The following is a 70,625-nucleotide window of genomic DNA, read 5'->3' as shown; positions in this document are numbered from 1 at the left end:
AGCTTGAGGAGAAGGAGGTGGGGTTATATGCTGTAGCTGTCTGAAAACAGCAATGGCAGGCTACACCATGGTGCGTGCCTTGGCATTGCGCATGTGGATGAAATGCGGCTCTGCTCTGAAAGCATGGCAGAAGCTAACCACTTCAGCAGTGCTCACCTGTAGGGCAGAGCGATCACTATGGGTCTGAGCCAGCCTGGCTAAGCCAGGTCTGTGTGCCCTTGGCAAATGCTTTGTTTTGTCCAAGTAGTTTCTCCTCTTGTTCATACTATTGCAGATAGTTTCTTTGATTATGTTAATGTGTGGATGTCTGTGGGAAATGTTGCACACAGCAAGAACGCTTGGACATCGAGGAGAAGTACACTAGCCTCCAGGAAGAAGCACAGGGGAAAACCAAAAAGCTGAAGAAAGTTTGGACCATGCTCATGGCTGCGAAATCAGAGGTTAGTGTCCGAGTCCTCAGCCTGTGATGATGGGAGAGATTGTAGCTGGGAAGGGTAAGCCATCAGCTTTGTAACACTGGGAAAAGTGCCATATATTTAGAAATATCTTCCTTTGCTGTCCATTTGGCTCATGTAATTAAAAAAGATCAAAGTCTGGTGTCAGAGCTGCACGGAGGCATGTTGTAGAGCTTTTCCCCAAGCTAGGCTGAGGGGCTATGTGTGAGACCCTGGGATATTCAGAACTTGAAGGAAAACACGGGTTATTTCTGCAACAAAATAAAATTGTTTGCTGGCAGCCCAATTTCCTGCTTTGCAGCAGCCCAAATGCTCCTCTACTTTTGGTTGTCTGTCCTTTCTGCCTGTTGCCCTCGTTTTCTCTTCTTCAGTCATGCTGTGTCCTTTGGGTGGTATCTAGAGTTCCTGTTCCATGAAAAGTGCATTTTGTCTTTGGGATCAGAGATTTTCCTTGAAATCTTGCCAGGGATGTAACTTGTCTGCACGCTCCTAGCTGGTGCAGAGCTTGGGTTGGCAGAAAGCCAGTTTTGTTTTTGTGAAACTGAGAACTTAATGCTATTTTCAGACATCTCTGAGCTGGAACGTTTCAGAGGGTTTGCTCTTCAGAGAGAAATATTCTAGTACTTATAAATAGAGTTTGTTTTCGTTTCCCAAAACCCTTGTTATAGGCAGGAGACTGTTCTCTTTTGGGCTGTTACCGTGTTTTAAACTAGCTCTGCCTCTCAAATGCCTGGTTTGTGTTCAGATGGCAGATCTGCAACAAGAGCATCAGAGAGAGATTGAAGGATTACTGGAGAATATTCGGCAGCTGAGCAGGGAGCTTCGTCTTCAGATGCTTATCATTGACAACTTCATTCCTCAGGACTACCAGGTAAAGACAAAGAACCTCAGCCTGTGACGGGGGATTGTGTTAGGCACACTGAGCTCTCTAGCTTTTATTCTGTCCGGCGTTTTCTCTTAATGAGATATTGACAGTGAACTGATTGATGCTTGTTTGAGTTGTAGCACAAATGAGTTGGTGTGTATTGCTGTGAGCCTTCGTTTGCTGTGGCCCAGCTGAGCGGCTGCAGCTTGGTTGTGTTCCTGATTGTTAGAACCAGGTCATGTTAAAGTAGGAAAAGATGCTTTTGTCAAGTGACTCTTGTAACCTGGTGGGCTTCTGCTTGACATTCAATTGGAAGATGATCAGAGTTAGTGCGTGCATGTGGCTCCAAAACCAGGACAATGATGTGGATAATGAAAGCAGAGTGGCTTTGTCGTATCCTCAGGGGTTTTGATAACTTTGGCTACAATTCCATGGTTATGGAGTCACTTTAGGGAAGCAACGTATAATGTGGTGGGGGTTGTAAGCGGAGGGGTTTACTAACCTCAGTTCTCTTGTAGCATGTTTTCCTAATGTTTTTTTTAAAAAATCACGTTCAGGATGTATTTAACTGGTGTATTCACTGGTATTTAACTGGTATATGTGCCCATGCTCTGGATCTGTTCAAAACTTTGAAGTTGTGCTTGCTAGTGTCTTATATTAATACAAAGTAGTAAGACTGAACGTGGAACTCTTCACTTCTGGTTTTCTTTGTGACCCCAATGGTCAGAAAATTCATGATAAGGTTAAATATGATGCACACTATTTGATAGAAAATATAAAAGCTATTTCTCTTAATATTTCATTGTTTTCCATGTTACAATGTGTGTTTATTGCTCTCCTGATGGCATTCGGAGGCACATGCTTTAGTGAGAACTCAATGTGTACTATTTGGGAGTGGTATTTTTCTCTTCAGTAGTTTCAGAGTGTAAATAGGGGGTTTTGAACATGGTGTGGCTGTCCTGATGATAAACAACTTGGAATGGTCAAGACTGTTCTTAAGCAGCCTGTGCAGGCCTCTAGGGATGTATGTTCTGGAAGATGCATCTGGAGTGTAGATAGTGCAGGTCTATAACAACTACTGCTCTGATTTCTTTCTAGGAAATGATTGAAAACTACGTTCACTGGAACGAAGACATTGGAGAGTGGCAGCTGGTAAGCTAGCCAGCTGGCTCAGTGCAAGCTGATGTTAGCATGAGCTTCTGAGGAGTTTAACTGAGCCCTGAAGTAAATTGATGACAAAGCTGCAGTTGCTTTCACTGTGCACAGTATGTTTTACTAACAGACCTTTCTTTCTTTCTTTAAGAAATGTGTTGCATATACGGGAAACAATATGAGGAAGCAGACGCCTGTCCTGGATAAAAAAGAGAAAGATGTGAGTGACTATAAGCATGTGTTGAACTGCATCGATCCCAAATCTGCTGCCTGTGCCTACCGCTGCAGATTTGTAGGGAAACTGTCTCCAGTTTCAGTTTTCTTTTCCTTTGAAGAGATGAGTCTTTCTAGTGTTTACAAAAGCACCATTGATCAGTTTATAAAATGATTCTGATGTTTGTTTTGTGGGTTTTCTCGGTTTTTTTAGCCCTTTGAAGTGGACCTTTCCCATGTTTACTTAGCTTACACTGAAGAAAGCTTGAGGCAGTCTCTGATGAAGCTGGAGAGACCAAGGACTTCAAAAGGAAGATCTAGGCCCAAGACTGGTAGAAGGTGAAGAACTTTGGAGTATCTGTCTGTATGGGAGCTGTACCTAGGGGAAGGCTTACATGTTTGTGCATGCAGATGTACCATTAGTCTTCAAACACTTGCTTAATAAGACGACAAAATGCTAAAATTTTGCACAGTATGAAGTTTACCAGTGCCAAGTGTGACAGAACCAAGCTGAAATCTCTCTACTACGGTAAAACCATGTCCAGAAAGGCTTGTTTGGGGGATTTTTCTGATGCCCTTTTGCTGCATTCCCCTCTTCTGGCTGCTTGCTTTATGTCCCGTTGTTCTGTGGTTCAGTTCAACGTCTGACACGCTGACAGTGCATATACTGTTATTACTGGGAAGTAAAGTGCTGTTGGGGGAGACTTCAGCATGGGTTTCCTTGGTTATTTTTGGTTGGTTGGTTTTGACAAATGGTTGTTTGGAAGAGTAACACTGTATAGTTTTGACTTGAAATGTGACTAGTCCCTGTCTTTCCTAGACAGCATAATAATGTGTATGGTATTATTTTTCCCTTTCCTTTCTGCTTTCCAAACAGAAAACGTTCGGCAAAGCCAGGAGCAGTCATTGACTCTCTGCTGCAGTAGGTGTGACCTGTTCAGAATTGCCATAGAAATCAGTGAGTCTAAGATTTGGCGAGGATATGGAATTCAAGAGATGGCAGTTTGACATGGCTATAAAATCCATACCTTACTGGTATGGAGCTTTATTTAAAAAAAATGTATTTTTCCTTAGTTGCCTGTATATTGTATGTTATATTAACATAATATTAAACCAGTATATACGATGGTTGTGAAATTCCATGTGTTAAACGTGTTGTGCAGGGAAACTGTTGTTGGCAATCCTTGTTGAAATGTATAGAAAATAAGGGTTCTAGATGTGTGTTTAAGTGCTAGGCATGTTAGCTCAAAACGGTTGATGAAACCCTGAAATTTAAGGCTGGTAATTCTGATTTATGCCCTGCTTTGCACATAACTGGCAACTTTCACTCTTGTCCCCTGTTGCACTGATCTGTGTTTGAATGTGCTTGCTGCAAAGCTTCGAATTAAGAGCGTCAAACCCTTTTATTTAAATATCCCTCACTGTGGCTATTCACCTGGTCGTGTTGTGTATCAAATACACAGTCCTTTTCCCTTCGTTTGCTGTCTTGCTGTACAAAGAAAGTAGCTGGGGTAGAGGAAACATAACTAGAACAGTCAGACTTCTGGGAAGAGACCATGCTCTGTTCAAGCGCAACAGAGAACAAGCATGTCTAGTGTTTTATTTTTGTTTGTTTCGGTGTGATCTGCTGGCACTGTGGAGAGTGAGGCCTTTGATGCAAAGGCAAAATAAAGCGCTTTTTTTTTTCCCTTCCCTCATTTTAAGGCTGTGTTGCGGTATTGCTTTGGCTGCTTTTTATGCTTCTGAGCTGGAATTTTTTACACGTATGTGAGTTGTTTTGTGATCTGAACAGCAGAGACTATTTAAGGGGAACGCTGTATACTAGGACTCAGCCTCAGCCTTGGGACTGTGGGCATCATGGCTCTGTTTCCTCATCCCTGGCTACCAGGGCACTGGGCCAGTGCTCTAAACCCGGAGTGCATTTGACTCTCCTAAGTTAAAGCAGACATGAATTACCCAATTTTCCCAGAACAGTAATATCCCCTGAAATAGCTGATGCTGTTTGTGTTCCTGTGCGATTGTATCATCTCGGGTTTCTGATTACGCTCTGAGAGGAAAAAAATTCTGGTCTCTGATAACCATTTATTTGTGATGGCTGCTCTTTTTTTTTTTAAAAAAAAATATTTATGCTGCTAATAGACACATATCACTTTAATACATTGCTTTTGTGTCACAGAGAAAGTGTATCTCCTTTGGATTGTGTGTGCTTTGTAACTCCGGCTGGAGCACATCAGCTGCAGGCATCTTAACAGCTCCCGTGCCAGGGCGGTGATCATCAGCTGTAACTCCCGTGTAATTTTTGTGGTACCTAGAGGTTTAAAAACCGTGATTACTAGTAGGAGAAATTGAGTCCTTAAGCATGGCAAAGAAAAAGACAGCTCCTTAGGTGTCCTGAGTTCTTGCTAGTAGCCACATTTGCAGTTACCAGGACGTGCTTGTGAAGTACTTAGAGCAGTCAGAAGGTGATATTCCTTTCTAACTGTGGTGAGGCTGAACTGGGTGTACCTTGTGGCTCTGTAACGGGTCTGTAGCAGGATCTGTAACAGTTAAAACTGGTCTTGTAAGGGCATATTTTGCTCTAGAGATGTATTCAGTGCTGTTCTAAATGAGTTTCCCTGTTTTTCAAATGTGTTTTTTGGATCATAACCTAGAGAAGAACATACTGCCCTCTATTTTTCAGGAGAAGGGAGTGATGCGTAAGTTCATACAAGATCTGGCTTTGTCACCTAAGTTCATACAAGACACAAATAAAAACACTGACATTTCTCTCTAGCCTAGCAGTTAGAGAGGGGAATACTGAGAATGTTGTGTGCTCTCAGCTCTAGCCAGTTTTGCCCTCGAAGAGCTGACCTTGCTGTGAGTGTGCTTGGATAGAGCTGGGTTATCTCCTGTTACGCACTCCTCACCAGACAAGACAGGAAATTACTGAAATGCTGCTTTGTCTTAGGCCTTATGTCAGTTCTCAGTCTGAGCAGACAGGTGGGTAGTTCTGGCCTGTACTAGTTCTCAGAACCAGGATAACGGTTGTGTTTCCCCTGGGTTGTCTTGTGCTGAGACTGGTGAAATTACCTGTTTTTAAGGGAGTTTCTCCTGAACTGTGCTTTCAGAAAGACTATTGAAAGTTCTTCTACCTGACAGACATCAGTGGCTTAAAGATACCACTGTGAGCCATGACCCTGCATTTAAAATATTTTAAAACTTAACTATAAAAGCATATGCTTTAGGATTTAATGTTACAGCCCTGCTGCTGAAAGCAAAGCAATAGTAGTCTACGTATTTAAGCAAGCCTTGGGGCAGAGAGAGGACTTAATTAATAACTGCCAATGACAAAGGTGTGCAAGCAGATTGGAGAAGCTGGTTGTGATGCCCTGTTACAGGGGCTCGGAGAACAAATCATCTGCTCTTCCAAGAGGACTTCATTTAAGTGGAACACTACCAAGGCCAGGATGATCTGCCAGCTTGGCTTGCCTTTTACCTGGGGTGTGTTGTTGCAGTTCTAGGAACTTTATTTTAAAACCAGGGAGTCTGGCTTGCACGTTTACCATACGGACCCCCTCGGTAGCCCTGGACAGTCTGTGAACGTCGAAGGGGTCTGTAACATGTTTTAATGAGGAAGGGGTTTGGTTTGTGGGGGTTTTTAAAGAGCTTTATGCAGCCATTCTCATCCCGGGTCAGTACGTGCTCCGAAGTGTTTCTCAAAAAGCCTGTTGCCATAATATATATACTGTGCGTGCTCATCTCGGCGTCTTGCTGCCAGAAGATTCCCCTCATTCCAGAACATTGACCTTAACATTGAGATTTCTGACGCGTTATGTTTAATGTTGTGTTAAATGAATTATTTCATATTTAACTTCCTGATCCTTTCTTTAAGAGGAGGGGAAAATGGTCCTTAGTGCCTTTCACTGACTACACTGTCCGCACACGTCCGGCTTTCACCTTTCTCGACAGTTCTGCTTAGCCAGTCCTGTATGTAGGAAAAACTGCTAGTCGGTTTGTATAATTTGTCTGTCTTATTTATTGGTTTTCTAACTCTGTTTATTTCGTTATTCTTTGTTTTTACGATTAAACTTTATTCATTACACTGTATATATCAGTATTGTGTCCTTGGAGCATGTTCATACCATGAAATAAAATTCTTGATTCCTAGTTCCACCTCTGTGTGTACTTTTCAAATAACTTATACGTACAGCATCTTTCTAACTTGGTTGAGTCAGAAGTTGTGTCAGGAAGGGTAGCTGAAGTGGTCTGTGTAGCTTGGTGGTACACAGCGCTTACTGGAGAAGTTAGAGAAGTGAGTTTGGGGTGCGTGGGGGCCCCATTGCCAAGCCCCAGGGCAGTGGGCAGCAGGTTCCTGTGGGAGAGGTAGGGCAGAACGAGAGGGTGCTTTCCAAGACTCTGGAGAAGATCAGTGGGATGAGCTGGTACGCAGATCACGAGACGTGCCCCAAGGAGCTGGTGAGCCTCTCGTTCAAGCCATCCTCTGGGGTTGCCCTGAGCTGCTCTGGGCGAGGAGGAGGGCCCAGCTCTGGCACTGCCAGAGCAGCAGCTTCTCCACCGAAACAGTCGGTGCTCCCTGTGTCCTGCCTCTTCGTGCACTGCATGGGTGGTACAGCTGCTGGAGGAGAAGGCTTTTCACGCTGTTCTGCCTTCAAGCGTCCTTGTGCTACACGGCGAGCCTGTCACACCCTGTGTTTGTGCAGATGGTACAAATTTACCTGCAGTAACGGGAAATGTTCAGCTCTGTTTCCTTTGCTGCGTAAACTGTACTGGTCCGCAGTGCGTTTCTTCCCCTGGAAGGCATTTCAGCCTGCTCATGCCGTAGGTAACAGGTTTTTTTGTGGTCTGCAAGCTTTGCAGCTCCCCTGAGTAGTGTGACTCAGCTGATGCACGAACCAAGCCTGGCACCCTCCTGGGACTTTCCAAAGCACTCTCCCACGCTGTGCCAAAGCAAGTTGCAAAAAGGTAGACACCTAAATACCTGCAAGGCTCCGGTCCCCTGTTGCTAGAGGAAGACTTGAACCACTGGCCGAGTCTGCCACAGCCTACAGTCATCCCTTCAGCCGTGCAGCTCTGTTCCCTGTTGCTGTTCCTGTCACTGCTGTTGCTGGAGCCATGAGGGGCTGTGCCAGACTACAAAGTGAGGGGGGAAACAAGGGGCCTGGCGTTTCCCTTCTCAGCTCTAGCACGAGTTCGTGGCTTTTGGAAGCAGGCCCTGTTTGTGGCATGTCTTCTCCCCTCTGGCTTCTTTTGGGCTTTTTCCTCTGCTTGGACCTGCTTTCCTTGTGTCAGTACCAGCCTCAACCCCATAGCAGGACAAATTCTTTGTTTTGGCGACTCTCGCCAGCGCCGCACTTACACCAGTGGACTTTGCCCTCTGTAGCCCCATGTATTTCTTGTGACTTATATGGCAAAATAACAACAATTGCTTCTGACTTTGGTTTTAACCAAGAAACATCTTATGCAATGCCAGCAGATTTAGTCCAAAAATATATTTATTTAAAGAATTATTATAAATAATCTTTAAAAAAATACAGTGTCATTATAGTTTAAAAACAAACAAACAAACAGGTTTTTTCATTCAGACTACTCTTTTGCTATTCGTTGGAGGACTCTGCGTAAGCCCTGCAGGAAGTTGTTCAGGGAGGTAGTGCTGCCTGCTGCCACGGGACAGGGAGCCTGTAAATGGGGGAAAAAAGGGCTGTTAGCACGCTTGCTGGGGAGTTCTGGTTCTGCAGTGTGGTCTTGGCTGCTGGCGGTGCTGTGGGAGAGGACTGGGCGAAAGCAAAGACGGTGACCGAGGGAGAAGCTGGACGTGCAGAAAGCTTGAAAGCGGAGGGCTGCGTGGCCCCGGGGCGGTTTGCGGTGGCGAGGGGAGAGCCTTGCCTTACCCTGTGGACTGCGCTCTTCCTTTGGATGAGATTGTGCAGGTTGAGGTAGATGCCCTCCAGGTACACGTGGCAGCTCCGGCTCTCCAAAGCCACTGTGGCGGCTTTGCATAACAGCTCCATATCATCTTTCTGGAAAAAGATCCATGTGGGTTTTTTAGAAACCCTTTGTACAGTCCCAGCTTCGTTAGCAGCAGATTAAACCAGCACAAATAACAAATTTCCGTTCTAAACTGTAGGTGCCAAGCACAGCGCGAGATGTCAGCATCCCTGAAGGTTCCCAGCTGCGTGCGTCCACACACGGGTCCCTGGCGAGGAGGACGCCGTCCGCTGCGGGCGAGACGTCGTGGCGGTGAGTACCTACGTGCTTGGAGCATCGCGCTCCCCATGCAGGTGCAAATGTGGGACCCGTGGGTGGGACCCTGTGCTTGGGGGCTGCTCCCTGCGTGGTCCTGTGGGAATGGCGCTGGTTTGGGTGGGCAGAGGCTCGACGGGAATAGCAAAAGCCCCTGGGAGGAGGTTGCCTCCGTCAGGTGCTTTGAGTAGACGAAGTTCCGTAGCGGAGACGTGCGGAAGATGAGGAGCTAATGAGTGAAGTGCTGGTGATAATAAGAAAACTGTTCAGCTCTCTTCCCTGGGGGATGTTCCCGGTGGAGCCTCGCTGCAGCAGCACGGGCAGCTCGCTGGCAGCTCTGCCTGCTCGGATCTCCTCAGCTTTCACCCCAACGGCACTGCCAGGTAAGTGACTGGCCCGTCCCCGTGAGCACGGCCAGCTGTGCGGCCGTTGGGTCCTGCAGCATCCCAGGCATCTCTTCTCGCTCCCAGAGCCGGTCCCTGCGGCAGGAGGGGTGCAGGGACCCCCGGAGGGTGTGCTCACCCCCCAGCCCCCTGGGGGAGGCTGCTGCCCACCCTGCAGCGCGAGGTGAGGCCATCGGCTTTCTGTGAAAACAGGAACTCTGGTGCCGGGGAACTTGGCTTAGGCAGCAATTTTCAGAGCAGAAATAGGCTTTATTATCTGCCATTAAATCTTCTGCTAGCTGAAGAGCTTTCCCCAGATAAGGGCCTAAAGAGGGATAGTGCGTCTAACCAGAGCTGGCGATGCTGCGCAACAGGCGCGTGTGGGTGTCTGCGAGATGGTGACACACCGCTCCAAGGCGAAGGAAGAAGTTCCTCTCTTCCTTTCTTAAAAGCTTGAAAACCCCTGTGCTCTGCTCAGACACAGGCTGCCCATTCCTGCCCGCCCCTCTGGCCTCCCCCTCTCCTCCGGCGTGCCCGGAGCAGCCGATGCTGCCTCGGCTGGAGGAGGAGCTGGGTGCGGAAAGGCGAGGGCGCCCACGCTGGGCACCCGGAGTGGCGAGCACCGGCCTGGCAGCCCAGCATCGCTGCTCGGGGCTTCCCATGGGCTCCTTGCTCCCGTGCGAGCTGTGCCGGGCCGAGCAGGACTGCCAGGGCTTCACGCCTGCCGCTTGCCTGCCTGTGCTCTCCTCCAGCCCCCACCAGCCTCTCCCAGTACCCGTCGTGGCCATATGATTGATTTCAAACAAACACAAGTTAGTTTTTCCTCTCTTACCTCATCGCCTGCAAAAATATCTGTCACGTTCATCGTGCCACAGGAAATCTTTAACAAGACACAAGAGAGAGGAGCGATCAGGCTTGAGAAACCACTGGCGGGATCCATCCTGACACGTGTGCACACAGACACACACCCATCCCTCCCTCTGCCCGCCCGCTCTCGGCCCCTCGGGAGCGCTGCGAGCCGTGCGCGTTGCCTTGGCGCTGCACGCTCAGCACCTTTCTTTGACTCGGCATCGCTCTCGCCGAGCCCAGCAAAGCAATCTGTCCCTCCCATCAGTGCGTAGAGGCTGAGCCCTGCGGTCGAGCCCTACCTTTGACTCCAGGAGCTTGTTCAGCCACCTGATGCTCTCCTTCAGGAAGTTGGAGGTCTGAACCAGGGCGGCCCTGTGGCTCGGGCAGGCTGACAGCACCAGGACGGCGAGCAGGACCGGGACCGGGATGGAGATGCTCATGGCCTGCTCGGGCTGAACCCCCTCAGCTCGCAGTTTCTGGATATTTTAGTGATCTATACCTGTGTGTGCCTTTCTGGAGGAAACATCTCAATTTATGGCTGTAAAATTGCTGAACCTGTAGGAAAAACTTATTTTTCCCTTATCTGCACTTTCTAAAGTTGCTCCTCTCCAATTAGGACAACAGGTCTTTTTGTAAAAGTCAAGATTTTCTCTTGATCTTGCATTACGTTTCAACGTAGGAAATTTCCACCAGAAGATAACGGTGGTAGGAGTCAGGTCACGTAGAAAAGTATGTAAACTGCCTGGTTTGGGGATTCTTCGTTTCTCCGTATCCCAGGACTCTCTACGTCACGAGGTGAAAGTGGCCAAACTGGGGAGACCACAGCTCTGATCGCGCTCAACTGCTAGAGCTTTGCGCTTGTTTTTTTTTTTTTTTTTTTCTCTAACTTTTCTGCGAGCTCTTCCATTGCTGGGCTGGCGTTTCATTTGAATATCTCCAAATCATGCAAAGCATCCTGCATCTGCATACTGTTTTCTGTATGGTTCTCTCAACCTGGGCCGGGGGCAGAAACAGAAAGCGTGGCAGAGCCCTGCCTGGGGCCCGCGGGGACAAAACCCTCCGGGGCAGGAGCGGGACATCGCCACCTCGCGGGACTGGGGGGTTTGCAGAGTCTCCTGCCCAACGGGACCCCCGGAACAGCGTGACCCTGCCCCTGACACCCTGCCTGGGGCGTGGACCAGGGACAGGGAGCCGGCGCAGGGTGGTTGGGCGGCACTGATGCCGGGAGCTCCGGCGCTGGCGTGGGAAAAGGGAGTTTTGTGACTCTGCTCCAGCGTTTTGGCGAGCTGGAGGCTGCCCCGGCGTATCCCGCCCCGCTCAGGGAAAAGCCTGGGCCGAGTTCAGGCGCTGGCCTCTGCCGGCGCCGCCGCAGGAAATCGCGCTGAGAAATTAGCAGAGCTGGGAAACTTTGGAGTTTTGTAATAACTAATAGGTATTTTTCTAACTCAAATAGCAACTTGCCATCAGATGCTTGATAAGAGTTTGCAAGTTGCTCGATTAATCCTGGAGCAGCCAGACGAGCGTAATTTTGTTTGTCTGATTACAAAATGCCCCAGATGAAGTTAGTGCCACTGACTCAGAAAGCCCTGTGCGAGGGATTTGCCAGCGGAGTGCTGCGCCGTTTCCTACCTGTACCACTCTCGATGGAGAGCAGATAAGCGAGCGCGCTCCGGCTGCGGGCCTGCGCTGTGGTGGCGGCCTCTGCGGATGGCGGCCGTGGGCTCGGGCTCCCCGCCGGGATGCCCGGAGCCACCCCACTGGTCTGGGATGGGTGGTGGTGGTGGGAGGGTCCCTGCCTACAGGTGATGCTGGAGAAGGGGCTGGAGGTGGTGATCCCATCCCACAGCCACAGTGGTTTCCCCAGCGATCACGGTGGAAAGCTCTAAAACTGGAGTCAATGAACAGAAAACGCTAAATGAACAGAAAAATGTAACCTTTGAGCTACTCGGGCTGAATCACGGTGGAAAACTGCATCACCGGGCGATGGGAAAGTCACCAGTGAAGAAAAAATTCCCACGTTCTTTCCCGAGGGTGGGATGTGTTCAAAGAAGGTGTAGATGTGGCAGTTCAGGACATGGTTTAGTGGGCATGGCGGTGGTGGGTTGACGGTTGGACTTGATGATCTTGGAGATCTCTTCCTTAAAGGTTCTGTGACACGGCTGATGGCAGTGGCAGCCCCAGGGCTCGCTGGGGGGCGGCTCCAGCCCCGGTGTGGTCCTGATCTGTGCCCGTGCGGGGCGGGAGGGTCGTTCAGAGCCCCGACTGCCCCTTCGTCCCACCGTTGCTCAGGGGATCAACCTGCTGCCGTTTTCCCTCCTGAGGGAAGGTGCTTGATTCAGAAATGAACCCTCAGATTTTCTCCGCTGCCGTTCTTCCCCTCGAGCTCTGTGGTTTGAAGCATCTCCCCATCACGTGAGGATCCTGCCTGCGCCTCTCCGCAGCCCCTGAAAGCCACAGCCCCTGGCTCGGCTCCCCTCTCTTTCCTTGGCCCAAACCGGAGCCGGTCCAGCTCAGCCGCTGGCCCAGGGCCGCGGGGGTTTGCCCGGGCACAACGCGCTGCCCGGGGTGAGTTTCAGCTGGTGGAGGCAGGGACGTTCCACGGTTTTCACGCGTTTCTGTTGCCTGCCGTGGCCAGTGCTGGTGCCAACGATGCTGTGATTTATCCAGAGCGAGTCCAGAGGCTGCAGTTCATGCCCCGTCTTGTGTGTTTGTAGCAATTCCTGCTTTTCCAGCAATTTCCAACGGCCGAGTTGCCCATTTATTTCCTACCCACGTGCCTGCCGCTGCAGGCTCCCATGAACCGGCCCCGTCCCTTCCCTCGCCGGCCATTTCACCACCCCATTTCAGCCCCGCTGCCCCCCCAGACCGTGGTCTGCACCCTGATGCGCCCCCCGCCTTCACCATGGCCCCGTGCGCAAGCCCAACCGCCGCATCCCGTCCCAGCTGCTCCGGCGATTTCCTACGCCGCAAGCCGGGCGGGCTCATCGGCGCCTTTCGCTGCCTCGAAAACTTGCTCTCTGTGGCAGCCTGGGCAGATTTGCTGTGTATTACCCTCAAAATGCCCACCTTCCCCACCCCATCCCCCTGTGCTCTTAATTAACCCCTGGAGGGGAGAAGAGGGGAACGGCCAGCACAGAGCGTGGGTACCAAGAGCTCGTTATTCAGTAGTTTATTGCTTAAGCCCTGAGGCATTTTTATAACACCAGTGCAAAGGTGAAATGAAAAAAAAATACAAAATGAAGACATTGAAATACATGATAATTTGAATATATTAACTCTGTCGTAACACAAATACTTTAAATAGAGAGAAGAGCAATAAATTACGACTCAGCACACATTCATTTGTTGCCGGGGAAAGGCAGTTAGGGTTCCTGAGGAACGAGGTAGCAGTATTTTAAACGTGACTGTATTCCACAGGACACCTCCTCCATAGTTCACAATAAGACACCTCTCCGGAATACCGGCTTTTCCTTGCTTCGAGTGCCAGGCGAAGAAAAGCTTTCAACAGCCAGGACTTTTTGGACTTCAATCTTTAGATTAATCAGTATAAAAATAAGTTATTTAAATAAAATATAATAATAAATAAACTCTGTAAGTATGATACCAATGAGCACCCGTTAGATCCACAGTTTCCTACAGACTCTCCTGGTCTTCACTACTAATAACTTACAAGGACGCTACACGGGACGCGCAGGGGACGGTGACAGTTCTGCGAGGCAGCCCCCTCCCGCCGCTGGCTCCCCGCCCGGCTTTCGCTCCGGGATGCTGCGCGACCCCGGCTCCCGCCAGGCACCCGCGGGCAGTCGTTAGCAAAAAATGCGTCATTTCAGCCCAGGTTTTGGTCTCTTTAGGAAGGGAAGATGACTATGAAGAAGTCTCCTTTCGTGAAGAGGAACAGGAAGCAGATAATTTGGTTTTGGTTTTGGTAGGCGCCGCAGGAGGAGGTGAACGAATGAAAAGTTCAACCTCCTCGGCCGTGCGGGCCAGGCGTGATGCTCTGCTCCGCCCGGCCTTCCCGAGGGCTCGCATCCCTCCCGAGGGCTCGCGTCCCACCTCGTGCCGGCGGGAAAAGCTAAGGGCAGCCCCATCCGGACGAGACCTCTCCTGCAGAGGCTGAGTGACGCGTAGCGCGCGGCACTGGGGCGGAAAGCCCGAGAGATGCCAGGCACCTGCCGGGAAGGGCGCATTTCCCACGGCGGCGGAGCCATCCTGGGTGCCCGGTACCCGCTGGGACTCGCCGCTGGGATTGCGTTGGGTTTAGGAGGGCTGGGGCAGAGCTGGGGAAGTGCATGCAAAGAGGAGCAAAAAAAAAAAAAAAAAAAAGCCAACTGCAAAACCTATTTTAAGTGCTACCAGCAGTGAGGGCGCGGGGCCGGCAGCAGCGGGTCGCCGGCGCGCTGCCCGTCTCACTGCGCAGCCGACGTGGCCAGGCGCCTGTACATCCCCTGGGTGAAGTTCCCCAGCTCCGGCAAGAAGTTGCGCAGGTAGATCTCGTTTTCGCTGGGGGGGGAGCAGCTCTGGGGAAGGAAAAGCATAAACACGTCAGGGTCCACAGCAGGAGATAGCCGCTGAGCCAGGCCACCAGCCCAAGCAGATGCTTTGTTTCCATTGCCTCTGTCTCTGGCTAAATAATTCAGCAAACGACTCAGAGCCGTGAGGACGCTGCCCCAGGAGGGTGGGAATTTGTCCTTTGCTCAGGACAAGCACCCGGCCCCTGCGCCCAGCGCGGTGACCCCTGTGGCCACCGGCCCTGGGTGGCTGGGACGTTCACCCTCATCCCGCAGAAGCAAATTCTCCTGCAGCCCTGCCCAGGTCTGGCCCCGTGCAAAAGAACCACTCCTGGCTTCCTCAGGCCCGTGGGATCTGGGGAGCCGGCATTGAACCGGGGCTCGTGGGGGCACGGCCGGGGCCGCAGGGCGGGATGGCGATGGGGAGGCGGGGGGGTCCTGCTTACCGTCGTGCCGTGCAGGCTCTGCAGGTTGATGATGAAGGGCTCGTAGTCTTTCTTGCACCGGGTGACTTTCGTGAGGGCCGTGGCAGCCTGGCACAGCAGCTCCTGCTCCGACAGCTGGCAAACACAGCGGGGAAAATTATTAGCACCACGGAGTTGATTTAAGTTGATGCTGCTTATCAAGGTGTCCAGGACTGGTGGGAGGTTTCACAGTGACTTCCTAAACCGCTTTCATTTCACGGCTGCAATCGCAGCCCCGCACGGCGACGCGGGCCCAAGGGCCAGGGTTGGGGGAGCTGGGGGCAGAGGTGGTGGCAGCAGGCAGGTCCCTGGGCACAGCCGGCATCGAGCCGCGCGCTCGCCCCCAGCCCTGCCACCTGAGCAGTGAGCAGCTCTTGGCGGGTGACTAACCAACCCGCCTCTGCTCCGTGGGCTGCGCGCCGCGGCAGGGAGGGCGCCGGCGGTGGCTGTGTTTGGTGTACAGGCGTTCCCCCCATCTCTCCATCGTCTTTACCTTTCGATCCGTGAAGGCGACCTGTGCCACCCGGGTGTCATTGCAGGGGACCTGGAGAGGCGAGACAAGGGAGCCATCGTTACGAGACCTTCATTACAAGAGCGTCATTATGAGACTCTCGTTACAAGATCGTCATTAGGAGACCGTCCCCGAGGAGCTGCCAGCTCTGCCCTCCCCCGGGAGGTGGCACCGTGTCCCCGTCCCTCTCCGGCAGGACACAGCGCGGATGCACGCCGGTGCTGCCACCACCACCACCACCAAGATCCGTGTTCCAGCAAAAAGCCACCGGGACGCCAGGGCCCAGGTTTGCCCAGCGCTTGCAAGCAGTTGTTTGGGAAGGAGCGGGAGGGGCCCTGGGTGCTCAGCGGGTGCTACGGACCAGCGCAGAGCAGGGACCCCGTGGCAGCTCACACAGTGCCAGGCCACCATGTCCCCACCACCAAGCTGCCCTGGTCACCCCGCCACAGCTCTGTGTTGGCCAGGAAGGTTTGGGGGAGGTTGTCTTCCTCCTCAGCATTTTTTCCTGCAATATGTGCCCAATTTCAGGTGGAAAACTTCGCCCTGCCTGACCGGAGCATCCTCTGGTACCACCAACTCAAGTGCTGAGCACCCAAAGTGTAGGCTGAAATGGGCTGGGGTGCCCAAAGCACCAAGGAACATCATCATCATCCTCCTCATCACCATCATCATCGTCAGCAATGTTCCTCTGGTCTGTAAGCGTGGCGGCGGTTACCTGCACTCCTGAGGTGAGCTGTTGGATGCGGTGGGTGATCTCCGACAGCTTGACTTTGGGAGAGCTTGTCAGCGACCGGGATGAGATGAGCTGGAGCAGGGAGAGGAGAGCGAAGGCAGCCTTCAGCGAGGGGAGCATCCTGTTGCCTGTGTCCAAGCGCTTTCTGTGCTGGCTGGGCTGGTCGGCCGGGGCCTCTCTGCCTCGCTGCTTGCCTCAGCCCCATTTTTATAGTCTCCATTGACTACCAAATATAGGTCTCTTCCTGTGCTGATCAGGCGAGACGGTGGGAAGTGCCCTTCGTCCCATAGAAGGGCATTATGTAATGACAGCAGAGGTTTTGCCTGCACCAATGTTCGCTGCTGTTCAGCTACCATGCAGATTTTAATCACCTCATCGATAGATGAGGAGATACTGGGATGAGGAGTTGAGAATCTCTCTCTGTGATTGTTGAGCATCTATTTACTATCGAGCGTGTCTGTAACGTGCTGCACGTGGAAAACTATGAGCGTGTGCATGACTTGACTTAACCAAGAGCATCGCGAGACTCGAGTGAAGTCAGGCCGTGACCTTACGCGCAAATATCTGCTTTTCTTGTCCTCGCCATGGAAAAGGCAAGCAGCTATGCAGCAGGACCGGCTCGGGATGCACGTGGCGGGACGCCTGCTGGGCTCCTGCGCTGGATGTCGATGTAACGCGGGACAGCGTGACCCCGGTGAGCACCTGGTTGAGTGTGGAGGCCTCTCCGTGCCGTGTGCTGGGAGCCAGCCCAGCCTTGCCATCCAGGTGGGTCTGTGCCCAGGTGCTGTGGTTGCAGCCTGGGGATCAGCGTCACCCCCAGGTTAGAAATCCAGGGCCCTGCAGCCAGCTCAGCACCCACCTGCCCTGGGGACACCACCATGATGGGATGCAGGTGGGAGCACCCCAATGCCCTGTGCTGCTCTCCAGGGCACCCTGACCACTTGCTATTTTTCCTGTTGGCGTGGAGGACCTCTCCCACGTGGCCCCTCGTCCCTGGCGGTGGCCTTGGGGACATGCCGGGACCATCGTGCCCTGTGTCGCACCTTGACCACTGCCGGTGGAAAAGGGGCATCACAGATGACAGCAGCGCTTTGGAGGAGTTGGTGCGTGGCTGCTGTTGGAGAGGAACAGCTGACTCGTGTGGCCATAATAGCAGCAGCTCCAGCAAGCTCCTGTAGCCAAAGTCAGATTTGAAAGAAAAGAAAACCTCAAATCTTTTATCAAGATGTTAAACATCTGCAAAGAAACAAAAAAAAAATGCTCTTGCATGTAAAGGAAGAAGTAGCTGAGGGGGTTTTCTGGTGTGTAGGTGTTTGGGTTTTAACTAAGACTTGCTCAGCTCTGAGGCACATACCCTGTCCTGCAAGGAGGGCTCCTGCTGCGCCCGCCTCGGCACGGCGCCTTTCAGCCCTACGTGGTGCCATGGGCCATGATGTCCCATGCCATCCCATGCTGTCTCATGCTATTCCATGCCACCCCACGATGTCCCATGCCATCCCACGCTGTCTCATGCTATTCCATGCCAGCCCACGATGTCCCATGCCATCCCACGCTGTCTCATGCTATTCCATGCCACCCCACGATGTCCCATGCCATCCCACGCTGTCTCATGCTATTCCATGCCACCCCACGATGTCCCATGCCATCCCACGCTGTCTCATGCTATTCCATGCCGCCCCATGACGTCCCACGCCGTCTCGGAAGGCATCAGTTACCAACAGTAGCTCACAGATCCAAGCCATCGCAACTTTGAGCAGAAAAGCAGCCATGAACCTGCAGAACATTTCCCACCGTGGCTGAACTGTGCTGTTAGTAGAAAAGTTATGGGGAAAAAAGTTGACTTGCCAAAATGGCTCATTTCTTCCCCAAATCCTTAAATGCCTTTTTCCAAGCGCTGGTGCCAGCAGCTCCTCGCAGCTCTGCTCACGCCAACACCCCGAGCCATTGCAACGTTAGACCTTCCCATACAAAAAGACCGGCAGGACTGGGCTGCAGCACTCCCCTCTCATTGTTTTTATTAGCCTGAAAAAAATTGATTTTCCTGGAAAAAAAAGATGGTGACCATGCCGATCATTGAATTCCTGCAAAATCAAGGGGCTCGGGCAAAGCCAGACGGGAGCCTGGAGGTTCCCATCGCAGGCACTGGGAGGAAGGCGGAGGAGCTGGCACAATACAGTGCGCGTGTGTCCGTCTGTCCCAAAACTGGTGTCCCTGGGTCCCTTGAGCCAAGCTGCCAGCGCGGGATGTCGGAGCGGGATGCACTGTGGCCGCAGGGAAGCCATCTGTGTTCCCACCCTCTTGTACCCTGGCACGAGGTCTGGCAGCGGCAGGGTGGTCCCGGGGGGGATCGCAGGGCCACGACGGCTGTGAGGGGGTGGGACCCCCTTGGCTGGGAACACTCCACATCATCAAGCCCTTGGTGGTGAGCGTGTCACCTCCTCCAAAGGCAGATAAAAATCATCCCCCCAGACTATTGATACGGTAATGCAAACCTGGTGATGGGAAAAGCTGATAGGTATCAATCCAGCTCGTGTGGGTGGAAAATGGCAGCTAGAAAGCAGAGCCCGGTTCTGAGAAACGGCGTTGAGCTGGTGGCTTGGCCGAGTGGCGGCGCGGGAGAGGGGGTCGCAGCCCTTTGGGAACGTCATTGGCTGGAAGGGAACCGAAATAGCTCGTTCAGAGCCTCTTCAGCTGCTCTGAGTGTTGGACCCAGCAGTGACGGTGAAATAACAGAGGAAATTTCTGCCTGTGCATCACCCCATTTTATTCTCCCCCCCGTCCCTCCGTCCCAAAGCCAAGGTTGGTGGCCCACAGTCATCACAAACAAGAGCAGCCAAGTAGGCTGGAGCTGTGGCCACCAGCGGCACGGGACAGCATCAGTGGGCGCAGATGGAATCAGAGGAAAGCTGCAGGTACGGCCGATGGGTCAGTCAGATTCCCCGGGGCTTTGGCTCCCGAAGCAGCGTCCCCCTCCCTCCTGGCTCTGTAGGAACTACGGTGCATAGCTTTAGATGGGCTGAATTTGTGCCTTTCCAGTCAAACAGGAGGGTTCTTTGTCCCGGTACCGGCCGTCAGCACAGCGTTCGGCAGATGGGAGGAGCAGGTTTCCCACCCAGCTGCACGTGGCCATCCCGGCTCGGGATGAGGCGAGGACCCTGGTACTGCGGGCAGGGGCAACACCTGCTTCTCCTGGGCGATTCCCAGCGCGCGGCCGCCTTTTCTGCTCCTGCAGTTTCCGAGTGCACTCAGCATTTTTTTTTTTCCAGGCCATTTGCTTGTGTGCACTGTTCCTTAATTTCAGAAGATGGTGGGGAAGTTAACTAAACCATTTTATAACCTGAAAAAAAAAAAATAGACAAAATGTGGGTCATCATCTAATGTCTCGCATCAGCACACGCAGTATCATCTCTTGGATCAGCGGTTGAGCTGACAGACTGGGAGTGTTTCAGCCCCTGTGCTGGGCTGCAGCGGAGCGCGGCGCTGGAGCCAACGTGCTTCCTTCGGCCGGAGCAGCTGTGGAGAAAGATGCGCTGCATCTACAGCAAGTCAGCTTTTCTGCATAACCCACGTTGCATCGCATTTCCCGACGGTGTAATCGTGCAGTAAGTAGAAAGTGCTGGCAGCTCGCCCCAGGGCGTTAGTAAACACACTGTCATACTGAAATCGATAGAAACGATACTTTTAGTCTGACATTTAAATGCTAACAAAGTGAGATGGAGACATTAAATGATTAAGCTTTTGAAAGCATCATCTATATTTGTTGGTTTGGTTTGTGGTGTTTGTTTCTAGATAATCACATCTGGTTGCTTTTTTATTTTTAGGGCTTGCAAAAGCTTTTTTTTGCCTGAAATGCAGCACGCAGGAGAACTGGACCTCCAGCAGCAGAACCTGTGCAGAGATGTTGCTTCTGGAAGCAGCAAGTTACAAGGTCTGGAAGTCACTTTTTTTTTTACTTCAGGCAGGTCAGAAAGCAGGTTTGGGTGCCAAAAAAAAAAAAAATTATTCATCTTCTCTGACGTTTTAAACATTCAAAGGCCTTTGGGCCAGGCGTCTGCGCAGCGGTCTGTAAGCCGACAGCAGTGCTGTGCTGTGTAATGGTGACGGAAGCTGCTGGAACAAATGCCACGTAGAAACAGGACAGCTCAGACAGGGATGTGTTTAAGGCCTCTTTGTGTGTGTTTTTTTTTTTTTTTGCTAGTGAAAGCAGTTGCCACCTTTCTTACTACGCACAGAGAAAAAACCCAAAAATAAGTTATGTTACTAGAGAAATACAGGCTGCGGCACAGCGGTGGGAGGAGAGGCATTGCGTGAGCAGTGCACGCTGCAGCCTTCCAGCAGCGGCAGATTCCTGGCTCCAAAAGCACTCGCAGGGCTGAGGCTGCGGTCAGCCCCAGATCCCCGGGAAGGGTTCACTACCCAACCAACCCTTTCCCGGGCTGACCTGCCAGCGCTTGCATGGGAGCCATTTGGTGCTCTCGGATGGGTGCTGGGTGCCCGCTTGGCCATGAAATCCCTGTCCCAGGCAACTGCCTGATTCTTGGCTCTTGAGCCCACTGCAGTCACACCAACAGTTCCGTGAAAGCATTTAAAAATTACTTTTAGTTGTCAATTTTGGCTCTTAAGTCACAGCATAGCTGAGTGGCTGCACCTTCCTTGTGAAGGTGCGAGTCTGCGTCACTGCGTGGAGGACGGGTGCTGTGGAGTCACTCGCCTGCGCTGGAAATCAGGCTCAGCTCCAACCCGAACGGCAACTGGAAAGCCAGATGCTGCACCGCTTTGTCACCTGCCCGATGAGTTACCGCAATAAATCTGTGCCTCGCGTGCCTTACAATGTCTCTGCTTGGTTCCGGACTATGGATGATGTTGAACTTCGTGTAGCATCATGTACGTCAGCACGGGCGACAACCCCTTCCCCTAGATATTCTGCTCCTCTTGCCACCCTCACCGCCAGTCCTCGTCCCGCAGGACACGGCCGGGACCAGAGGCAGCTGCTGCGCAGCGGCTCTGCGACGGCGGCTGTAACCCACGCGGCGAGGCAGGAAGCCGTGGTGGAGCAGGGATCCCCTTGACGTGGCGCTGGGTGCGGGCTGGCTGTGCCCATCCGCAGCAGCCCCCATTTTCCTGTGGCTGCTGGAGAGGCAGCAGCGAAGCCCACTCCACGGCCGGTCGCAGCAGGGCCCCACTTCTGTCCTCCCTCCCTGAGGTGCCCATGAGCAGCAGAAGAGCAGGGACACAGTTGAAGTTTCTCCTGCACTTGAGTCGCATGAGCGCATTTTTTGTTTCCCAGCTTGTATCAAACCCACAGGGCTGGTGGAGTCTCCTTTCCACGCTGCTAGCTATAGAGGAGCCTACGGATTACTCAAATAAAAGGTGTGGGGAAAAAAAAAAAAGTCATTATATGGATTATTTTTTGTCATTTTAATACTGACACTTGACACAGGAGAGGATAGTTTCCCACCACATTTTCTGTATTTTTTCAAAGTTCTGGAAAAAAAAGTTTAATCCCCAAAGTGTGTGTGTGAGGATAAACTTTGCAGCTGGGGAACAGAGAGGGCTGATCTGGGCAAAAGTACTTTAGAGAGGAATTACAAAGCATGGCTTTACCTTGGAGGAAAAAAAAAAAAGAAAAAAGCACAGAATTCACAAAGGTTGGGGTGTTGCTTCTGCAGATAATGTAATTCTTCGCGAGCTGGGATCTATGTGTCATGCTAAAATAAACAGGTAGTGCAGGAAAATTTGAAAATTCAAAGTCTTTTTTTTTTTTTTTTTTTTTTTTCTGTTGATGGTATCTTTAAGAAAATTCCCCTTCAGGAAGTAGTACTAGTCAGTGAAGCTTCTTATTTAAAACTGCAAACGTAATGCAGGTTAGCAGCATTTTCCTTTGCCTTCTCTTCCTGCCCGCCCCCTGGCTTGGTGTTAATTGCTTTTTCAGGGAATTGGTGAAAGAGCATAGTTGCTAGGAAGTCCCATTCATTCGCTTATCTTTGAGTGGTTTCCTGATGACCGGGGCTGCCCTGACTCTAGTGACTTGCAGTTTCAGAAAATTCAGGTGGAAATAATCCTTCGTTCAAGCGCTCAGTTTCTGACATCACTCTGCCTCCCGCCAGGTTCACTTAGCTCTCTGCCCGCGCAGAAGGCTGAAGAACACCAGACGAACGAACAGACCCTGGCTCCCGCTGCGTTTTGTCTTTTTCGGTGCAGACGTTGTGCAGACCCTTCAGCAGGCGGTGTCGGCGGTGGGGTGATTTAAGGAGGGGCTGCGTGCAGCCCCCGCGGGCAGGCAGGGCCGCAGAGGCCTCGGGGCGCGGCCCGGGGCTGCCTCTGTCCGTGGTGCTTAACCAGCCCCGGGCGCTGACCCGCCCGCTCTGGGAACCGCGCTGCATTCCTGAGAAACAAAGGCATTCTCGCATCCTGGAGCAGGAGGAAGGCTCATTCCCATATTTGCCAAAGACAAATATCTTGATGTTACTAACTTTTTCTTCACGGTGGTTTAAAGATCTTCCTCTGAAATCAAGCTATGGCGTACAGTCTCTGCTACGGAGCTTCAGCTGATAGCTATCTGCAAGGACTTAAGGAGTATAAGCTCAGCTTCTGTTTGTGAACTCTGCATTCAGGCAGAAGAGGTGCCCCCTTATTCGGTTACGAAGAAACAGAGACCCAGAAATTCATGCCTCAGGGCTGGCGTGGTTTCAGAGCCAACAAGGCATGTGGCTAAGGAACCCTTGTCCAAAATCTCAGGACTTGTGATGATCAGGTCCTTTGCTTTTTGAAGCATGCCATGCCTGTTGGCTTTCCACTGTCATTTTGAGCAGTAGGGTCCCCTTGGCCCGTGTTCTGAAGGGCCATCAGGTGTTGCTGTACCAAGGAAAAGAGCTTTACGAAGAACTCTGCAGGTGCAGGTGAAGCTCAGCATCCATATAAATTAACTCTCTAAATCACTTTTGTATCATTTTCACAGAACTTGATTGTATCTCATGGATGATCAGAATATAACATCACTCATAAATGTCATCATCTTGAAGCAGCAGAGCAGTAAATGACACTAAGCAAGGAGAACATGGTTAAAATATGCTTCTGTCATCCATTCACTCATTCATCTAGTTAGAGACAGGACTTTCCTTTATTCTAAAGAAAGCGGTCATACTGTGTGAATATTCTGTCTTTGAACAGCCAGAGTAATGTTACTTTGTAGAAAAAGTAGTAAAAGTTCTCTCTGAATCTTCTGAATTTTGTGTAGAACACACCTCAACTAGAGAGACACAAATCAATCCTGAGCTCGCCACAACGCAGTGATGGAGAGCAAGCCCTAGTCTGTCGACAGAGGTGCAGCTTTCCCGAAGAATCTGCATCTGGATCACCCCACCAGACATACACAAAGAACATCACAACTTTATTTTCACTTTTAAAGCATAAAATACATCTAAAAGGTAATTGTGTTGTATTCATTTAAATTCTTCCAAATCATGACGATTTCTAAACCCAGGCACAGAAATGAGGAGAAACAGACAAAGTTTAAAAGTCTAGTAATTTTATACTGTAGCTAAAATTGTTACAAATCTTCAGTAGTATATGCCATGAAGGAACTGAAATATTTTCAGACGCCTTCATTTGAACTCTATGAAGTTAGACAGTTAAGCCAGTCTATAACACGTAATTACTTGAAATGCTAATGAACATAGGAGCCTAGGGAGCTGACACTGCATTTCATGATCTCAGAGCACTGGTCGATGTTCTTCTTTATCCTGTAGAACGTTTCCACGTATTCAGAACGACCCAGAAGTTCAACAAAATCTTCATCGTGAGTTATCACCAGAAGCTGAAAGTTACGCTGTTGTGACCGGCTTTTTATTATCCTACAAAGAGATAATATTTGGTGTATATTTATCTAAATCACACTCTAGTTTTAGAGAACTTGTAAATACATAGCACAAAAATATTTAGCTGTTGATAACGAACGACATGAAGCATCAAGCAATCTACTGCTGATTAACAACTCTTTTTACCCACATTAAAAAACCTCAAATTAGTTAAGAAATATTTTTTCTTCTCCAGATAAAGGAGAAGGAATCTAAAATGACTGCTTTGCATGTATATTTGCAGATGTCAACAAAGATATGCCAGCTCAAAATATCATTCACTTCTGCTGACTACTATTAACATCTGAAAAATGCCCGGCTTTAACGTTCACAAGACGAGATCACTTACTCCACCAGGGCGTGTGCAAGAGACTCTATGTTTTCTCGATCAAGATTGGTGGTAGGCTCATCGAGTGCCAGTATGCCACAGTTGAGACAGAACGTTTCTGCTAGAGCAAGACGAATAATAAGAGAAGCAAGCACCTAAAGAAAAAAAAAAAATACCACCAAAATCTCACTTTTCAGAGTCTTTATAGAGGAACTACATGTACCATGCTATTTTTAATGCCACTGCAAAGCATGACTGAAGCTTACACAACAGTGTGCTGATAGTTCACAAAAATAACAATAACTAATTCATTACTGAAAAACTACATTAAAACCTCAAAGTTTCAACTCAAAGCTCCATTCTACAAAGTACTGCTGGTAAAATATCAGAGAAGTCAAATGCTCAAAACTCAGGAGAAACTGGAAGCAAGGATTCTAATCCGATGTAATGATGCTACGACGTTCCATCTGCATCACGCCTACGCTCTGTTCCAGCCACACCTTACTGCAGCAGAGATGGTGGAAACGTGTAAGTGTATCAACGCAGTTTGAGTTACGGAATTCCTGGCTACTCACTAAAACTGCAGGCAGCAGGATTTACCACTTTGTTCGTCTTGTACTAACATGCCTAATCATATTATTATTATTATTATATGTCCTGAACTAGTGAAAATGACAGAACACTTGATGGAAACTGTGCTGTCAAAAATACTTTCCAATTATCACGACTGCTGGCATCACAGTTCACGATCAAAGAATTCTCAGAATATAACCTAAGAAACTGTGAACAAGTTTCACTCTCATTTACATAGCACTCTAACGTAACATCCTAGACTGCTTTAGGAGAGGACACATTTTTTTGCCTATACTGCTGTTTTGTAAGAAGATTTGGATTTCCCCCAAAATTAGTATGGAATTTTCAAAACCAAGTACATACCTACAGTCAGGTAAGAATTAATTTGACAACATTTTCCATATTCAAGTAACAATGCAGTATTCATCTTCTCATCAAATATCCTTCCATGATTCTATTGCTGTATGCGCTTAAAAATATTGTGTATAATTTTGTTCCTCTCCTCGATTTCACTTTCTACTACTGTCTGTACCACCTGGTCACAGGAAAGACCTGGTTGCCAATGAAACTCTGCTGGAGTACGCAACACCATGGAAACTGCTACTCTAGAGGTAAGGAAGTAGGCAGTTTGTTACTTCAGACAATGGTAATTCTTCCTTGACACCAGAGATGTAAATCTGTTGGCATGACAGAGAGGAAGGAGAACGTATCTCCCTCACACAACTGCAGTGCCCTCGGGCGAGATCGTCACTGGCACCTTGCACAGAGAGCCCCGAGCGTCAGGGGGAGCTCTCCAGGTCTACTTACACTGCAGCAGGCATAAAGGATGGGCAGAAAATGTTCCAGCAGGGAAGAACTAAGAGCAGCCCTGGCTGGATTTTTGTCCCTTTCTACTATCTCTGCATCTAGGAAGATCGCTTGTTCTGGTGGAAATGATTCACCTAAGGAAGAAGCAGAGTTTCCTGCTGTAATACTGCAGGTAGCTTTGGTTGCCCAAGTGTCAACTGGCTACAAGTATTTTTTTTTTCCCATACCTCAGCTCTTTAAAAAAAAAAAAAAAAACCAAAAAAACCACCAACCAACAAACCAAAAAAACCCACTACAGATGGTGACTTTGGAGGCAAATTAATAAGGCTGGTTCTTTTGTCTTGCTGGGGAATATTTTAGGTGCTCTGTCATAACACAATAGACAGGTGGAAAAAACAACTCTCAAGCCCCAACATGGGAAAGAGGTGTGGTTAACTCTGATGAATCTCTGATCACCGGTACTGTCAAGGCAGGTGTGACATCAGGCCACTGGGCCAGTGTGCGCTGCTAACGCACTGAGACAGCTGAATGGCTGGACTGCAGAGTCGATAGCTGATGCAGACAGGATAGAAGGAAATGCAACGCCTGAAAGTACGGCATGGTATGATACCTGGTGACATGAACTGAAAGGTTATATTCAGCAGTAAGGGAGAGCAGCAGAACTTGGAGAAAAAGAGGTCTTACCACACTTAAGAGGTAGATGCTGTTTTCAAAAGAAGACCAAGGGCCAGCCCTCAGGAGTGAAAAAATATGCGAGCAAGTCAATAGACATAAAGCTATGGGAACCTGAGTGGTAACTAGCAAGAGACTGGGAGGATTTGAACTTCAGGACAGAGGGAAGTTGAACCCTTCACTCCTGCAGGGATTCAGATGAGCCCCCAATTGAAACAATGGATTTAGGGTTCAGATGTTCAGAATAATATACTGCACACTGTCAGCAAGATCCAGATACAGTGAAGGAAAGTTGTACAGAATTGCAAATTAGAGTTGGAGTCACTTGTTCTTCACAGTCACTTCAGAAACTGTTACTCTTTTGCATCCACCTGAGTTAGTTTTCAGAATCCTTTTACTGTGTACTAAAAATAAAATGCTATTACCTTTTGCCCAGCACTACATCTTCCTCGCATATCCAGTGCCGTATCTCCCTTTATCATTACTACTCTGTAATTGTAACTTCTTCTTTTATCAGAGGCTGAGACATTCTCATCTGCATCAGAACGAATTTCTATATATTCAATATCTGAAAATGGGAAGGAGACAGTTTTTACATTAACAAAAAAATCTTTAAGAATATCATAGGATTAATGGGAGTTGAGAGATATTATATGCAGTAACCACAAAAATTCTATTCAGAACTCCCACTAATAGATACATCTTTGAAATTAATTTTTCCAGAATTGAAGGAATGAACTTGTTCCCCGTCTCAAGGAAACCTCAACTTTGGAAAACATGGAAAAGGGAAAACTACCTCTATTTATCCTTTAACTAACTACATAGTCTGTAATAACAGGGAGACTATAGTGGTGACCAACAGACGTAGCCTTTAGAATGGAACCAACTATGGTCAGATCCTGGACAGTCAGTACTTTGAAGAGACACTTTTCAGCATGCTGTGCTCAGTATCAAATGGATACGTATGGGTAAAAATAAAAACAAATTACATACCTTGTCCTCTGTAGGTGCTTCGCCAAAGGTCGCGAATTATTTTGTTGATTTCTTCCATCTTCATGCTATGAAATGTCATTATTGCTCTAAAGAACAACAACATAAAATGTCAACAAAAAGCTCTCTTTCCACTCCCTAAATGCTTTTACTGAAAATATAACAAATATTAGTTCATTTTGAACGCAGAGGTATCTAAAGACCAAACACACACTACTGCGTAAGTAATTCTACACTCACAAACAGATCAGTCTGAAGACATAGGAGAGTAATGAAGACAAAAAGATTTGCAGTCAATCACTCAGAGAGCAACTTTAAAGAGATTTATAATTTATGTGTGAGGTATAGTATGACACTGACACCAAGAAGACAACTCTGATATTAAGTCTTCCAAAACAACAGTAGTGTTAACTCATTGGCACAGTCCCCCGACAACACAAATAACTGGGTCACGGTAGGAAAGGAGAGCCTGCAAAGTGTCCTCAGAGCAGAGAATTCTGTATTAAGAACAGAATTTATAATTATACACATAGATGTTACGACTGGAGTTACCTTTCTCTTCAGCAACAACTGTCACACAGGATGTCATTAAGAATTTCCAACTGAATTTCCCTGGTTTAATATACCAACATGACTTTAGTTCTATAATAGATGATTCCTTATGAAAGCATTCAAGAAAGGACAAGATGCTCTATTTCTGACTTGGCTTTTTAAAGAAAAAGTGCTCTGTAATTAAAAAAATACTTACTCAATTTATGCCAATGTCTTATTTAAAGAAAAAATATGGTGGAAATAAAATGTACTTCTGAAATGGACTTTGAGATAAACTTTTCCTGCCTCTCGCAGGAATTATTACCACCTATTCAGCTCTTAATGGGATTTGTTAAGTCTGAAGAAAGAAAGTGTTTCCAGCTATTCAGTTAATTAAACCCAAGAATGCACTCCTCATCAATATTCACCATAAACCTCTAAATATTAAGTCAATAAAGATCAACTGATAGCACAGAACACCCAAAATGTCGGGTTTCCCAGGTACAGATAAAGCTTTCAGTCTCTGGCCATTGGAGTTAACATTTCGTCTCACCGATTTTTCAGACGATTACCAATAAGTGATGCTTATCTATTTTTCTTGAAATTACAAGACTGATTTCCTGTTTTGCCTTAAATAGAAACATAGATGATTTGATACCATACAAAAAGATTCTGAATTCTAAAAGGGAAATTCTTGGAGTGCCTTTCCATTTAAGCTGAAAGGGAAAAATTATATACGCTCTGAACAATTGAAATCTTCACAGAATACATTTTGAATGAGCTTACATTCTAATATTAAACATACTTATTTTATCATTAAAATTGCTTAAAACAGGGTTCCTCTAGACCACTGTGTTTAACAACAACTGGAACTTGTCTTCTCAGCTTGGAAAGTTCTCATCCATTTAGTTTCTCTTCTCGACCATTATGCTTCAACCACACTACTGCTCTTCTGTGCTCCTTTTCCCCGCACTACTAGACCCTTTTTAACACAGGAGACCAAAATTCCACACTCTATTCAAGACATGGGTGTACTGGGAATTCACATAGTGGTGAAAATGTTTCTTTTTCTCTTTTTTGTTCCTAATATTCAATTTATCTTTCTGTCACTGAGCACCAGTTTCGTATTTCCTGAAATACATCCATTGATTCCAAGATCCTTCCCTGTTGTCCATCAAGTTGCAACAGCTCATTGCAATTCCATCATTATAATTGAACATACAGAGTTTTTTAGGGACCCATATTTTTTACTTTGTATATATTTACCAATTTTGAGATGCTACCTTTGGCCAGTCAGCGCAAGACTAGAAAACAAGCTTCCGGAGGAAGCAGAAACAATCACGAAGTTTACTACACTTTCAATCAAATGTAAGCCTTTTGTAATGTACGCACAAACCCACCCACACTGGAAAAGGGGAAAAACACTTCCATATTGTAACATTCTTTATTAAAAACACAATTGTTTACCTGAGAAAAAGATCACAGGGAACAAGAAAACTACCTGGTGTATCTTATTCATGTTAAGATATGAACAGAAGATGCCAAAATACACTGCTATAAAAATTAAAATAGTATGAGACACTATGCAAGAAAGATTCAAACTAATAATGAAGGATTTAAACACGGATTTCATCTTTCTTAAACTTGCATTGTGGAGTTTATGTATTTTGAGATAACACGTGACACAGACCTTTAAGAAACACATTCTCTCTCCTAATTATCCATTGCGCATCCTGTAATACTTCTCTCTACTTCCCTCAAAAAAAGCCCATTACCAACCCAAAATTACAAGAAGAAAAGAAAACCATCAGTAATTTTGGGAGACACACTTAGGAAGTCTTCCTAAAAACGCCTTCAGGTGGGAAAAAAAGCTACAGAGGAATAAGGATCAAGGAACAGCCGGTGGCTCTGTTGGCTCTGCCACATGTTTTCACACAAAAACCAAACTGAACATGTTTATTGTCCGGACATTCTCTAACACCACAGGCAACAGAGCAGAAGATTACTTCAGACCAAGAGTCCAGCACAGAGGGCACAGATGGATGATGTGGCAGGTTCACTCCCTATTATCTCTCTTGACTTGAATTGCTGCATTGCAAATATTGAGTTCTAACATATACAACCACAACTCAAAGAGGTCCTACAGAGAACTGGGAATAAAATCATAATGATCACTGGACTTTTCTATGACTTCATTAAACTCCAATTATTACCATAAATGCATTTATTGTATATATATTATATACACTAACGTACAAATTTCCTACATCCTACCAATCCTAGCGTATTTTCACTAATTTACTTTAAAAGTTGTACCTTGTTATGTTATCTTAACATTTAAATGCCAGATTTTATAAAGAGAAATGATTATATATCGCAAAGAATTACATCAATTTACTATTTCTAAGTTACCTCTGGAGTCTAAAATTGAAAGCTGCTTTTGCATCAAGGTTATCAACAGCAATAAAGACAAAAACATTTAAAGAATTGCCCTCATATGACAATACTTACTTATCAAGAGCTTTGTAATAAAGGTCCAGATCTTTGTTCACGAGCTCTGTTGTTCTCATAACAATCATCATCTCCCTGTATTTTTCTTCCGCATCTTTGAACTGTGACTCTCGAAGTTCCTTTTTAAACCGAACAATCTCTTCCTCAAATCCACGTTGTCGGCCAAGTGCAACATGATGGTTTCTTTTCAGCGATTCTATTTTCTCCTCTAAATGTTTTTGTTCACTGTGAAACCATAATCGATACGCAAGCCTTCTATATTTAGTGTTTCATAATTTTTTAATTGTGGTTCTAATTTTGAGTTTATGTTAGACAGTAGCTTGTCATATTATATCTGTAAGTCTGTAACAGTTAAAATTATAGTACTAATGTCACTGAAATTAAGATATTATCAAAATAAAAATATTTTAAACTTTGTTAAGAACATATTCAAATCGCTATTCTGAGCGGTAGATGCAAGTTATCATGTTCGAATGCCAAAGTGCTGTATGTAGAAACATATAAAATAATTTCATAGCTGGACTTAAATGAGGATACTGAGCAAAATAACATGAATTAACTGGGTAACCTCTAGAAAGCTCAATAAATACTCCACACATATGAACTAGCATAGGGCTAATTCCTTTTCAAAAGTGTTTATTATCTATGGAACTGATGTTAAACTACTGAAATAAACACAAAATTCGCTGCTGAGACATAAGAGTGAGTAGACTGAAAAAGAAAACTAAATATTCTCACCCAGAGACATTAATTATTTTTCAAATGTGGATTCAGCAGCAGAAGTCATTTAAAAATGGATTAGATTGGAACAGGTATGGGCATATGTGCACATATATGTATTTCTAGCTAGAAGCACTACACCATTTCACAGAGTCATTTATGTTGTCATCACGGGGATGTTATACAAACGAGAGTTTGAAGGAGGAAGTGGTCTACATGAATGGGGAGAAAGGTGGATCAGGAACTACACTAAAACAGTGAATACTACATTCAGATATTCAGTGAATTCTTGTGCAAAATGTGCCATTCTGTTTTGAAGATGCTTACTTTTTCATTTGCGGGACTTTCATTTCTCCCATCTCCTTCATAAGTTGTTTTATATTGTTTTCAACTTCTTTTAGCTCTTCATTCCGTTTCCTCAAAGTAAGATTATCCTCTAGCCACCTTTCCTGGATCTGTCTCCACAGAAAGCACGAAGTTGTACAATATTTCAGAATACTGATTCTCAATTACAAAGTATAAATTCTGTGCAACTCTAAACTATGCTACAAGGATAAAATAATTGACAACAGCAAAAATCATCATAGTGAGCTCTTATCTAGAAACAGGATATAATGAAAATCAGCAGTATTATTTCATAGTTCAATCTGAAATAATACTTTCAGTATTTACTGTCATGGGTGAACACAAGAGTGATCCTGTGTGTGAATATTAACCAATGTTTCAAACAGGGCAAGAAATTTAGGATGAGATTTAACAAAGTCCCCCATCTCAGTTCTACAAGTTAGACAGTAAGTGGTGAGGCAGAACAGGGAAAGGCATCTTTCACATAAAGAATGTAACCAGCATTTGAAACATATACACAAGAATTTGAAGCACATGGCAAAACCTAGGGTAACTAGCAACTTTTGGTACCTTCAATTTGGTACCTTACTTCAGAAGGCAGGCATTCTCCATACAAAGACATTTTTGAAAATGCTGGCCCAACAGACTTTCCTCTTTCAGAAATACCACAACATGACAGAGAAAAAAGCTTTTCAAAATGCATCTACTTTTGCATACACAAATTGCAAGACTGTTTTCAGCCTAATGCATGCATAGCAGCTATTCTGACTAGTAACTGAGCAAGTAAATTAGGAGGAGACAAACTTTGCACCACCACAGAGCTAGGCAGACTTAAATCAAAACCAGAAATTATTTCAACTACACAAAACATACTTTAAAACAATGCGTCTACCTTTTGAGTGTCAATATCTTGTCGAATTGTTTCCATCTCTTTACTTATCTTTTCCTTCTGTTTCTCGCAGGCAGCTAACTGAGAATTTACTTCATCAAGTTCAGACTCCTTTTGCTAAAGAAATACAATGGTATATGACTTAAACACAGAATTGCTTTTAATAGCAACTTTTTATTGGTTGTTTTTTAGGGTACCTTTTTATAGTCCTCTTTTCCTTGTTGAATATAGTTTTCAATTTCTTTCATGTACTTGTTTATATCTTTAACTTTCTCTTTTATGCCATTTATCTGCAAGGAAAAGATTTCAAATGAAATGCAGAATTATGTCCAAGCACTGATACGCTCTGCATCAGAGATCAGACACTGGACAACACCACTGTCAAAGTACAATTCCTTATCATTACTCCCTTTAATTTACTAATCAAGTCTTCAGCTTTTGAAATCCAGATGCTCTTTATTACCATGAAAATGTTTTCCAAAACAAATGGTAAATCACTCATTTGTGTTTATGCAAGAGGGCCACTTCATCTGGGAAAAATAAGTCTGTCTCTTGCCAAAAGACAGGTTACAGTCATCCTTGCTATTCCTCTTAGATCTATTAGGAAGGGCTTTTTCATACCCTTGGTCACTAAAATACTGCCAAGTGTCCCTAGAAGCCAAAGGTAAATTACATTTGAGTTCATCTCCTGACTTGGTTATATTCCTTTTCTTCCCCAAAAGTTCCACCAATCTAAAGCAGTAGATAAAGCCACTGCTGTTTCCTAAAAGCGAACTCTTTACTGCGGCTTCCATCCACGCCTGAAAAACAATACATAATCCTATCTCCCAGCTATGTCAAAGCAAACAAACCTTCTCTTGTGTTTCTTTACTGCTTGTGGTCCTTTTATTCATTAGATCCTCCTTCTCCTGCTGCAGTTTTTCTAAAGTTGCATCCAAAGGAAATAGCTGTTCTTTTGCTTCCTGAAAAGTAGTTGGAAAAAGTCCTTTTTATTTTCTCATTCTGTTAAAGAGTAACAATTTTTAAAGTGGTAAAAAAAGTCATGTAGTTACTTTTTTCTTTTATTTTTTTGAGTGTGTTAAATAAAAAAGGCCTTAAAATATGTATTAATAAAGTTCTGGAATTTCCCAAAGATACGCAACCAAGGACAAACCTTGTCCTTATTTTAAGGACAGTTAAAAATACATCTTATTTGCTAGGATTACAGACAATGTTAAATATAACAAGATTTTTTTTTTTTCCCCCCCAGAACAAAGCTAAGGGTTAAACAATTACAAGTATTTCCTACCTTGATCTCTCTGCATAAGGATTGAACCTCAGTGGTTAATTCCACTGTTTGTTCCTCCAGTTGTCGACGACGCTGCATGCTGCTGGAAATCTGAAGTTTCTCTGCTTTAAGCTCATTAACTGTACTCTTTAGCTGCTGAATCTGATTTTGCTGGTCTTGCTTGAGTTTTTGATTTAACTCAATTTTACCAGTAACTGTAGATGAAAACAAACTGATGAAAATTTAACTCTAAATTAAGCTAGTAACCAAACCAACAAACTATTAGAATACAGTTATTTCAGAATGTAAAACAAGCAAAATAAATTTAATTTTTTTAATGGCAGCAAGTTCAGAACATTATTTTAAATATAAAAACAAAATCCCAGTTTTGTATGACCTACCTGTATCCCACAAGTGTTTTTTCTCTTGTTTTTCTTGGCTCACTTGGAGAACAGTTCTACTTAAATCGAATCCTAGCAGCTTAGCCTCCTGCTGAGCAATTTTTCGTTCAACATCCCTAACATCAGTCTGAAAGCACAATAAAAATATTATTATTGTATTAGTGTTTAACAATGTATTTTTCATCTTTGGCACACAAGAACAAGCTCGGGGCTTGAGGCACACACGACTCAAGACCTTCAAATTTGTCTCCTCTGCTGGAGCTATGTCACATCACTAGCATAAGGTTGTGTCTCAAGGGCTGGAGCACCTCTCCTGTGAGCACAGGCTGTGAGAGCTGGGGCTGTTCAGCCTGGAGAAGAGGAGGCTCTGGGGAGACCTGAGAGCGGCCTCCCGGTACCTAAAGGGGCTACAGGAAAGCTGAAGAGGGACTTTTGATAAGGGCAGGTATTGACAGGACAAGGGGCAATGGCTTTAAACCGGAAGAGGGTAGGTTTAGATGAGATAAAAGGAAGAAATTCTTCCCTGTGAGGGCGGTGAGGCGCTGGGCCAGGTTGCCCAGAGAAGCTGTGGGTGCCCCGTCCCTGTCAGTGCTCAAGGCCAGGCTGGACAGGGCTCTGAGTGACCTGGTCTGGTGGAAGGTGTCCCTGCCCAGGGCAGGGGGATTTGGAATAGATGACCTCTAAGGTCTCTTCCAACCCAAACCATTCTATGATTCTATGATTCTTGTCTCTGCGACAACAGAACCGCTGGAGCCTCAGGAGCTGCTGCCACCTCCCCCCCTTAAGTGATCTCAGTCCTTTGCCTGGCCTCAGGTTCTCTACATAACTGTCCCTCTGGTGTTTCTCAGCCGAGCAACGATTTTGTGTTGGTAATAAAGGCATGAAGACCGTTCGAAACAGACTCCTACGTCGGAATAATAAAAAGTGGAGGATACCCACTCCCCTTTACCATATATTCAGATGGCACAGAACAACGTAGCAGATGTGACAAGATTTCAGAAAGTACACAGAGTAGATGCTGAGAATACGCTGAACCATAGTGACTATGAGGACTGAAAAACACTTTGGTGTACTTACATTCATGCTCAAGTTCTGTATTACGCCTCTTTTCCCAGTTACTACAGCACATAACTGAATCAGAACTCAAGGGACTCTGTGGTCCTCAAAAGCAAAAATCATTACATAAAACTTTTACGTTTTATTAGTACCAAGATCACCTACATTACGGTCTCTTTTAAAGTATTTTTACTTTGCTTGAAAAGTCTTACAAAGTTCTGTCATGTTATTGAATAACTACATATTTAGACACCAGCACGTGAGTTTCATTTTATATATAAAAAGAAATTACCAAAACATACCTGGTACCGTTCCATTAGCGCTATATCCTGTAAACAAGCCTTAGCACTTTCCTCCTCAGACAAAGCTGTCCGCAAGAGTGATTCCTGTTCTTCTATCTCAGCCTTCAGGCTTGTTAAATCCCTGTTTGCATTCTGTATCTTGTTCCTCAAGTCTGGTATGTCCTTATCTTGGAGTTCAACTACAGTTCGCCTTAAAAAAAATACAAATCCATAACATTTCCTAGGTCAAAACCAGCAGCATAAATTGAAGACACACAAAATCTCTGATACCCTTTAATAAAGGAAGACTAAATTTAGCCACAATAGTATCCCAATAACCTCCCTTAAGCTTATGTTATATACCCAGCTTAGGTAATACATCCCTAATTTTAGACAGGTGAGATGAAACAAAAAAGCAAACAAAATCTTTTGTTTTTTAACTTAATTACAGCAAGTGCTCATGAGAGGGTCTAAATCCACTGTACAAGAGTGCCCTCTTGTGAAAGCAAAGTCTCCCCTCTAACACATATTCTCCAAAGTCTCTCAGGACAGCAGTCTGCAAATTTCTTGAGTCTAGAGCCTGCTTGCAGGAAACCTGCATACTCTTACTTTAACTGCTGTTCATACACTAAGGAAAAAAAAAAACCCATGACTGAAAAAAAAGTCTTTGGGGCTAGTGTTACTTGTTTATGCTTTGGAAGAAGACAACAGGAAGAGAAAAGGGAGACGACAGCAAAACAGTCGGTCTAGTATTTTCACAGCTTTAAAAATATAGACAAATTCAGCCTGGACATTCGAAAATACTGTAAGTACCCTTTCTGAATTTGTTAATACTACCTACACTTTGCATTACCTTGCAGGTTAAAAGAAATTAAATAAATAACTAAAGTAAAGGGATAAATTCAGTCCAATCTATTACGGTTTATCAGTATCAGAGACACAGATACATTCTGAAACAATACAATTGCACATGACTGAACCTCAAGGAAACACAACTGGCATTCGGAATCCACTATAAAATCCCGAGATGCTTTTCTAGAGCATCATAATTCATACAGAACACCCCGCAACAAAAATGGCTGTTAAAGGAGATAGAAATCAAGATACTATTAAAGGGCGTTTAATACAGATTCAGTTCCCACTCTGTCTATACAACCTCCACTTTAGCATTTTTAAGAAACATATTTAAGGTGGTGTGATATGAAGACATTTCAGTAATAACAAAACCAGCCTATTTTAAATTACAGTGATAAAAAACAAGGAGGGGAACTGTGTAAATCATCAGTAGAAAAGTAAGTATACAAGCACTTTTTCTGCCTCACTCTTACAAGAAGCCCCAAAGGACCAGAAATACAAAAAATATGGAATAGTCTAATACTAAAGTCCAAATGAGCAGAGAACAAATGCTAACAAAATACTTATCTCAATTATTATATTTTTGAATGAATGAACTAGCCCTAAAATACAGCTTCCCTGATATCTACGTAATTTTTAATAATGAAAAACAAGCATTTGAAAGAAAACAGTTTGAAACAACACATTTTGCTAAGTACTTTACCTAAGTGGTTTAAGACTCATCATTTCATCACGTTTTTTTTCTTTTCTTTTAAGCTCAGACTCGGTTGACTTCAGTTTGTCTGGAGCAAGACGCAGCTTGGACTGCAGATCACTGATTACATCCTGCAGTTCAGCCTCTGTCTGAAAAACTCTTTGACAAACCGGACAACACGACTGGTTCTCCTCTGTCAGCTGTGTAATGAACTGTGAGTAAACTGCAGTGGCTCCAGCAAGCACAGCTGGTTTAAAAAGAAACAAAAAACTTTATGTAGAAATACAATAAATAACGAATAATCAGATCTAAACTAGATATGTATCTACCATAAAAGAAACAAAATTATCACCTGTGATATCACAAAGACTGGAAACCGACATGGCCCTAAGCGACCTGGTCTGAATTAAATGCTGCCCCTGCTTTCAGCAGGTTGCCCTAGGTCACCTCCTGAAGTCCCTGTTAACTTCAATTATTCTACAAGTCTCTTTTAATTAAATCATACTCATCCCTCTGAAATTAACAGTGGAAGTCAGTACTTTCCTTCAGTCAGTAGCAGGCCCTATGGGCCAAACCCACACCAAGCGGCCGGTTCTTACTTCTCTTCACCCCTGGCAGACACAAGCACTCAAACATTTCCCTAGCTTTGAGAAAGCCATGATGAAATGCACAGCAAGCCAAAGCAGATACGTCATTTACACACAATAAGAGAATTAACTGAAAGAATTAAAACAACTGATCCTGCTTAAATGTAATACAGAAATAGTAGTAAAGATAAGGAAAATCTGATGTAAAAAAGGTAAGATTCAGTAATAATAGCCCTTAAGTAAGTTCTGTGACAATTGTTTGTCCTGCACACACAACAGACTGTCTCAGTATCTGTGGCTTACATTTAAAAGAAGCTTTAGAGAAAAAAGTAGAGCTATATATAAATTTACCTCGCTGTTTTGAACTTTTTTCAATTTCATCTTGAAGTTTGTTCAGATCACTGTCAAAGTCTTGGCTTCCACAAACATCAAAAAGTTTTGCTTCATGAAGGGACAACTGCGCTTCTTTTTTTCTTAACTCATTACTGACATACGTTTTATGATATTCTACTGATGCCAGTCGTTTGCTGAAACATCAACACATAAACTCTTTTATTACAAATAAACAAAGAAGATTTCAAACTGTTTAAGCAAAAACAAAAACACGGGAAGTTAATCTGAAATGGATACTGCAGAGTCAGTTCTTCAATAATTTTTCAGGGAATCTATAGAGTCAATTTTTATTAACCTAAGTACAGCACAAAGTGTTTCATCTTAATTCCCGTTTGTTTTCTAGATGCTTAATTATGAGAAAATAATTTATAAACCAAAACTTTCTAGAATAATACAATACCAGCTTTGATTCCCTACTGCAATTATTGCTTACGGAATATTATTGAACCTCTTTAGCAAAGAGTGTTAGCATCCTTCTACTCATGTTCTGTAGTTTTGAATTACGCAATATTCTCACACTTGTTTTGTGGAAGTCTGTCACTGCATAGTGTGCCGATATTACCTACTCTTTCTGATAAACTGTTTGATATAATCAGATGAAATCAGGAACAAGTAATCACACATGAACTCGTGATACAGTCAATAACCACTCTGCTGGTCTTCTGGCTTTCTTACAAGTCACAATTTCCCCTCTCAAGCACGTTCATTCACCTAGGATTAGTATAAACAATTAAGGATGTTCCAGAACAATATTTTGTTATTTTTTTTTTATCAGCTATAAATCACAAAAATTCTGCAGGATGCTTTCTTTGATTTTGCAGTAACCTAAATAAACAATAACAAATTAAAGTAACAAGTTAAGGATATTAAACTTTCCAACATTTAAATTCATAATTACATAAATACTTAAGGAGATATAATCAATTAAATTAATACCTACTTAAGGTCAGCAAGATTATCCCTTGTCTGATTAATCTTTCTGTTTTTACCATGAAGCCAGTCTTCCAGCTGTTTTTTATTTGGAAAGTATCCCAACAGTGACGTCAGTTCATCAGAATGTCTTAATTTTACTTTTCTAATCTGCTCTTCTTTGTCTGCCTGAGGAAATTAAGCATTTAAAATTAATTTTTTCATATCTTCAAGTGTATGTCATTCAATGTGTTCATGAAGTTAAAGTCAGACAGAGGCTTTACATATGACTGTTGATAAACACCTGAAAAACACACAAATCTTGAAGGGGTTGTATTAATTTCTTGCCCCTCTCTTATGAAATGATGATAGAAAAATTACTTTGTCCTTCTTCAGCATCTCCATTTGGGTAATTGTCGTGGTATGTAAATTCAACTGTTCCATCTCTTGATCCAGCTTCCGAAGAGCTTTGTCCAGGTTTATTTTCTCATTTTGCAGAGTTTGTACTTCCAGTTCGAGGGTTTCTACATTGCTGCTCCTCTCAGCCTTCTCCAGCTCACGTTCCTAAACAAAAAAGAAAAGCCCAGAAGACTTAACTAATTACACTAATCAATAAGGTTCTAACTAAAGGAAACAGAAGAAAGCCCTTAAGCTGCCCAGCAGCAGTATCCTCAGCTGTTAAGGAATGACACTTAGATGACTGGGAAGAATATAGGCAAAAGGACAATGGCTGTGATGGTGGTATGGGGAAAGGAAAGCACTGTTCTGAAATGTAGTACTGCCCCACGTTGCTCGTGCTTTTACCATAAGCCTTAACCACATGATTAGCTTCACGAAGCTCACTCTTATTTAGCTTGATTTTCTGTATTTTACATCTACTGTACATTACATGCGGAATTTTCCCGGTGAGGAGGCTAGAAGAAATACTGACAAACACCAAATTCACATACTGCTAATAAGCATAAAATATTTGGCTACAAAAACACGACCAACTGTTCAACATAAACTGCTTGTAACTTTATAATACTTCGTCAGATACAATGCTTGCAACCAACTAGCCCATCTCACAGACAACTTCTCTGGAAGAACGTAGGTAGTGTAGGACTTCAGGTCATATTTTTCCGGCCCAATAATTTACGACTGACTACTCTTATGATATCATCAACCACAGTTATTGCACTCTTTATAACTCACCAAGGAGAAGCAGTGTATTCTACGCACGCACTGTACAAAACCAAAGAGTGACTAGTCCCTGCCCCAAAAGGCACACCATCTAAACAGACAAAGCACAGACAGGGTAATAAAAGGGCAAAAATGCATCAGATGGAGTAAATGCCAAGGGTTTTGTTTGTTTTGGGTTTAGTTTGTTTTTTTTTTTTTTATCATAAAGTTGAAAGTTTTGATTTCAAAGTTCTAGAATTTTCTCCATTTCATTAACTTACTGTCTTGACAATCTCCTGATCCAACTCCAGCATTCTGTCTGAAAACCCCTCCAACTCTTGTAATTCATACTTTACATTCTTCAGCTCATCTTGTTTCTTATTTTGAATGTCTGATTTCAGGTCAATGGTTCTTTCTAATCCAGTTTTCTTGTCTCTTATTTCATCTATCTGTTTTTGTTTCATTGCTTCTTTTCGTTCAAATTCTCTCTGAAAGAATTCAGCAATAATATACTCATCATTTTTTTCATAGAAAAATAACATAGAAAAAACACTTCTTCACACTAGCTTGCGAATATTCACCACTGTAACACAAGACATTAAAACACTCAGAGAACTAGAATGTGTCACAAATTTTCTGCTCAAATGTTTCAATAGGAAAACGCAGATGTGTCATACTGGAAGTGTTCTGTGAGAGCAACTCCATTTTGAAGATGACTTCTTATTGAAGTTGCTTATTTTTAAACAACAAAATTCTTACCATTAAATTATTTGCAGCTTCTGCGTCTCTTTCCTGTCTCTCCTTCAACAACCTGTGAAAACTGGTTATGTGCCTTTCATTAAAAGGTGCTCGCTCAAAACCATCCAATTCCAACTGGGCTGCCAAAGACTGAATTAATGAATCCCTTGTTGTGATGTGCTCTTGGTGACGATCTGCTTGCAGTTGAAGACGACCTTCGCAAAAAGAAAACATGACGTAAAGGCTCAAAAACTGAGGCAGAAGATACATTTATGATTCAAAGTCAGTTGCAATTATTTTCTTGAAGTCTTTGAAATGGGAATATTTTTAAACAACACAAAAAGCTCCAGAGGAGAAACAAGCTTTAACTTGAGAGATTACTATTTCAGGTAACAAAACTATTATTATTTAATTAAATCAATAATTTAGAAGAAAGCCTCTTAAAACAGTAAAAATATTATTCTGATTAAGAAACAAACCCAAACATATTTTATGTAAGCATATATTCTGCGTCTCAACTACTACAGCTTTACTGAAATTCCCACAGTCTATCAAAAAACCACACAATATACAAAAGAACATTATCCTAAAGCCCCAACTAGTCCCCAGCCCTGACCTGAGACACTGAGAGTGCTGAGCATTCAGCTTTCATGTCTTCTTGGTTAAAACACACTTACACAATCACATCTGGGCAGCAGACATTCTCACCGCCTAAAGAATGCACAAGCTCCGGCAGTGAAAACAACTGAGCTGTAAACTGCTAGACTAACACTGTTCTACCACAAATTAACTATTTTGAATATTTTTATGAAGAACGGTCCATTTAAGAACAAAGGTACTACATGTTGTAGTTGTACCTCAAAACAAGCGCACATCAGAAACTCCAGGAGAAGAACGCAAAGACCTGTCCACCTGTGAGAGTCTCATACCCTACTGTGCAGCTGACCCGAAACTAATACACATTTTAGGGGTTTGGTCCAGTTCAAATCCCTTCAATTCTATCAGTAGTTACACTTCAGATCTTAACTACATTAAAAAAATAAACAAAAAGTTATCAATGAAGTCCAAAATACCTCGTTCAACCAGTAGTTCTGACTTCTCACTGTTAAACCGCTGGCATTCTTTAGTGGCTCTGTCTAACTCACGCTTACAGTCCAACAACCTCTTCTCCTTCTCCTTCACTATTCTCTGGTGGTTCTGGTATCTATCCCTTAGTTGTTCATCTGTTCCTTGGAAAACCTGTACACCAAATACAACACAGAATAAAGTTAGCTTTTAAACTGAATTTATAAGCCAATTAATGATGCTTTTTGAAAGTATAGTTTTTATCATAACGGAATTCAAGAAATAAGAGATAAACACCTACCATACAGAATTTCTATACTAAGACATATATCGAGAAAAACTGAATATGCTACAAGAAAAGCAGGAAAATCTATTTTTCTTAGGCTGATAAAACTAATGAATCTAAATTTTTACCACTAAAAATTTCTTTCCATTTGTTAAAATAGTTTTAAATGCCTTGGCACAATCACAACAAAAGACTGACAATTAATTCTTATTTTAAGAGAAATAAACAAAAAATGTCCAGGGAGATGAACAACATTAACATCTGGAGACATTTCATGCTAGTCAAAAAAAGTGCTGGCTATCATCAACACATCATGAGAGGGAGATACTTTCAAGTTACGCGCTACAGGGCATTATTACCAATAATTATCACTTTTATGAAAACTTTTGTCACATTTGCTTTCCTGGCAGGCTAGTCCTTAGTGGCGGGAAAAGTTACAAAAAGCAATTTAAAGCAAATTACACAGAAACTAATACAGCTTTACTGAGCTCGATTTGCAGTATCTGATAATATCAAGTGAGCTATATGGGCTATGAAAGTGTTCTTCACCAACACCTGATGCGTAATAAAATATACACTTAGTTCACTGGGTAGCAAAGGACAGACCGATTCCTCAGCAGAAAAAATGGCAGTAGGGAATCAGAAAGGCAACCTTTTCCATCTTCTGTTGCAGATCTTTGTTGTCTTTCTCCATCTGCCTCCTCCTGCTCTCCAGGGCTTTTATGTCGTTGTCTAGTCTCATTACTTTTATGAGATTCTGTTCAACTGCTGACAGAGAACTCTGCAAAGGAAAGAATGCTCTAAGTAAAATATCTCACCAGCTTATGAATCCCTTAATCAATTATTCTATACAATATAGTTAGTCTCAGGGTAAAATCTTCATCTTTATAAAGTATTTTTAAATAAAGGGGATTTTAAGTTTTAGTTTAGTTTTTTTTTTTAGTTACAGGTTATAATAATTTTAGTTACCAACTAAATTTGAGAAAGGGAGATTTTGAATTAAGCTCCAAAAACCCAACGTCGCTACAAGAATTTAATAAACTAATTCTTAAACCTCCAATGACTGTTTACAGATTAGACCAGCATCTTCTGCCAGATTTGTTGAGATAAGCTTAATTCTGCTTCAGAGCAGAGGATTCAATGATGAAACATAAAACTGTAAGATTTCAATCAAGAAATTCATCCACCTTTCACATTTTTCTCTGTTCTTTAGTAGTTATGTATTGTTTTGCATTAAAGTCTTAACGTAATCACCACACAAATTACCTTTAGAGGTTCGAGTTGACTCTCAATCGATTTTACATTCTCCTTAGAAGCAGCCAGTTGAGCCTCTGTATTGTTCAGATGATCCTGGATTTCCTGGGCTTTTTCTTTATTCTGTTTTAGATATTTCAGTTCTGTCTGACACTCTTTTACTTTCAAGCTTTGTTTCAGTCGTACCTGACGGAGAGTTTCGAGTGCTTTAATATACCTTTAAAAAAGACAAAGTTTCAGACCCTATTGGCAACACAGCAATGCTGATGGAGGAAACAATGCCTAAGCATTTTAATTAACATCTACATTGTTAGAGAAGACATTTTATTACTTAGTTTTTATTTAATTACAGTAAAGAGAAAAACCTTGTTGCTGAGAAGATCTCATCAAATTTTTGTTTCAGGGCCTTCCCTTCACTTAATGGCCAGTTGGATTCTTCTTGGTGGCAGAAAATGACATTGTTAATCACGGATTTGGAAACACCAAGGGCGCTGATCATCTCTCGATCAATTTCTGCACACTTGGAACTCAGGCTGACCTTCTCACCATGCCTATGTAGCACACATAAAGAAAATCCACAAAGAAGTTACTAGCAAATTCTTTTAGAAGCAAAGTGCATTTTTAACAGTATGATCTCATTGCAACATATTGATTCATAAACTTAAGCAATAACAATTTTAAAGCATGTAATTACCATCTTCAACACATGCATTTAACAGTGTCAGCACTCGTAGTCAAAACTATGCAGAACCACCAGAGGGAGTAAAACGGATCCTGAGTTAAGTTAACACACTTCTTAAATAGTGGAGATCAAAGTTAAACACAGGCCAACAATGATCTGAAACTGAAAATGGTGGTAAAGGAAGTAAAGCCTGCACGCTCCACACAATGCTACTTTCAAACAGTACCATTATTAATACAATCTTCAAATGAATTCAAGTTAATAGATACAAGTAGTTCTTAAAAGCAGTGGCTATCAAATGTAGGATTTTTAAATCAACTAATAAAGTGACAAAATGAAGTAGCTACCAGTGCTCTTAGATTAAAGCTATGTAAAGGAATATATTACAAAGTTTTCTCATCTTATACATAAAAATATACAAAACCCAAACCGATCTTCACACCAAGGTAAGAAAAAATTTGACAACTTACTTTGTTCTAGTAATGACACCTTCAAGCGTTTTAAATTCTGTTTTCTTGCCTTTCTGGGTACAGACCATGGAACGCTGGACAGCCACAAGCTCTCCGTTCACATCTCGAAACTGTAATCGAATCTGAGCTCTAACATCTGTTTCGTTGGCAACCTTTAAGTAGAAACAAAAAAACGGAATAAGGGAAATTCTTCTCAACATCCAAATGAATACGTGCCTTCCCAGCTGCTGGTAATGTTCTAATCTCCCTCAGCTCTTTTTTTTTTTTCCCCTGAAACAATACGGTCAGCTCATGTCTATCTAGAACTTGAGCATCCCTGTTTTCATCACAACACTGAGCGCAGTTAAGTATGTGACTTAGGAGTAAGCACATATTAAACCTAGTCACTATGATTTTTACCTTTGGATCATGAACAAATGAGTTTCCTTTGGTGCCAGGAGGAAAATCTCCAGTGGATATGTATTTGAGACATTCAATGATAGTCTAAGAAAACAGAAACAAGTATACAGTTATAATGGCAATTTAGAGTAAACAGGATGGACTACAGGCAAAACCACAGTAACAGCCCAAATATTTACAAATGAGTTAAACATTGGAGGAGAGAGAAATAACATCTTATTTTTTGAGTATCACGAGAACATGGTACTTCGTGAAATCTGCTTTAACCAGGAGCTGGATCAGTTTCCTCCGTAAAATATCGATCAGTGCTCTGCAAAATCCAGGTATGAAAGCAGATCTCCAACAATGCTAAACACCACAATATTTACAGTAAACAGCAAGATTCTTGCAATATTATTAACACTTTTCTGGAGAGATCATTATTCATATTTTGAGGCCTTTCAGAGTTATTTTCAGTTCAAAACCAAACCAACAGTAAGCCTTACCGTTTTTCCTGCACCATTTGGTCCCACCAAAATAGTTAACGGACTAAAGAACGTGATAATTTGTTTGTCTTTATCCTCTACCCCAAAACTCCTAACTCCAAGGATACTCATTTTCTCAATCTTCGACATTTCTGCAGAGCTGCTTCTTTTCCAAAGCCAGAAGTGTAAACGTTATAAATCCTGTAAAATAAAGCTTCGTGAAAAATCTAGAAGGCAAAAATCACAGCCTGTCACTGAAAGCTGACAACGCACCTATACAAGGACAGAATGTTATGAACATCTTGAAAAACACAGCTCAGGCTCTTCAGTTGTGCCTCAAGGTACAGAACATACGAAGGCAGAACTCTCGTTTGTTTTAAACTGAGAAGCTAATCAACTCCAAGTTAAGAGTATTTATCATTAAATCAAAAGAATGGGCAAAACCACCCTTGAAGCGCATGAGAAAGGTGCTTCACTCCACACCACGAAACCCAGGCGCACGCGTTCAGAATGCCCCAAACACACCAGATTTTTTTCCCTTTCAAAATCCACCGCTCTCCTGCGAGGCCCAACACCGTGCGGGCTTGGCTGCCGGCCCCGTTTCTCACAGGGCCGCGCTCACATTTGCGTGGGACACCCATCCCGCATCAGTTTTTCCTAATATGAGGGGGAAGGACAAAAAGCAGGAGAGTCTGCAGGACCCAAGCGCAGGGGCGGGCAGGGCCTGCGCACGGCTGGGAGCGGTAACCCACGGAGGGAACTCCTGCCCCGAGGCCCGCCGCTGGCCCGGGGGAAACGCGTCCGTTTCAGCCGTAAACATGTACGTTTCAGCTCTGTTTCACCGGGCCCAGAGCGCTGCCCCGTGCTCCCCCCGCCACGGCCGAGCCCAGGCTCCCCCCGGGGAGGCCCGGCCCCGCCAGGCCAGCGCTGCGGTCGGCGGTAGCGATGGGTGCCCGGGCGGGAAAGGGCATTTCCTGGAGAAACCCCCCTGCCGGGGCAGAGGTGGGCAGCGGGAGTTTCCCGCCCGGAGCCCCGCGCTGCAGCGGGGGTGGACATTTTCCAGGGAGAGGCGATGGCACCGCCGCAGCGGAGGCGGCCCTTCGCCCCTCGGGCACGGGCATGGGCATCGGCACCGGCACCGCAGCTTCCCCGCTCCCCCAGCCCCGCTCACCTCCGCTCGCCGCCGCCGTCCCCCGCGCCCCGGCAGCCACCGCGGCCGCCGCCACGCCCCGGCCATGGCAGGCACCGCCCCGGGCCCGCTACCGCCCTCCGCGCAGGGAGCGCGGGAGCCGCTCGTTTGCAGGCCGTGGGGGGCAAGGGAAGGGGCGGCGGCGGAGAGAGCCGGCTGCAGCTCATCCCCATCGCCCCCCTTCTCTTCATCCCCTCAACCCCTCTCCTCTCCCCCAGCCTCTCCTGCCCTGCGGACCCTCAGTTGCACCCAGCAATTTCCCCCTGCTGCTGAGAAGCCATTGACACTTTTATTAAAAGCACAACACAACTGTAAAATAGCAATTTGAGAGAGTTTTAAAAGAATGTTTGCAGTCCGCTGCCATGGCTCGGTTCCCCCCGGTGCTGGCGCGGCAGCCATGGCGGTGGGAAACCCCAGCGCCCCAGCTCCAGCCCTCGGAGCAGGCAGGTCGCCTGTTGGAAGGCAAATCTTCCAGCCCCGTCATCGAGCGACAGCAGATCACCCCACAGACAAGCCCCCTTTTTCCAACAGTGATGAACAGACCCAGGAGTAACCGAGGCTGTACTGCTGAGCCCTGCTTTTAAGACAAATCTGCGGATCCCCGCAGCGATCCAGCTCTGCTTCTGGCTCAGAAACCACATTTCAGACGCTGGCTTTGATGTCCGCTCATTCTGCCCGTTGAATCAGAGCCAGCACGGGATCGACGACCGGCGTGCAGAAAGGCGGCACAGCATCAGCGGAGCCGCCCCAGCTGCCTGGGTGCCTGTAGCAGTGCCAGCCCAGTTAGTAACGGCGTGTGCTCCAGTATTTCCCGCAACAACATGAGTCCTCGGGGCTGTGGGTGAGCGGCGGTTCACCATGACGCTGTCGGTAGTGTAAGTGTGATGCATCCCTCTCTCGCGACAGATGAGAGTCAGGAAATGGTTCGCAGGTCTGTGGTGTTTTGTGATCTGGTAACCTTCCTTAGTAGGAAATCTAGAATACAAACTGCAGAAATTCCACATCAATCTCTTCGTGCTCAGTGCAGGAAGAGGATAAAGTGTGGTCATAGATCTGATTGTAGGATTGCTCCATTTAGGTTTAATTTGAGGGGAACTTTCCTTCAAATCCACATGAAAAGTAGGGAAAGAATGACTAAACTAAGCAGTACAAGATTTTTTTTTGATGTTATCATCTTAGCAGGACTCAAAAAAGCGTTGGGCATACAGAGAAGTGCTGTTAGAGCAGATGAAACGTGTGAGGACCCTCCGCCACGTCCTCCTGAGGAGAAGAGCGTCTCTTGCGCCGAGCAGCTGTTGCAGGGCACCAGCCCTCGCGCTTCAGCTTCCTAGTTTAGAAAGTTAGTACAGGTCACTGTGATCGTTCAAATAACGGTCTGCTAGACAGGTGGCCTCTCATTAAGCAGAAACATTTTACTTAATGGCACAGAATCATAGAATCATAGAATTATTAGGGTTGGAAGGGACCTTCAAAGGTCATTGAGCCCAATGCCCCTGCAAGGAGCATATAGTATTCTTTTCTGCATTTTACACCTGCCTACAAAAACTGTTGGAAATGGAACATAAGCTGTTTGTAAAGAAACAATATTACCTTCATTACCCAACCTATTTTTTACTTGCTCATCATTTGCGGAAAATCTGTCTCCTGGATTGACAGCTGTCATCCACAAAGGTGAATTTTGTTGGACTTAGCAAAACGTGAAAATAAACTGCAGCAGCATTTCACAACAAACACAAACGTCTTCCATCGTTCCACAGACAGCTCGGTGGCAGCTGACCAAAGCAACTCCACGCTTCTAGGTGAATTTCTGCAATCTGGAAAGAAACCCACAGAAAAAGTCATTTTCCTAATTGAATTAGAAAGCATTCAAAAGTCTCTCCTGTATGCATTAGAAAGGAGATTGTTAAATAATATAGTCGAAATTCCATGCAGTTTTTTGCCACTAAGTCCACCTGTTTTATACACTTTCTTAGTCACAGTGCTAAGTCTGATTTTTTTTTAATAAAAATAAGAAGAAACAAGAGGAAAAAAGAAAACAGACATAATACCTGTAGCAAGAGTGCATGTCTTATACCACTTGATAGGTAATATAATACAGATCCTGCTTTCAATAGCAAAACAAGTAGTTACAAAACCGGCATGAAATAACATGTCTGAAAGAATTAAACAGAAATCCATGGATAATATGCATGTCTGTTACTGGGTATGATGACAGAAACTGCTGCTGCAAGAGCTGTTGTTCCTAGCAGTGTTCACGAGGATGAGGAAGGAAAGTTCAAATCACTTCAAAACATGTAAGTTATTTCTTACTCTGAAGAAAATAGGGAAAGGGGAAATAACCACTTTCCCTGCAATTCAAAAAACCTCAGCTGCTTCTGGTTATGCACTCAATCATTATCTGTCCTTTTCTGCCTACCCATGAAAACAAACTCTTAACATTGCTGATTTTCTGACATTTATGATCTTAACATAGTTTGTTACATGCTTTCAACATTCCAGTCTGTCCTGGAAAATAATCTGAGGAAAAATCCTGGATTAGGAAAGTCAGAAATTCTAAGCCAAATGGGGAATTTCGCAACTGACTTTATTTCCATAACGAGAAAGTCAATCTCTCACAGTTTTAGATCACCAAGTAACGTGGTTAATAATGCAGAAAGTGCATTACAAAGTCACCCAATAAAGCTTGATAAGGAGAATACAGTGTGTCAAGATCATCAGATCTAGAAGACGTGGTCTGTGGACTCCAGCTATTGCACAGTGAGTGCCGTTGGGCATGGTTTCATCAGAGGTTACTCAACAATTCGTAGATGTTTTGGGGTCTACAGAGGGCTTGGAAAGGAGTAATGGAGTTTTGAGACTGCAGGAAGGTTCCAGGTGATTGGGTGTAGGAAAAAGGATCTCTCCCTTTGGCTGCCTGTGTCTTTCTAGGGCCTGCAGACTTCCTCTGCCTCCCTGTACCTGTCTCGTCCCACATCCATGGCAAGAAGCAACTCTTCCTCTTTGCTCCATAGCCCTTATTCATCTTCATGTTAGAAAAAAGTCCAATCAGAACGAAAAAAACCCCAGAGGACTGCCCTTTCCTCCCTTCCCTAGGACTTTCTTATGCTACTCCTGAGAACCAGGACTCACTGCAGGGGCAGGCCACCGGCTGCAGATGCTGTGAGCATTCTCACCTCTTCCCAGCAGCCCCCGTCCAGGCGGGAGTCATCGCAGGCTCACCTGCAGGTACAAGGGGCAAGCTGCCAGTCCTGGGAATCTAATTTGTCTACGCTTTCAGCCAACTCCAAAACTGATTAATAACTTCACCAGTGCTTACTGTGCTTCCTCTATGAAGGGAAACAAAGCAGCCAATCTGATATCGGGTCAAGTTCATGGTGAGGCAAACTGGGAAAATAGCCCTGTGTACTTAATCTCAGCATCAGCTGTAATTAAAACGAGCAACATACAGATGATAAGTGAAGTAAGCCTGGACCTTATCACAAGCTGGCAGCCAGCTGGTGGTTTTGTGGCTAACAATTCAGTCTTTCTCTATGGTTGTAGTCTGGTGATAATCCTACTTTTAATGAGTGCAACAAAGGTTCACAAAACGAGCCGCTACAGATCCTGAGACAAGAAGAGGTAAGTACTCACTTCACTGAGACGTTAGTGGCACAGCAGGCTGGAAGAATATTGCCAACGTCAAAGATAAAAGTCATCCCCATCCTTCTGAAGCAAATACAGCTCCTCTAGACAGCTGATACCAGATTGTACTCCATTTGTGTGGTGTCTCCTGCCCTGTAGCTGCCTCCTTGTGACTCAGTTGTTCAGGAGCACGATGCTATCCATCAGTCCCTGTTGGTGCTGCTTTCTCCATGGCAATGCTTTTCCGCGGTGCTGATGGATGATGCACAGACCACATCCTGACTCTGCAACCAGTCTGACCTCTGGAATATTCTCCAAAAGTTGTTCATTAGGAGACTTAGTTACTGGTGTTGTTTCTCGTAAGAGTTTTCTGTTTCACACGCACCATTTTCCCACCAGTATGAAATCTATTCTCTACATCTACATCCCACATGCTGCTGTGGGATGGGTCAGTGGCAATGATTTCTTCACTCATGATTTGTCTCCTTTGACTGACACTCAGCGCAGTTGTCAGCCTTTCAGAGTGTATAAATCTGTGAATGTGAAAGTATGAATGTGAAAGGCTGAGGAGCAGAAGGGACTACCCGAGACACTGTTTCCAGTCTTCTGCAACACGTATTATCATGTCATCCCTTCTAGAAATCTGTCAAGACTCCTTTATAAAACTGATTGGAACATTAGATATTAGATTCTATAATTCTATGAAGAACAAGTAGCCGCTACAAACTTTTATATTTCCAGCCTAAACGACCGGCGGCTGTAGTGTTCCCCATTTGAATTTGGCTGAACGTTGTCCTGTATCTAAGATATCTTCTTCCTGCTCTCATCTCCCCATCTGTTTATAGACTGCACATATTCACAGCCTTCATTTTTGCAGATAATCAAGCCAAGCTCTGCCACTGTCTGAGTTCTTTGCTCAGCTGGTCAACAATGTTCTTAATGACGGTAGGACAGATTACAGCCATTCATCAGTTATCTACTCAGCCAATAACTTTCCTTTTCAACACGACTCTTACCGTAGCCCAGTAAACTATTCATCTGCCTTAATACTTTCACATCTTCTCCAGATCAACCAATGCATTACCATATGATACAGTGCTTTACTAAACCCCAGACAACTAGGATCCTTGTCTTCCTGTAAGATGTACTCTCTTATCAAACACGGATATCTGGTCACTCTGGCGTGATCCATCTACAGCAATCAATGTTACATTTTGCCTTATTCTACCGTTCACTTCTCTGTATTTAACATACATCTCTTTCCAAACTTGTTCTAAAGGCCAACACATCAGAAGAGCCAGCCTTCACTAGTTCAAGTTGCTTTTTATGTGTAACTTGAAGCACCACTCTACAGAGAATTAGGGGCGTAGATTTTATCATCCCCTGATTTACAAACTCTATTCAACTCCGAGTCAGACCTGGAGGAACACCACAGACACCTGATGGTCTCCCCAAGAGCTGCTGCCCCAGCCAAATCATTTTGTCTTTCTTCTCATTTCTTTGCAGTCCACCCTGTCGATTCAGATGCTGCTCGTCACTCACGGCACCGCCTGCCTCACAATATCTTGTGTATCAGTATCAGGATCAGTACTTTTCCTTTGAGTGCCCATCCGTCCTTGACACTTTTTTAACTATGATATCTTCACTTACATGATTTTTTTTTTTAAATTCCTATGTACTGTCAGCTCTGATTTCACTCTGCCGTACAGGAGAAGTACGGGCGCAAAGTCTGACAGACAAGATATTTGCGCTCAGCTGGGAAATGGAACCTTACGTTTTGATTTCATTTGTTTCTGCTGCAGTGGGGTGAATGGAATTTTACTGGGAGACGCTTATCCTATGTTCCCTTCATACATTTTTTCCATTCTACTCCCACGTACCTCCCGAAATGTCACAGCTCTTTCTTTATTCAAATTCTGCAAGACTCATTGATACTGTGACACAAAGAACCGCCATGGTTCTAGCCATGGATGCTGGACAGAAATCTTCCGTTATTAAAATATATGTGCATCTCGTTCCTCTCCCAAATCACACCTAGGTTGTTCATCACCACGGGTGTGATCAGTTTGGGGCATCATTTTTCGTTATTTCAAGACCAGCTAAGACATTGCTGGTGACTCAGATGCTGGTGACAGCCCCAAAAGGTTACATTATTGGCCAATACAGCGAGAAGCATTAACTCCTTTAATTATTGTTAAATATAATAGAATATATACTCTATTAGCATATGATATGATAGACCTGCTAATTTCTGTGCAAATAATTTTTAATAAAGCTACCACTCTTTGTGAAATACAGCAAAATGCTTGCTTTCCATCCACACTGGGGGAAAGCGAAACCTTTCAGAAGATCTGCTTTTCTTCCGCCTAGTTTATCGCAGACGCTTTTTATCCCTCTCCGCCTAGGAAAGCGTGGCCATACCAGGCCAGGCAAAACTCCATCTTACTCAGCGTCCTGTCTCTAAGAGTAGTCAAATGCTGATTTCTGCAGAGGAATATAAGTATAGGTTGTGTTATTCCCCTTGTGCTCTTCCAGGATCCCAACGTCTTCAGCTGGCAGGCCTCTTGTGTTCCTTTGGGTGTGCTCCAACAACAGGATGCTGCATGAGCCTAGTGGTAAAGGCTTTTTCCAGGAGCTTTTTCTGTTAGGACCCAAAGATCCTTTCAAGAGGGTTTTTTAAGACTCTAGTTATACTTCTCTTGCTGAATTTTAGGACAAGAATAGGTATTTTAATATTAAAAACATTTTTCAAAGTTTCGTTTAGCAATGTTTTCAACAAGACTTAAACAGATTTGCTAATAAAATTCTGAATTGAGAAATCAATTATTTGATGTGCACAAGGTCTCCTTTGTTTCCGTGACTCTCAAGCAGCTGGCTGTGGAAAACCAGATGACTCTTCTCATATTGTTGAGTGATTTGTCTGATTTTACTGGAAAATTGTAACCTTTTAATGGGTGACTGTTACCCTCTCACAAGCACTTGCCAGGCATCTGAAAGTACCTTCTAGCCATTTATACGCACTTGAGTATTTTTCAGTACATAGAGTTTTTTCCACTAACGCTGAAGGACAAGGTTGTCACTTGATGCCAGGATTGCTAATTTCTGCCATTAATGCCTACCATGCTTTTACTATTTGGCTGTTGCTAATTAAACTCATGCTTTTCCCAGCTATGTATTATATGCTGAATTTCGCAGAACAGCGAGGCTGAAGGAGGAAGGCTAAAGAAGTCAAATGAGTTGAGTGGTGTTAGAGTCTATATATGTCTAAGGATTTGCTAGTATTTTTTACTACACCTAGAACTAGAGTTTATGTTAGAAAATCCTACTGCACAAAGGATGCCATGTTAGCGAGTGAAATTAAGAACTACTTGGGTTTCCAGATCTCCATCTGTCTGATTACGTGATGCAAAAGTGAGAATAGAACCACATTAAAAATGTGTATTATACAAGGAATACTCCTATTTCCTGTGATGAGTTTTTGATATCATGTAAGAAAATGACATCTCTTATCTACAAAGGTATTTTCCCCTTATTTGATGTCAGAGGGAAGGAAACCCCCAACCTGCCCCCACTGAGGCATCCCACAGCGCCTATGATAATTCACACTATGCTCTTGTGCCTTTTCCTACATGAGAAAACTTTCCCTTCGATTTAATATTCAAGGTGTACATGAGTATATATAGGCAGCATGTGGTGTTAAAGAGGCATAAATCAAAGACGACGGCTTTCCTGGAAGCGAAAATGCTGTTCCTCTGTATGTTCTTATTGAGTTGCTGCTTATCTGGCTCAATGGGCAGCGCAACAGAAGAATTTCAAGCAAACTTCAAGGCTCTAGTGGACCAAGCAAACAAGGAGGTGGGTCATTATCTTTTCTTCTTCATTCTCTGCAGATCTTTTGATGGAAGTATAAAACCGAGTCTGGGCTAGTTTCAGCTCTGGTTTGTGTGCCCTGTGTTTTGTTTGTTACGCTCGAGATGCTGGAGGCACTGCGTGTCAACCTCTCCTCAGAAGCTGGCGCTGCGATTGTTTGCCCAAAGGAAGTTCAGAAATAGAAAACCTGATAAGGACGACATGTAGTTAGAGATGCTTAACAACGTGGCACTCACTCAGAAGAGAAACACCTTCTAACACTATTTTATTTTTTAAAATCTTAGATCTTTCTTCCAGTACCTGCCGGGAGATTTCAGGTAAGACTTTTAAAGCTTCTTTTTTTACTGTTGTTGTTAATCATCTGGAAAATGATGATGCTTTGTAGCAGATGGTGAGATAAAGAGAGTTAGACTACTAAAAAAAAGATCGAATCTCACAAAAAGGGAATACATGTGCTGGCGGTATGTTCAGGAGCAGCTCAGTCAAATTCAGTGAAGTTCCTTGTATGCAAAAAGTTACGGAAATAAATAACAATGTTGAGACCCAGGTCCCAGATTTGGTTATACTCCTCCTGAAATCTCAGGAGCTCTCACAGAGCTTAGCACTGAGGCTGTTCTCAACGTTCCTCTGTGAGGTACGGACCCCTGAATGTGACCCGCTGTCACTTAGAGCAGAAGGCAGTGAATACAGTTAGTACCGGAGACACGAAAATGTTCTTACCTCTCGGCAAACAGAGGAGTTGAGTGTTTCAAAGCACAGCAGAGTTTGTCTCCAAATGAAGGAATTTGCAGTCACGACAGGTTATCACACGCAGCCTTGCTGATCCGTGGTTTTCAGCCCGTGGCCTCCAGATTTCTCAGGCTCCCTGAATGGAAAAAAAGGTTCATGAAAAAAAACCTAAGAACAGGCAGCCTGTTGTTGGGAGGCCTTATCTTGAGAGGAAAAATTATTTAGAGTTTGCAGCTTTAAAGAAGGTGAAGAGCAGGACTATACAGGCGGAACAGTATGGTGCTTCTGTCTTTCCACGGAGAGACGGTAGCGCTGAGAGGCAATTAGCAGATCTAATCTCCTCGGGCTGCTCACTGTGATTTTGAAAAAACTGCAACCACAAGGGATTTTATTCCTTTTACAACTCTTTTCACTGTTTTTCTTTTATAATGATTTTTAAAATGTTATATGCTTTTTTTTTCCTGCTGTCTATTTTTACCAAATCCTAGAAAATATAGGAAACTACCTCTTTCCCTAATTGTACAGAAATAGAGTGGACAATAGGTAATTTCTGTTTCTGCTGTGCGTGCAGTTACTTATTAAATTAAATGAACGATAAAATATAACTCATCTGGCAGAACATAATTTTGCTGCTGTTTGATGTATTTTTTTTCAGTGCAACCACGTTCCCTGTCACCTTAAAAGAACCATACAACGGCTGAAAGATCACTTTAAGAATGACCAAATGAGAACACGCGTTTATCTGATGGAGAAAAACAGGGACCACATAATATCAACTTTAAATAAAGCACATACAGTAAGTTTCTCGTCAGTTATGTATAACGATTAAAAAGGTAAAAAGGTGAAATCACTGTGAATGGACTGCTGCTTTGTTTTCAAAACATAGGAAATTAAGCAACTCAGCATCCTGCTCAACTGAGGTCAACAGCAAAATTTTGATACCGTCTCTCATGATTTTGCTGTTGAGCATTTCGGCTGCCGGTCAGCAATGGTTTTACAGAAAATATTTACCGGCGTTCAGAGAGGCTGGATGGAAGTTTTCTAAAAGATGCATCACGCCTAGACAAATCCTGGCCTTGTCATTAGCTGGAGATCAATAAGAAGAGGCCCTAAGCCACATCTCGGCGAGCAAAGTCAGCCAGGAGGAAGCGTTCCCAACAGTCTTGTCTCCTTCCATTCGCAGTGATCTCTCTTTCCTTCTGATTAAATACCGCCTTGAGCAACCACCAACAACTCCACAGCAATATGCTCTTGTTATTCTCTCCCTTATTATCACCATTACCTGTTGTTATTATTATTATTGTTGTTATTATTATTATTATTATAGACACCTGAGGAAGATGGTTCCTGTCCGATGGTAGAGGTGCCCCTGCAGATCGCCCTGAAGCGCTACAGGAGGTTCTTTCAAAACCTGCACGAGATGTGCTAGAAGCCCTGCTGATGGCTGCTGGCAACCCAGCTGGTCGTGGCCGTCTTACACCCAACACTAGCGCCGGTTCTGACGGAAAACTGCGAAGCTGCCGCAGAGCGCCGCGGAGAGACAGCGCAACTCCAACCCGAATGTTTTGTATGTGTATTATCAGATATTTATGTCTTACTGCAGGTATTAACATATTTATTTAATTTATAGAGAGCTTTTATATTTGTACAGAGCTCTAAGGTTAAAATGATGATGAATAAAAGAATGTAAAATTATTAATTAAATTGTGGGTTTTGTGTACTATCAGAGTATATGTCAAGGCTTGAGTAAAACTATGCGCGAAATTTAAAAAGTATAGACTAGAAGACAGCTCCGTTAATGTGCATGTGCTCTCCTGCAGACATTTACAAAATTGGCAGACTCTTTATTTTCTGAAGGCAGGAAAAAAAAAGAGAAAAGGCTATCTTTTAAATATGTGCATGATGAAGTTTGAAATCAGCGTGTTTTCCTGAGTGCAGTGCAGTGTACCTGCATGATACACATTCTTTATATATTTAATGTATTTATTCTGACAGCAGATCATATTTATTTTAATCTTACTCCAAATTTACTTTCAACCCATGTTATCTTCAAACTTTGGAGCAAAGAGAGAGGAATTTGTGTTTGTCGACTCAGTGCCAGGCCAGACCTTGAGCAAGTCTCTCGGGTTATTGCTGTAGAATTTTGGTAATGATATTTGTAACAACAGAAACAACAGGGGTAGCAAAGGATGTCTAATTTAGGCTGGATTCAGGTTTTTTTTTTTTTTAATCAGGATTGCCTTAAGATACATTTTTCATTAAATGAAGAATGTATTTGTGAGTTACTTTTCCTAAATAAAGATATTACATTTTTCTGAAGTGTCAAAGGAAAATGACGCTTTTGCTAACGTATGGAAGCGCACAGGGGTTTCCAAATGACACGCAGGGGATTCTGTGAGCTGGCTTTTGGGGCATGAAGCAGCTGGAGGACCTGCCCAGTTAGGCATTGCATAGGTTTTAAGTCAAAGGTACTTGGCATTGATGTATTTTTGGGAAGTCACGGACCCTCGCCAATGAGGCAGACCACTGGAACCAGCAGGTTTGCAAAGATCGTAATAGATAAGATGTGACAAGCAAAGAAAGGAAAGGGTGCACAGCAAAGTGATTCCCGTCTTGCTGACTGAAAAACGGATTTTTGGTGCGCTGCCAACCTGGTGGTCACCCACTTGCCACCTGGCTGACCTACTGAAAAGTCATTTCAGGAGAGAAAGGAAAGGTGCTGTTTCAAACCAGAGTCATCGAGGCACGTGAATGAGGTTTGTAGGAGCTTTTTAGGCAGAAGAAGTTACGAGGCCGACTGTGCAACCTTTCAAATTCACATACAACGTACACAAGGCCGCTCACCTCTGTGAGTGAAGAGGAAAAGCCTTAAGGCTTTCATTTTCAAGATGTACAGGCAAAAAACCCCAAACTGGGGCAGTGCCTGCTGTCGGGCAGAAACCAGACGAGATGTGAAAGCTGCCAGGAGAAATTACTGAGATCTGAAGAGGTGAGCATCCCACCACTGCTCCTCTGCCTCATCACTTCAGGGAGTTACAGGGCAATTGTTCAGATTTTTTTTTTTTTTTTTTTTTAACTATTCTGGCTACCATTCCCACTGACATTTCCCATGATGCTGAAAAGCTTTCTAGCACAGCCTGGGCTGGCCAGTGGCCACGCCTTTGCTCCAGACCAGGGCAAAGCACGAGCAGCAGGTGACATCTGCATTTCCATTAGTTTTGGCTGAGCCGTGAGCAACAGCTGGCTCCACTGTGTCATCTTCCTTTCCCCGGCTTTCCTCTTCCCTTCTGCCTTTCACTTTGGCTGTAGGAAGTGGCCAGGTTGGCCGGGGCTCTGAGCAACCTGATCCGGTTGGAGATGTCCCTGCTCCTTGCAGGGGGGTTGGACTGGGTGGCCTTTAACTGTCCCTTCCCACCCAAACCATCTAAGTGTCCCACCTTGTGCAACGGCTCGGTCAAGCTGGGCTTAGGGTGGCATCTGAGAGTGTCCCACCATCCAGTGCTGGGTAGGAATCGTGCTGCTCTCACCCACCTGAGCAACTTCTGCCTTGGCTCGCCTCTGAGAAGCAGCAATGGCGAACTGCAAATAACCAAGTCGATGTCATCTGGCCAGCGTTTTCTCTTCTCCTCCAGGTGCCCTTAACTCCATCGAGGAGGCTGGCCAGCCAGGCATTTCTTGCTACGGATCGCTTTGTGTGGAAAAAGGGAAATCTGTGAAAAGAGAAGCCTTGCTTAGTCCTTGCATTTACAATCCTTTATGCTTTCCTGCTGTATTTGGTAATGCATACTTAATAAATCACACACATTAAGTAATTAGTACATGCTTTATAAACCTTACACCCTAGGTTTAAACTAACACCATAAAAACCAGACAGACCATCGTTCCCAGTGTACCCCTGACCCAGTTCACCGCTGATCTCACCAAGCAGAGTTAAAACCTTTCTCTCCTGAAAAACTGCTCAGACGTTGCACATGCTGTTTCCAGAAAGCAGTCGCTCCCACGGACCGTTACAGAACCCTAAACAACATTCCTCCTAACAGCCTGTTTCCTAAGAAAAAAAATTACTTCATGTAATGTAAGTCAAGACCAGTCTTTACAAAATTTCTCAATTTCCCTGGCTTGGGGTTGGCCTCTGAACAAGCACCAGAGCAGTTTCCGCGGCAGAGGTGCTCCAGGAACCAGACTAGGGAGCAGCACTCCGTCGGGATGCTCTTCCAGCGAGAACGAAGTCCAGGGCTTTGCCTTTTATCAGCATCGCGCGAGGCAGGGTTTCTGCTCGCTGGTGGAGCACCCCAGCCTGGTTTTGCACGTGCGTACGTGCCTCGCTTTACCAGCCGCCTCAGCGAGGGGCACGCGCTGTGCAAGGCAGCAAACGGCTGCGTATTCATTCCCTAAATACCGTGAGTGTGACTCAAACCCCCCGCTGGCGACCTGCTTTTTGCACTTACCCAGCTTTTCCCTATTGCTTGCTGTTAGAGGGGAGAGTACAGATAAAGGTTAAAACAGAAGATTGGTCAGTTTAGGGTCACAAGGATAAGAGAAAACCCTGTTTGGGCCAGGTTGCTTTAAACTAAGCCCCCAGTACAAAATATTGACGCATAACCACTGTGAGAAAGCATTTCAGAGCATTTCTGCAGGTTAGCGAGAGCATATTCATACTCTCACAGAACGAGCAAACCCTGCGGTCCTGAGCAGCGCTGCTTTCCCGGGAGCCGAGAGAGGAGCGGGTCAGGAAGGGATCCCACAAACCACAGCTGCAGCTTTTTATGCGGCCAAATACGCGGCACTGGCTGCAGCTGAAATCTGTACGGGGCTGCAGGGCATTTGCTCGGGAGGGACGTCGCAGCCCGTTCAGAGCTGCCCAGCAAACACAGCATTTACTAATGAGGTTAGCTGGTGAAATGTCGTTTCCACGTGTGAGATCACAGCACATGCCCATTTATTAAGAAGGATTTAAAAAGCAAGATACGGTCTCCAAAGCCCCCTGATCTTCTGGTACATCTAGCCTGCCCTTTCAGACAAGGGAGGAAAAGGATGCAATGCAGGGTCTGTCACAAATGTCACTCTGCCCTAGGGCTCCATTTACCCCCACACATTCATCCCATTTACAACCAAAACACCCACACACCATTTTGTCACGCATGCCCCCCAACAGCGCCCCTGGGCTGCACACCCTGCCCAGCGGGACTGGGGCGGGAAAAGACACCCCCGGGACACCCCTGGGACCCCTCCTCGCTCCTGACACCTCAGGACAGGAGAGGCGAGGGGGGGATCACAGAGGGGTCCCCACCCTGAAGCACCCGGAGTGTTACCTGCGCCCTGCAGTGGCTACGATCGAGTCCCCCACCTCCCCTGGGACCTGTCCCGGCAGCAGAACCAGTGCCGTTCTCTAGGGAAAGACAATCTAGGGAATGAAGTCTGCTCCCTGATTTTCAGAAATTTCCATTTCCTCGAGCCTGGCAGGCTAGAGAGGCACAAGCCGCTGCACCACATCCCTGCTGCATTACGTACTCGCCCCAGCAAAGCGGCCTTATCAGAGCATCGTCACTTCATGCTTATCTAGATGAGGGAGCAAAAGCAGCGACTGCAAACAGCTGCAGCTTCCAGCTAGTGATGCCAGCAAAGAGACACGACGGTGACAGAAGCACACGACACCTCGCTATTTTCTGTGTGCGTTTCAAGCTGCCGTGGTTTCTGCCCTGGTACCGGGGATCAATCCTGCACCAAGGGCCAGGCAGCAAGCGCTGAGCAGCTCCCACAGCCACCCAGGTGCTGGCCATGCAGCATGTTCAGAAAAGCTCTTTCTTAAGCAAGCTCGGTACCAGTCTCGCCCGTTACGGGCTCGCTGAGCACGCTGCAGTGCCACACTGACGCGCTCGATCCGTACGAGGCGCTCTCCGAGTCTGTCAAGCCCATTAGCGCAGGCACGTACCCACGGGAATCGCCGTTTCTCCACGCAGGGAAGCTCCTGCCCCAAGCGATGATCCCAGCCTGCAGCTCTGCATCGGCAGCACCCCGCAGAGCCTTTAGGACAGCTTTCTTTTCACATTTGCAGCATCATCTTGTTCTTTCAATAATATTCCCAAATCAGCCACAACACAAACATTGCTTATCACACCATGACTCCCACCGAAATATCTATTTCATTAGTATCAGAATTCATAAATTGACTAACTAATTACATTATTTATTCACTTCCATCCTCCTGATCATTCCGAATACAAACTGAGTCACTTTGGATTAGCCCAACAGTGTGCATTTCCACTTACTTTTTCTCCAGAGTTTCTCCAGAAATATTTTATTTTCTTATTCTTTATTCTTATTCTTACTCCTGCCAATTCTATCAGTGTTTGGGGTGCCTTTGCTCTGCCCATATTCACAGATGAGACAATTCCAGAGTGACAGGGATCAAAGGTGTGCAGCATCGAGATGGTCAGGACCTGTTGCTTATGTTGCCCGGTTTTCTTCTCACGTTGTCCGTCAGCTGCTTAACCCTGCATTCACATGTGAAAAAACCCAAACCATCCGAACAACAACGACCCTGAGGCTGGAAGATATGGCTACAGCTTGTGCAGGGACACTGAGCCAGCCTAGAGAGAAAAACTAGCACCAGAGCAGTTCTGGCGTCTCAAGCAGAAGAGGGAAAAAAGGAGGAAAAAAAAAAAGGAAAAGAAAAAATCCTGCATTTTGGAGTATGTCACGGGAAGACAGAGGGAACACACAATGGTGAAGAACCCATCTTGTTCCTTTGGGGGCTAGCCAAAGCCCTGTTGAAAGACTAGCTCGTGCTACTGACCTTCACAAGAAAAACACCCTGTCATTCCTGGGAACTGGGAGTTATCTCCTGAACAGGAAAAAAAGAAATTTACCCAGGGAAAAAAAAAAGTAATACAGTTCATACAAGGTTCTGGGACAGCGCTGGGATTCTGCAGAAGTCGTAAAAATCCCAAATGCAAGAGAGGGAGGAAAAGGAAAGGCCTGAGAGATAAAATCTGTCGGCAGCTGTGCCGGCCAGGAACAGAAGTGGAGACAGATGTGCTCTCTGCGATGAGCGGCCCCGGCGCGGGGAGACCGCGGCAGCGGCAGGCGGCTCTGCGGGCAAGCCCTCGCAGTGGGGACGGGAACCACTGCGGTCTGGGATGGACCAACCATGCCCAAGGCAAAAGTGAAAGAGAGAGATTTCCAACCAACCTCCAGGTCGGGTTGCAGTTCAACACCGCGTTGCCCGCGGAGGTCTCCAGTGGTGGGGTCACGCCTCAGCTCGGCTGGCAGGAGCAGCCCAGGTGCCAGCCAAAGCGGAGAGGAGGCTTTGCCCGAAAAATCAGCATGAGTTTGTGGGAGCCCAAAGGAAACAAGCTGTAAAATGCCAAAATCACAGCAGACCAAGAATGGAGCTTAATATTTTCAACTGCATGACTTACAAATGCAGCCCGAGGGTGACTGGTAGGACCAGGCAGGCTCTCCGCAGAGCTCCCAGCGATGCGCTGGTGCAGAGTCCGTGTTCCTGCAGGGATACGATCCTCAGAGCCGCATGATGAGAAAGCTCTACAGATAAGCATGCATTACGAGAAAAAATCCCCCGTTTTTGTTAGAAATGACAAACTCTGCGTAGCGAAGGGGGCAGCAATCAGCTTGCAGGTTATCTTGAGCTAAGCCACGCAACCACTACTGACTTTTGACTTCCCCAATTCCAAGTATTGAGATATCAAGGCACTTACAACGGCTGCGGCATCGGGCTGCGGGCCACCGGGCCATACGGAGCGGAGCGGGCAGATCGGCTCCTGCCCAGCAGAAACCGGGCCGGAGCGCCGGCACCACAGCTGGTGTCCTCGCAGGAACCTGCAAGCAGAAAGCAAGGGAAAGCACTTTTTGAAAAACGACAGCTTTTTTTTTTTTTTTTAAAGGAATCAAAAAGGACTTTTTGCAGCTTCCAGGAAAGACAGAAACACGAGTCACTGAGTCAGCAAATTTGGCCAGATAACAATCCGTAACGCCTTCAAGGAACTAAGACCATAGATGTCACCCTCGCAAAGCTGGTGGCCTTTCTCCTTGCCAGCTCCCGGCCCGCAAGCAGGGCAGCCAGGGCTCCGCCATCCGGCACAAAATCAACTCCCTGGCCCCAACTGTGCCCATAGGTTCCGGGCTGATGCGCTCAGGGCATCGGGCATCCCTCCTTCCGCACCCAAAAGGGGCCACTTCGCTGCGCCCATCCCCAGGGCCACCCTCCCGCTCCAGCACACGCTCCCAGGCAGTGGCTTCTTCTCCTGTAAATTAATTAATTCTTATGTAATACCTGCATTTTGACAAAATTTTGCCACAAGTATTGCAAAAACCCCATCATTTTCCCTTTCTAGGCAGTGGTCCACATATTTTCCATGATGTTTTGTAATTTTTCTTTTTTTTTTTTTGCACAACAGTCATCTTCCTATTGCATATCAGAAGATCAGAAGATCGCACGCTGTTATCAGAGGAGCTCTGATTTCTAGAGAAGCGTCATGGAGATGGCAACCACTGGGTTATGCTTTGGGTCATTCTGTGTTCGATAGATTCTAATACTGAAAGGCCACATTCTTAGATCTTTATTACCTACTTCTGTGGAAATGCTGATGGGGTAAAGAGTGTGCCTCAAGGTTAAACACCAAGTTTACTGGAACCTTTCTCTTCCAGAAAGTCCCAACAAATGGTCTTTCTTCTATCAGTTCCAAAAATCAGCCTAAACTGTTTCCTTGCAGAGAGGCCATAAAATGGTAGAGGAGTGGTCCAGAGGCACTTACAGGTTCTCTGAGCGCGTCAGGAGGATGAAGACCCATCTCTACCTCCTTCTGCTGGCTGCAGGCATCTCTGCCGCTCCCCAGCTGAGCAGCATGGCTGAATTACTGACATTATTAAACCAAATGCATGAGATAATGACAAAGGACGCTCAGGTGAGTCCAATTTCCACTTTACTCATCTCAAATTTGATATACTGGATCCTCTTGTTCTCGAATATTTAACTTTTTTGAAAGTCAAGCAACCTATTTATGTGGCATTTTATATTTATTAGCGTTAATGATGATGATATCTGAAAGGTTTAATTAATATATTATTTTTCAGAATCTGAGGATTGCAACTCCGGACAATATAGATGTAAGTAGAACTCCTTTTTTGAAAAAAAAAAAAAAAAAAAAAAAAAAACCAACTAACTTTTTCATAAATTTAGCTATTGGAAAGTTAGTTTTAAAATTGTTATCTCCTAAAATACTCTGTTTGTATTTAAGAGCAAACAGTCACTTTAAATTTAGCTATTATAAGATATAAATTGTTACTGAAGATATTAAACATTACTGTAAGACATAAAATGTTACTAAAAAGAATCAAGTGTTGATCAAAGGAAAATACGCCATGATATAAAAGCAGCCAAGGACAGCAAATATTCTTGTTCTGTGTTGCTGTAACCTCCTGCAGAGCACACGCAGGGTGATTTTCTGTCAGTTAAAGGACAGTTAAAAAGGAAAGAACTAACTCTGTCACGTTTCTTGCTTGTCCATTTGTAAAAATACTTCTTTTTAGTTGACTTTGCTTCCTCTACTTTTAGAAACGGCTTTTGACACCTCCACCGTCCGTGAGGGGATTAGACAGCGGTGTTACCACCGCGCGTCGGCGGGGGGGTGTCACCGTCCCGAGAACAGGGCGCCAGCTGCCGCCTGTGCGCGCGCGAGATCTGTCCTAAAGATCAAACTCCCCTTTGCGCATTTGCCATCTTCTTTTGCAACTCCGATACGTTTCTCCAGTTCCCTCCCGGCGTAAAGGCTTTTTTCTTTGTGAGTTGGCTGTAAACAGCTTCCTCCTGATGCAGATGCTGCTGACGAGGCTTTTTTTTTTATCTGCAAACTTGGTTTCAATGTGGGATGGGAGCCCAGCACGCAGCTCTTCAGCCGATACCGTGGCCAGATGGCTATCTGCGGGGACGCAGTCTGAGTCGGTAATTTAATTGAAGGAGCAGAACGGGTCACATCTGTACTGTAAGCTCGCTACAGGAGGGTGAGGGGTTTCGGTGGCAGATCCAGCCCATTCCTTGTAAATTAGGTGTAAAGGTCCCAGCTCTGCCACTTCTCTCTTGATCCCATCTGGAAGAGCCCTCCTCCCAGGCTGGGGCTTGGGCTGGGTTTAACCCTGAGGGTTTAATGAGGAAAACAGACCCAGAATCAGCTGTGCCGAATGCTGGCAGCTCGCTCGTCCTTTTCCCTGCGAGGTCCCCGACGGTGCCGCCGCAGCCCACCACGCTGTGCCTGGCTCTCCTGCGGGGAGACGAGCTGCTTCGCTCTCGCCTGTGCTTGGGACACGGAGATTTCCCAGGGTCTCGGCGTTTGTTCTTCATCAGTGGCAGAAGCGAGCAGCTCGCCAAGCAAGGCTGTGGGAAAAATGATCTTCCTCGTCGTGCAGCATCCAGGAGTGATGAACAGGAGACCACGTGTTGGTCAGGAACGTCATGGGCGTGATGCTGGCCTTTGGCAGCTGTCTGCATTTCCTCCGGCCTTCGCTGATTAGTTTTTCCCTCATTTTTCATCACTTTCTTCTCCTATTACATTTCAATCTGTTCCTGCTGCTGATGGTCATGTCCTCTCATTCTTTCCTTCTCCCTCGGTTTAGCTGATCTTTTCCAAAAGAACCCCGCGCTGGCAAGTGCAGTCATCATCACTCTTTGCTCTGCTTCCATCCCGTATCCCCTCCAGCCTTGGGGGCTGCCTTGCCCAGACCATAAGGTCTTGGAGACAAATGCTAGCTACCGCTTTGCGGGAGAGGACCGGCGTGCCCAGTGCATGGCCACCCTTGGGATAGGGACAAGGCAAATGGGGCTGTGAGATGAGAGCACGACTGTTGTCCCCATCTCTCCCAGCATGGACACCTCAGCTTTCGCAGGGGTTAATGTTTGGAGTAGTGTCAGGTTCATTTATTCTCTTTCTCCAGACAGCTCCGTCTTCTGGGGCAGAAAGCATCTTGCATCCAAGCTGAAGATGTACACCAGAATTATCTGCTGACATGAACAGATATAAGAAATCAAACTGGTCTTCTGATGGCTGCAGAAGAGAGAGGACCAAGTCTTTAGATAATTACATGCTTCAGCTGGACATTACAAAACACACTAGCAGGAGCTATCACCTGCCAGGTTTCTGTTTGCAGAGTAAATAAACGTGCCTAAGGCTCTGGCAAACGCGAGACCAAAAGCCAGTGACAATCTCTTTGTCAGCCAGGCAGCGGGACATAACTCAAGATGATGTTTGATAAACGCACTGTAGTTCACGGTTACAAATTCTTGTATCTCAGTTTCGCTGTTTCTTCCATCTTAGGATGTGAATTGTGTCAGCACAATCTTTGAAGGAACAGAACAGCTGAGAACTAATCCAGCTATGAGAAAATACAGTGTTTTTTTCCAAAAATTTGAAAAACTGAAGCAATCACTCACACCAAGCCTGGCAAAAGAGGTAGGAACTTTTCGCTTGTCTATTAGAGATCATGCAGCAGAGATGTAATAAACTGTGATCCATAATTCATAACGAAGCCCTTATGTCTACAAGAGAGAGACTAATCTTGTAGACTTGTATGTCTACAAGAGAGACACTACTTGCTTGTGTTGAGTACGTGGAAGAAGAAATCCTGGCATTATTTCATGTTTCTGCGCTTCTCTTGTTCTAGTCTTCAGCTTGACCCACCTCTAACATAAGGTTTCATACGTGTGATCAGCATATTTAAGGTTTAAGGAAAATCATATCATTTATAAAATTATTTCAATACAAAAAAGCTCTACATAATGGTTAACTGTTAAGTAATTTCATTTTCTTGATTAACCTTTCAGGAGAAATGTGATACAGAAAGAAAGTCTGCAACAACATTCATAGAAAAGCTGACGACATTCATCCGAAAAGCATCAAAAACCGCAGGAGTTATAAGTTTCTAGAATTGATGTGAATTTAAAAGAGCAGGAAAACATTTATTTGTTTTAAAAATACTCTTCCTTTACGTTAAAGTCTGGCAGGGCACATCTTCAGCTTCAGCGGTATGGTATCGATTTGTGTTTGGCATGTGACCTCAGAAAATACCGATGGTGAAGCGTTGTTTGTATTTCTAGATGAAAATTCAAATGCTTCATAACGCAGATAGCGCAGGGGATTATGGAAGGACCTGACTAGGCATAAAACTTTGGGGTTTCTCATTAAAAGATCAAATTAATTTCTGCACAGTCACAGCGAGACTGAACGCAGCTGGGTGCCAGCAGGTGCCGGTGGTTCACACCACGTGCCTGACCTAACCATCGCCTAGCCCCGCGCGTTTCGCCCACCGCGCCATAAATACCAGTCGAGACGCGATATGAATGTATTTCCTCCGCCTTTCTTTAAGGCCAGGGTGGGGGGACAGCACGCGCTGTAGCAATACGGGGTGAGGATCTGTAATGTTTCAGGTTTCAGGTCAAGTTTCTGCTGGAAAGTTTTGCTGGTACTGCATAACCGCAGCGGAACGGGTGTTGTTCGTGATAGCAAGGCAAGCGCAAGAACCCCTGTACAGACCACTAAACCAGGACACAGCTGATGCTGCTGAATCGGGTGGTTTAGCGCAGGGAACTGGGATGGCTATACTGGGAAAATCTCAGCGCTGCGATATCCATCTGCAGTACAGAGCGTTCATCAATACGGTCATAGGAGCAAAGCTTTCCTAGCACAGAGCTGCCTTCGCCACCGCTTTGATGCCCGGCGCTGCAGAAGCCCTATTCACACAACGTCCCACCTCTTAAGCTCGCCTGCGCTCCGCTGTAGATACGTAGGTTGCTTACCGGCAAGGAGGACAGGAACATCGCACTCACGCCTATAGGATCCCCCCAGTTTGGAATGCTTAGCACTCTGCCCAAAATCTTTCACAAGCACTGAGAAACACATCCTGAGATTTTCCTCTACCTGCAGCTTTGTTAGATCAGTGTAAATTTGGCAACGAAGATGTGTAACCATCCAGGCATATGCCGCTGAGAGAACTAATGTTTTTTTCTGCACCTAAGGGTGATGACAGGAGTGTTTAGATCAGTATGAACTTATTTCTATGGTGTCAATTAAATTATATTGCCTTTTATAGATATACATATTTTGGAAAAAAATATTTATTCTGTATTTTTACTACTTTTAATAAAGTGAATAAATGTTTGTCTCTGCCTTTTTTTCCCCCTAAATTTCTTCCGAGCTCTTTCCACACTTGAGCAAATCTAATTATCGTAAAATCTCTGATGGTCAATGGGATGAGACCCTTGAGGTGAGTGAGCGAGTGCATTGCTGGAAACTCTTTGTAACAATGCACAAATAAAAAACCAGAGAGACCATTACGGTGCACAGCTCTGTGCGGGAGCTGAGCTTGCACGGTTGGTTTTACTTCAACAGAGCTAGTGAGGAGCCCCTGCTACGACTTCGACTGACGGGCCATGGAGACCTAAGTGGCTGGTCATACAGAAGCTTACTGGTTTTCCTCCCTCCTTTTCAACAATTAAAATGGGAGGGGAGAGAACCAAACTGACAGTCTGACTGCGGAACCTGCTCCAGATGGTGGCAATGTCTGAAGCTCGAAGCTGAATATTTTTTCAGGGCTCATTCTCAGATGCAGACACTTACCAGCATCTGAACAAGCATCCCACATACCGACTGTCCAACCTGGCCTGAGGAGCTCCAAGCAGTGGGGATAAACATGCTGCAAACAGAGGAAAAACCAGCTGGTGAGGTTCCTAATGTGAAATACATAGCTTTTAAATAAATAAACAAGTGTCTCCTCCGACCTGCCAGAGAAATGACAGCCCTTGCCATTCACAAAGAAACATTTGGAAAGAAAGTGCCAAAGGTGGAAAATGTTCTCACCCTCCTCCTGGAAGCTGGAGGCTTCCACAACGAGAGCATCCCCAGAGCTGTGCTGATCCACACCTCTGAGCCTGGCTCAGTAGAACCCCTGCCAAGATACCAATACCAAACCGCCGTAGCCGACCTCTCTCGCTCTCACAGCTCAAAACGAAATCCTACTCTGCACAACCCCCGGGCGATAGCTCTGCACGGTGCAGTCTGCCTGTTACAAATACTGGAAATGGGACGTTGTGATAGAGAACACGTGCGAAAGCAGGGAATGCAGAAGCCAGATGCTGGCCAGAGGTCCCTCCTGTGCTAACTGTACGTCATCCAGAGCAAGCGCAGAACTTCACAGCCCCACAGAGGTTTTAGACGCCCAGCTACAATCAGCACTCCAAACAGGCAGCAAAAATAATAATAATTAGAAATTATTAGGAAAAAAAAATAGAGCCAGGAGAGATTTGCCAGCATTTCAGTCTGAACTGGGAAAATACAACATACCGAAGTATTTCACACGAACAAAAACAAAGGAAAGATCCGACTCAAGGGGCCAGCAGGTTTCCTTGCAGGCTGAGCCCCACTCTCCTGCACAGCAAATCCCACCAGACCCGAGAGGACCCTCCACCCATCAGCGTTTTATCACCTTCTGGGCCCTGCTCCCGATTTTCCCCTTCACTCCCGTCCAGAGCGGGCAGCCAGCACCTCGGGCTCGCCGTGCCCTCCAGCGTTTCGGCTGGGATGCCCGCGGTACACGGATCTGCATTTATTGCCCTTGTTTTGGGCTGTCCTCAGCCTGGGGTGCGAGCTCCCATTGCCAAGTGTCCCCTGGGGTGGCTGCAGGTGCTGAAAAATAACTTTTTAAATTTTTTTCTTTCACAAATTATTCCTTAGTCTCTTCTAGCTTGCACAATGGTGATTCTGCCTTTTATCTGCCAGGTGACCTCCCGGACACTGTTTGGACACAGTTTCATCCTTCTGAAGATGCTTCCTAGCTTTGAATGCTCTGCCTTGCCCTGCTGTATAGTTTTTCCAGATTTCTTTCCCCTTTTCTGAAAATATTTTGACAGGTGATCTGCACTTGGTATACCAACTTCAGAATGGATGTTGTTAAACAGCTTCCCGACCGCCTGCAGAAGTCCGGCATAAACAGATGAAAGAAATGTTTCTGATGCTTGTATGAGAAGTATCAGCTCCCGGAAAGCCACAGCGGTTTGGATAATCTTAAAACATCTTTACAGAAATCCTGAAATCAGAGGAGTTTTGGACATGTTCACCCTCCTTCAGCTCTGCAGACAGGACAAAACCACTCCAAAATAATATATTTTTAAAAATACGCTTTCTGTCAACCTGGAATCTAGTTTTAATTTTCAGCGCAGGCTCCCTAATTCTCACAAGCGATTTCTGAGCTCGGAGCAGCAGAAATGGGCAGGTACGGACAGGGGCAATCCCAGCTGCTGCTGCGGGTTGGTTTGCAAACAGCCCGAAATTCGGCGTGCCGGCGCAGCCCCGACTCGAGCAGAGCGCGGAGGAGGCAGGACACCGATAATACCGTCGGTCTGTACACTGGCGCCAGGTATATTTAAAATCCTGATATTATCCTGGTATTGGTCTATCTTAGTCCCAAATTTCATTCATCACCACAAGAACGGCTCTGATTTCAGCTGGAGAACCCAAAAGGAGAGCCCTAGAGAAACGTTCGGGCTGTTTCATCTATGGTTTCCTCTGGCTCCCTGGACGATGCTTGCATTTTTTGCTATAAATACACTAGCATAAATTAATTCCTAAAAAAAAAAGTTTTAAATATAGGAGAAA

General features: G+C 45.1%; 3 protein-coding genes across 4 annotated transcripts in view; 1 reads left to right on the top strand and 2 right to left on the bottom strand.

Annotated features, from left to right (window-relative positions):
* The window catches only part of KIF3A (kinesin family member 3A), a 20,756-nt gene extending 13,925 nt beyond the window's left edge, over positions 1–6,831 (top strand). For both annotated transcript variants that reach the window (XM_086758759.1, XM_086758760.1), the window contains 7 exons: positions 1–17; positions 330–440; positions 1,201–1,326; positions 2,419–2,472; positions 2,624–2,692; positions 2,900–3,024; positions 3,563–6,831. The exon at positions 1–17 is cut by the window's left edge and continues 164 nt beyond it. In XM_086758759.1, the coding sequence (XP_086614885.1) occupies positions 1–17; positions 330–440; positions 1,201–1,326; positions 2,419–2,472; positions 2,624–2,692; positions 2,900–3,024; positions 3,563–3,611 (551 nt within the window). In that variant the 3' untranslated portion in view covers positions 3,612–6,831. The remainder of the gene's footprint in view (positions 18–329; positions 441–1,200; positions 1,327–2,418; positions 2,473–2,623; positions 2,693–2,899; positions 3,025–3,562) is intronic.
* A 1,437-nt stretch (positions 6,832–8,268) lies between these two features.
* IL4 (interleukin 4) lies at positions 8,269–10,597 on the bottom strand. The gene is made up of 4 exons (XM_086759249.1): positions 10,457–10,597; positions 10,141–10,188; positions 8,574–8,702; positions 8,269–8,361 (listed from the first exon to the last, which is right to left on the bottom strand). Exons 1-4 carry the CDS (start codon positions 10,595–10,597, stop codon positions 8,269–8,271), a joined length of 411 nt encoding a protein of 136 aa, XP_086615375.1.
* A 13,145-nt stretch (positions 10,598–23,742) lies between these two features.
* RAD50 (RAD50 double strand break repair protein) lies at positions 23,743–45,778 on the bottom strand. Its single transcript, XM_010119328.2, has 25 exons — positions 45,579–45,778; positions 45,094–45,177; positions 44,695–44,846; positions 43,908–44,093; positions 43,555–43,759; positions 42,941–43,069; positions 42,011–42,176; positions 40,959–41,152; positions 40,481–40,687; positions 39,420–39,602; positions 39,070–39,227; positions 38,088–38,263; positions 37,159–37,396; positions 35,622–35,811; positions 34,264–34,390; positions 33,884–34,077; positions 33,447–33,557; positions 32,793–32,885; positions 32,599–32,712; positions 31,689–31,816; positions 30,642–30,866; positions 27,603–27,688; positions 27,035–27,177; positions 24,579–24,712; positions 23,743–24,226 (listed from the first exon to the last, which is right to left on the bottom strand). The coding sequence occupies exons 1-25, from the start codon at positions 45,705–45,707 to the stop codon at positions 24,040–24,042; spliced, it is 3,939 nt and encodes a 1,312-aa protein (XP_010117630.2). The 5' UTR covers positions 45,708–45,778; the 3' UTR covers positions 23,743–24,039.
* Positions 45,779–70,625: the final 24,847 nt, after the last annotated feature.

The sequence above is a fragment of the Chlamydotis macqueenii genome, chromosome 14 (genome assembly GCF_036417535.1).
Source record: "Chlamydotis macqueenii isolate bChlMac1 chromosome 14, bChlMac1.mat, whole genome shotgun sequence".
NCBI classification, from domain to species: domain Eukaryota; kingdom Metazoa; phylum Chordata; class Aves; order Otidiformes; family Otididae; genus Chlamydotis; species Chlamydotis macqueenii.
Note: the sequence above shows the minus strand (reverse complement) of the source record. Positions and strands in the feature narration are given on the sequence as shown.

What these genes read in the sequence shown, in the direction of transcription:
- IL4 (XM_086759249.1), bottom strand. Translation starts at nt 10,597, where the DNA reads ATGAGCATCTCCATCCCGGTCCCGGTCCTGCTCGCCGTCCTGGTGCTG. An exon ending in ACAAGCTCCTGGAGTCAAAG is followed by an intron (nt 10,189 to 10,456) that starts GTAGGGCTCGAC and finishes GTCTTGTTAAAG; the next exon opens with ATTTCCTGTGGCACGATGAA. An exon ending in ATATTTTTGCAGGCGATGAG is followed by an intron (nt 8,703 to 10,140) that starts GTAAGAGAGGAA and finishes ATCTTTTTCCAG; the next exon opens with AAAGATGATATGGAGCTGTT.
- RAD50 (XM_010119328.2), bottom strand. Translation starts at nt 45,707, where the DNA reads ATGTCGAAGATTGAGAAAATGAGTATCCTTGGAGTTAGGAGTTTTGGG. An exon ending in CATTTGTTCATGATCCAAAG is followed by an intron (nt 44,847 to 45,093) that starts GTAAAAATCATA and finishes TTCTACTTAAAG; the next exon opens with GTTGCCAACGAAACAGATGT. An exon ending in CTTGCACACGCCCTGGTGGA is followed by an intron (nt 24,227 to 24,578) that starts GTAAGTGATCTC and finishes ATCTCTTTGTAG; the next exon opens with GATAATAAAAAGCCGGTCAC.